The sequence below is a fragment of the Triticum aestivum genome, chromosome 7B (genome assembly GCF_018294505.1).
Source record: "Triticum aestivum cultivar Chinese Spring chromosome 7B, IWGSC CS RefSeq v2.1, whole genome shotgun sequence".
In the NCBI taxonomy this organism is placed as follows: Eukaryota; Viridiplantae; Streptophyta; class Magnoliopsida; order Poales; family Poaceae; genus Triticum; species Triticum aestivum.
Window position 1 is genome coordinate 398,515,908 of NC_057813.1, and position 72,089 is coordinate 398,587,996.

General features: G+C 44.7%; 2 protein-coding genes across 2 annotated transcripts; one reads left to right on the plus strand and one right to left on the minus strand.

The window, feature by feature from the left end:
- Window positions 1-28,440: 28,440 nt before the first annotated feature.
- LOC123161383 (MA3 DOMAIN-CONTAINING TRANSLATION REGULATORY FACTOR 1) lies at window positions 28,441-34,115 on the plus strand. Its single transcript, XM_044579223.1, has 4 exons — window positions 28,441-28,602; window positions 28,763-29,047; window positions 31,715-31,809; window positions 32,008-34,115. Exons 2-4 carry the CDS (start codon window positions 28,777-28,779, stop codon window positions 33,796-33,798), a joined length of 2,157 nt encoding a protein of 718 aa, XP_044435158.1. The 5' UTR covers window positions 28,441-28,602; window positions 28,763-28,776; the 3' UTR covers window positions 33,799-34,115.
- A 4,379-nt stretch (window positions 34,116-38,494) lies between these two features.
- LOC123159131 (protein STICHEL-like 2) lies at window positions 38,495-42,982 on the minus strand. Its single transcript, XM_044576956.1, has 6 exons — window positions 42,707-42,982; window positions 40,928-42,100; window positions 40,604-40,820; window positions 40,225-40,419; window positions 39,872-40,081; window positions 38,495-39,469 (listed from the first exon to the last, which is right to left on the minus strand). Exons 2-6 carry the CDS (start codon window positions 42,053-42,055, stop codon window positions 38,811-38,813), a joined length of 2,409 nt encoding a protein of 802 aa, XP_044432891.1. The 5' UTR covers window positions 42,056-42,100; window positions 42,707-42,982; the 3' UTR covers window positions 38,495-38,810.
- Window positions 42,983-72,089: the final 29,107 nt, after the last annotated feature.

The window sequence follows — 72,089 nt, forward strand, 5'->3', positions numbered from 1 at the left end:
ACAAGTAGATCGAAACGATTCTGCATCTACTACTATTACTCCACTCATCGACCGCTATCCAGCATGCATCTAGGGTATTAAGTAAAACAGAGTAACGCTTGAAGTAAGATGACATGATGTAGAGGGATAAATTCATGCAATATGATAAAAAAAACCATCTTGTTATCCTTGATGGCAACAATACAATACGTGCCTTGCAAATCTTTCTGTCACTGAGTAAGGACACCGCAAGATTGAACCCAAAGCTAAGCACTTCTCCCATTGCAAGAACTACCAATCTAGTTGGCCAAACCATAAAGATAATTCGAAGAGACTTGCAAAGATAACTCAATCATACATAAAAGAATTCAGAGAAGAATCAAATATTGTTCATAGATAAGCTGGATCATAAACCCACAATTCATCGGTCTCAACAAACACACCACAAAAAAGAAGATTACATTGAATAGATCTCCACAAGAGAGAGGGAGAACATTGTATTGAGATCCAAAAAGAGAGAAGAAGCCATCTAGCTAATAACTATGGACCCGAAGGTCTCAAGTAAACTACTCACACTTCATCGGAGAGGCTATGGTGTTGATGTAGAAGCTCTCCGTGGTAGATGCCCTCTTCGGCGGAGCTCCGAAACAGGCACCAAGATGGGATCTCGCGGATACAGAAGGTTGCGGTGGTGGAATTAGGTTTTTGGCTCCGTATCTGATCTGACGGGGGTACGTAGGTATATATAGGAGGAAGGAGTACGTCGGTGAAGCTCCGAGGGGCCCATGAGGTAGGGGGCGCGCCCAGGGAGGGCGCCCTCCACCCTCGTGGCCTCCTCGGAAACTTCTTGGAGTAGGGTCCAAGTCTCCTGGATCACGTTCGGTTGGAAAATCACGTTCCCGAAGGTTTTATTCCGTTTGGACTCCGTTTGATATTCTGTTTCTTCGAAACACTAAAATAGGCAAAAAACAACAATTATGGGTTGGGCCTCCGGTTAATAGGTTAGTCCCAAAAATAATATAAAAGTGGAAAATAAAGCCCAATATAGTCCAAAACAGTAGACAAAGTAGCATGGAGTAATCAAAAATTATAGATACGTTGGAGATGTATCACTCCACCCTTTTCTCGCGCGTGCACGGTCGTGGTGATTTTAGCGCACTTGCATCACACACGATTGAGCCAATACATCCACCCTCTGCTCGCGCTTGCACGGTCGTGGTGATTTCAGCGCACTTGCATCGCACACGGTTGAGCCAGTACCTCCACCTTAATTTGCTCGCGCTTGCGCGGTAGTGGTGATTCACATCGCACTTGTATCGCACACGGTTTAGATATTATACCCCGTGTCTGTTGAGGATCATCAGAGTCTTTGCAACAAAAAATAAAGTTAGGGAGGGTCAAAAGACAGCCACACTAGCATGTGGCCCAAATATATATGAGTGAAAAGGGTGGTATGTGATGTTCAAAATTCCAATGCACAACCTTGACCCCGCGGGCCCACGGTTGGGCGCGTCATTGAAGATCGATGAGAGGGGCCAGAAGTCAAGAACCACCTGGAAGTGGCCAAATATATGTACGAATATTGGGGATGTTTAAAACTTTAAATACACAATGCATAACTTTGGTGGCACCTGCCTCGCAAACCCGAAAGCACCCTAACAACCACCTAGCTAGCATATATATAATGACATAATGTCGTACCTAGCTTGGATGCTTGGCCCACCACCTCCCACTTCGTGTCAGCGGGGCGGATGCACGTAATGATCGATACTTTGGTCATACATGCATGTCGCCATGACCTACCATAAGACGAACCAATGAATCTTTCGTTTGGTCAAATGACAGTTGTTGTTGTCGATAAATCGCTTGGGCCAATAGATTTAACCATCATAAACATTGCACGAGAGGGACCACAAAACCAGCACCTCTTGCATGCGGCCCAAAATGATGTATGTTGGGAAGGGGTGATGTGTGTTTTGAATATAGAATAGTGTACGATTTAGATGTGGTGCCTACCTCTCGATACAGACAACAACCATGAAGGCAAGGTAGTTAAGGACGAGATACGTACGAGGGTTTGATGTAGGTCGAACCCAGCAATCCGAGCATCTGGGAGGGAATCCTGACAGCGCATGACCTCGAGCTTTGGTTGACCGACATTTGACGGTGACCGTCCCTAACATGAACTAGGAGGAATCCATTCATGGCCAACACATACCCCTCATTATCGGTCAAAGGGATGATATATATATACTCGGGGAGCCCACAGATATCTGTGTCAACACAAAAAACCGCGCAAGGGAGACGTGGTTGATCAAAAGACCCCGTATACACTGCATGCGGCCCAAAAATATGTATGGGTACGATGGTGTATGATGTGTTTAAATCCCAAATGCACAACTTTGATGGGCCATGCCAAGTACATTACAAACCGAACACCGTACCCGACTCCAAGCCTGCTTCAATACCTATGATGTCAGTTTCCCAACTTCGAGGCGGTAGCACAGGGGGGGGTCGTCCCACGCATGCGCTCAAACTTTATTTTGTCTAGCATGGGACACATCTACATATATATATATATATATATATATATATATATATATATATATATATATATATATATATATATATATATACATCTATACACCTATACAGTGTGCGAATAACTATGAAAGTTGCTCGTTGGATGAAGCCAATCCGACGGTATAGATATGGCAAATCCGAGCACTACTGGCCATTGGATATCATCTACATTCCACCAGATTCTGCCACATGTACAATATAGAAGACTCCATGGTTGAACTTAAGCATAATGCACAAACCTCAAAACACAAGCACTTCTCCTTTGTTCTCTAGAATCTTCCATATCTTAATTGCCCAAACCTTTTTTTTCTAAATGAATTGTCATTTTTTGTTTTTACCTTTACAATGCACAATTCCATGAATCTTAAAATAGTTTTTTTACAGAACTAATTGATTTTGGATGAGATGAACTATAAGAATTAAATGAACATCTACATCATGCATATCTGGGAGAAGAGGCGGGAAACCGATGAGAGGAGTGGCGAGAAACGGTAGCCTGTTTTGAATGGAAACTGCTACGTCTTGAGCTAGCGTTGGTTTTCCCCGAAGAGGAGAGGGTGATGCAGCAAGTGTAGCATAAGTATTTCCCTCAGTTTTGAGAACCAAGGTATCAATCCAGTAGGAGGCTCCTCAAAAGTCCCACGCACCTACACAAACAAACTAAGAACTCGCAACCAACGCAATAAAGGGGTTGTCAATCCATTCACGACCACTTGCGAAAGTGAGATCTGATAGAGATAGTATGATAAGATAAATATATTTTTGGTATTTTATAATATAGATGCAAAAAGTAAAGATGCAAATAAAAGTAGATTGAAAGCAAATATGATAAGAGATAGACCCGGGGGCCATAGGTTTCACTAGAGGCTTCTCTCAAGATAGCATAAGTATTACGGTGGGTGAACAAATTACTGTCGAGCAATTGATAGAAAAGCGCATAGTTATGAGATTATCTAGGCATGATCATGTATATAGGCATCACGTCCATAACAAGTAGACCGACTCCTGCCTGCATCTACTACTATTACTCCACACATCGACCGACTCCTGCCTGCATCTAGAGTATTAAGTTCATAAGAACAGAGTAACGTATTAAGCAAGATGACATGATGTAGAGGGATAAACTCATGCAATATGATATAAACCCCATCTTGTTATCCTCGATGGCAACAATACAATACGTGTCTTGCAACCCTTTCTGTCACTGGGTAAGAACACCGCAAGATTGAACCCAAAGCTAAGCACTTCTCCCATGGCAAGAAAGATCAATCTAGTAGGCCAAACCAAACCGATAATTCAAAGAGACTTGCAAAGATAACTCAATCATACATAAAATAATTCAGAGAAGATTCAACTATTATCCATAGATAAATCTGATCATAAACCCACAATTCATCAGATCTCGACAAACACACCGCAAAAAGAGATTACATCGAATAGATCTCCACAAGAGAGGGGGAGAACATTGTATTGAGATCCAAAAAGAGAGAAGAAGCCATCTAGCTAATAACTATGGACCCGTAGGTCTGTGGTAAACTACTTACAACTCATCGGAGGGGCAAGGATGTTGATGTAGAAGCCCTTCGTGGTTGATTCCCCCTCCGGCAGAGTGCCGACGAAGGCTCCAAGATGGGATCTCGCGGATACAGAAGGTTACGGCGGTGGAAATTGTGTTTCGTGGTCCTCCTGGATGTTTTCGGGGTCCATAGGTATATATAGGAGGAAGAAGTACGTCGGTGGACGCCCTAGGGGCCCACGAGATAGGGGGCGCGCCCTATAGGGGGTGGCGCGGCCTCCTATCTCGTGGCTTCCTCGGCAGCTTCTTGACTTGCACTCCAAGCTCTCAAGATCACGCTCGTTCCAAAAATCACGCTCCTGAAGGTTTCATTCCGTTTGGACTCCGTTTGATATTCCTTTTCTTCGAAATACTGAAATAAGCAAAAAAAGAGCAATATGGGTTGGGCCTCCTGTTAGTAGGTTAGTCCCAAATATGATATAAATGTGTAAAATAAAGCCCATAAACATCCAAAAGGGGTAATATAATAGCATGGAACAATCAAAAATTATAGATACATTGGAGACGTATCAAGCATCCCAAGCTTAATTCCTACTCGTCCTCGAGTAGGTAAATGATAAAAAAGAAAATTTTGATGTGGAATGCTACCTAGCATAATTCTCAATGTAATTTTCTTTATTGTGGCATGAATGTTCAGATCCAAATGGTTCAAAATAAAAGCTTATAAAACATAAAAATAATAATGCTTCAAAGCATACTAACAAATAATCATGTCCTATCAAAATAACATAGCCAAAGAAAGCTTATCCCTACAAAGTCATATAGTTAGGCCATGCTTCATTTTCATTACACAAAATACTCCCATCATGTACAACCCCGATGACGAGTTGAGCAATTGTTTCATACTTTTTAATGCGCTTCAGCTTTTTCATCTCTTATGCAATACATGAGCGCAAGCCATGGACATAGCACTATGGTGGTATATGATGGTTGTGAGGACAAAAAGGGAGAAGATAGTCTCACATCAACTAGGCGTATCAACGGGCTATGGAGAGGCCCTTCAATAGATATCAATGTGAGTGAGTAGGGATTGCCATGCAATGGATGCACTAGAGCTATAAATATAGGAAAGCTCAACAAAAGAAACTAAGTGGGTGTGCATTCAACTTGCTTGCTCCCGAAGACCTATGGCACTTTGAGGAAGCCCATCATTGGAATATTAAAGCCAAGTTCTATAATGAAAAATTCCAACTAGTATATGAAAGTGACAACATATGAGACTCTCTATCATGAAGATCATGGTGCTATTTTGAAGCACAAGTGTGGAAAAAGAGATAGTAGCAATTGCCCCTTCTCTCTTTTTCTCTCTTTCTATTTTTCTCTTTTTTTCTTCTTTTTTTTCTTTCTCTTTTTTTCTTTTTTTTCTTTCTTTTTTTTCTCTTTGGTGGGCTTCTTTGGCCTCTTTTATTTTTATAAAGTCTGAAGCCTCATCCCGACTTGTGGGGGAATCATAGTCTTCATCATCCTTTCCTCACTTGGACAATGCTCTAATAATGAAGATCATCACACTTATATGGATTTACAACTCAAGAATTACAACTCAAAACTAGAACGAGATATGACTCTATATGAATGCCTCCGGCGGTGTACCGGGATATGCAATGAATCAAGAGCGACATGTATGAAGATTATGAAGGTGGCTTTGCCACAAATACGATGTCAACTACATGATCATGCAAAAGAGCAATATGACAATGATGAAACGTGTCATACTAAATGGAACGGTGGAAAGTTGCAAGGTAATATATCTCGGAATGGCTATGGAAATGCCATAAAAGGTTGGTATGGTGGCTGTTTTGAGGAAGGTAAATAAAGGGTTCATGCTACCGGTGAAAGTTGTGCGGTAATAAGAAAAGCTAGCAAAGTGGAAGGATAAGTGTGCATATGTCCATGGACTCGCATTAGTCAAAAAAGAACTCATATACTTATTGCAAAAGTCTACTTAGCCCTCGAAGCAAAGTACTACTACGCATGCCCCAAGAGAGATAGATTGGAAGGAAAAATTCCATCGCACGTACCCGACTGCCACTCATAAGGAAGACACTCAAAAGAGCACCTCATGCAACAAATTTGTCACACAACTTTTACCAAACATGCATGCTACGGGACTTGCCAACTTCAACAAAAGTATTTCTAAATTTCATAATTACCCACTAGCATGACCCTAACATTACTACCTTTATATCTCAAAACAATTATCAAGCATCAAGTTGATCATAGCATCCAATTCTTTTTCTATGATAGTTTTTATTATACCCAACTTGGATGCTCATCATTCTAGGACCAACTTTGTAACCAAAACAAATACCATGCTGTTCTAAGATACTCTCAAAATAATATAAGTGAAGCATGAGAGACTAGCAATTTGTATAAAATTAAGACACCACCGTGCTCTAAAAGATATAAGTGAAGCACTAGAGCAAAAACTATCAAGCTCAAAAAAAAAATAAGTGAAGCACATAGAGTATTCTAGCAAATTCTAATCAAATAGGCTTCTCCCAAAATGTGTGTACGGCAAGGATGATTGTGGTAAACTAAAAAGCAAAGACTAATATAATACACGACGCTCCAAGCAAAACACATATCATGTAGCGAATAAAAATATAGCTCCAAGTAAAGTTACCAATGAACGAAGACGAAAGAGGGGATGCCTTCCCGGGGCATCCCCAAGCTTAGGTTTTTGGCTATTCTTGAATATCTTGGGGTGCCTTGGGCATCCCCAAGCTTAGGCTCTTGCCACCCTTTATTCCATAGTCCATAAAAGCTTTACCCAAAACTTGAAAACTTCACAACACAAAACTCAACAGGAAATCTTATAAGCTCTGTTAGTGAAACAAAACAAAATCACCACATAAGGTACTGCAATGAACTCAGTCTTTATTTATTTTGGTGTTAAACCTACTCTATTCCAACTTCCTTATGGTTTATAAACTAATTTACTAGCCATAGATGCATTGAAATAAGCAAACAACACACAAAAACAGAATCTGTCAAAAACAGAATAGTCTGTAGCAATCTGTAACTAACGCAAACTTCTGGAACTCTAAAAATCCTACCAAAATAGGACGTACTGGAAAATTTGTTTATTGATAAGCAGCAAAACGAATCAATGCAAAATCACGTTTCTGTGATTTATTGAATTTTTTCTCGTGAGCGCAAAGTTTCTGTTTTTCAGTAGAATCAAATCAACTATCATCGTAGTTTATCCTATAGGTTCTACTTGGCACAAACACTAAATAAAAGATAAAAACACATCTAAACAGAAAGTAGATGCAAGATTTATTAAATAACAGCAAGGAAAAATATTGGGTTATCTCCCAACAAGCGCTTTTCTTTAAAGCCTTTTTAGCTAGGCATTGAGATTTCAATGATGCTCACATGAAAGACAAGAATTGAAGCACAAAGAGAGCATCATAAAACATATGAAAAACACACTTAAGTCTAACATACGTCCTATGCATAGGCATCTTGTAAGCAAACAAATTATCAAGGCAATCAAAAACTAGCATATGCAAGGAAGAACAAAGATATGATAGCAATCTCAACATGAAGAGAGGTAATTTAGTAACATGAAAACTTCTACAACCATAATTTACTTTCTCATAATAATTACATGTAGGATCATAAGAAAATTCAACAAAATAGCTATCACATAAAATATTCTCAACACGATCCACATGCATGTAAAGTTGGCACTCTTCCAAAATAGTGGGACTATCATTAACTAAAGTCATGACCTCTCCAAACCCACTTTTATCAAAAATATCATAAGATTGAACATTCTCCAAATATGTGGGGTCTAAAGTTGACACTCTTCCAAACCCACTTTCAATATTATTACAAACACTATTATCAATCTCATATTCATCATGGGGCTTAAATAAATTTTCAAAATCATAAGAAGAATCACTCCAATCATGATCATTGCAACAAGTAGTAGACATAGCAAAACTAGCATCCCCAAGCTTAGGGTTTTGCATATTATTAGCATAATTGACATCAAGAGAATTTATAGTAAAATCATTGCAATCATGCTTTTTATTCAAAGATCTATCATGAATCACTTCATAAAGTATTTCATCACAATTTTCAGATTCACTGATTTCAAGCAAAACTTCATAAAGATAATCTAGTGCACAAAACTCATTAGCAATTGGTTCATCATAATTGGATCTCTTAAAAAGATTAGCAAGCGGATGAGGATCCATATATCTTAGGTTCTCTATTTAGCAATAAATAAGTATCTAATCCAACCAAACGAGCAAATGAAAGGGCAAGCAAAAGAGGGAAGAGAAGATTGGGAAAGAGAGGGCGAATAAAACGACAAGGGTGAAGTGGGGGAGAGGAAAACGAGAGGCAAATGGCAAATAATGTAAATGCGAGGGAGATGAGTTTGTGATGGGTACTTGGTATGTTTTGACTTGAGTGAAGACCTCCCCGGCAACGGCGCCAAAAATCCTTCTTGCTACGTCTTGAGCTAGCGTTGGTTTTCCCCGAAGAGGAGAGGGTGATGTAGCAAGTGTAGCATAAGTATTTACCTCAGTTTTAAGAACCAAGGTATCAATCCAGTAGGAGGCTCCTCAAAAGTCCCACGCACCTACACAAACAAACTGAGAACTCGCAACCAATGCAATAAAGGGGTTGTCAATCCCTTCACGGCCACTTGCGAAAGTGAGATCTGATAGAGATAGTATGATAAGATAAATATATTTTTCGTATTTTATAATATAGATGCAAAAAGTAAAGATGTAAATAAAAGTAGATTGAAAGCAAATATGATAAGAGATAGACCCGGGGGCCATAGGTTTCACTAGAGGCTTCTCTCAAGATAGCATAAGTATTACGGTGGATGAACAAATTACTGTCGAGCAATTGATAGAAAAGCGCATAGTTATGAGATTATCTAGGCATGATCATGTATATAGGCATCACGTCCATAACAAGTAGACCGACTCCTGCCTGCATCTACTACTATTACTCCACACATCGACCGACTCCTGCCTGCATCTAGAGTATTAAGTTTATAAGAATAGAGTAACGCATTAAGCAAGATGACATGATGTAGAGGGATAAACTCATGCAATATGATATAAACCCCATCTTGTTATCCTCGATGGCAACAATACAATACGTGTCTTGCAACCCTTTCTGTCACTGAGTAAGAACACCGCAAGATTGAACCCAAAGCTAAACACTTCTCCCATGGCAAGAAAGATCAATCTAGTAGGCCAAACCAAACTGATAATTCGAAGAGACTTGCAAAGATAACTCAATCATACATAAACAAATTCAGAGAAGATTCAATTATTATCCATAGATAAATCTAATCATAAACCCACAATTCAACGGATCTCGTCAAGCACACCACAAAAAGAGATTACATCGAATAGATCTCCACAAGAGAGGGGGAGAACATTGTATTGAGATCCAAAAAGAGAGAAGAAGCCATCTAGCTAATAACTATGGACCCGTAGGTTTGTGGTAAACTACTTACAACTCATCGGAGGGGCAAGGATGTTGATGTAGAAGCCCTCCGTCGTTGATTCCCCCTCCGGCAGAGTGCCGGCGAAGGCTCCAAGATGGGATCTCGCGGATACATAAGGTTACGGTAGTGGAAATTGTGTTTTGTGGTGCTCCTGGATGTTTTCGGGGTCCGTAGGTATATATAGGAGGAAGAAGTACGTCGGTGGACGCCCGAGGGGCCCACGAGACAGGGGGCGCGCCCTACAGGGGGGGCGCGGCCTCCTATCTCGTGGCTTCCTCGGCAGCTTCTTGACTTGCACTCCAAGCTCTCTGGATCACGTTCGTTCCAAAAATCACGCTCCCGAAAGTTTCATTCCGTTTGGACTCCGTTTGATATTCCTTTTCTTCGAAATACTGAAATAGGCAAAAAAACAGCAATATGGGCTGGGCCTCCGGTTAGTAGGTTAGTCCCAAAAATGATATAAATGTGTAAAATAAAGCCCATAAGCATCCAAAAGGGGTAATATAATAGCATGGAACAATCAAAAATTATAGATATGTTGGAGATGTATCGGAAACCTAGTAGAGAAGGAAGCGTGAGCTACACGATGCATGCGCACAGTGCTTACCCATGTACTGCATGTGCTGTCGAAAGGGCTCAGGGTTGCCGTTTGATCTGGGAGCATCCAATGGTGCACACGTACGATCCGTGGGGTTTTGGTTCTGGCCAATCAGAATGCAGGACTCAGATCACGTGCAGCGAGGGGGGGGTATCATGTGGAAACCGGTGAAAACCACGAGAAAAAAGATGTTTTGAAGTTTCAAAAAAATCAAAAAAATTCGGGATGTTAAGAGGATGATGTTTTATTGGCACACAAAATTTCAAGTTGAAACACATTAAGATATGTGAGCTATGAAAAACACAAAATCAGTGTTGAATAGTGCTGAATAGTAATGTCACTATTCAGGGCGGAATTTGTTTTTTTTTCACATCTCACATATCGTGATGTTTTTCAACTTGAAATTTTGTGTCGCAGTAAAACATCACCTTCTTAACATCCCACATTTTTTCCAGATTTTTATGAAACTTTAAAATATGGTTTCCACGAAGTTTTCATTGAATATCGGCTTTCGTGAGTGAACCGTGTGCTATTTGAAAACATTTCGTGAGAAGAATCTCGGTTTTTAGATCCCTGTAAATCCAAAACTAAGCTGAAATTCGTGAAACCTGCCATGGTGTCACGACATCGCACTTATATGTCAAGGAATTTTCTTCGTCCATTGTGGCGCAAGTTTTATTACAAGCCTCTTACAAATCGGAGCTTCTCTCAAAGAAGCCTCGTGGTTCTGATAGGGAAACATGTCCCCCTTGTGGGCGAAACGTAATCACTGCCTCTTTTCACCTTGTATTTTCTTCTACGGGCAACATGGAACGACAGGATATCCGTGCTGAAATTTAAACTTACTCAGGGTTCGTTTGGCCTTTTTATACACTAATTGAGTTTCCTAGGCATTTAATGTCCATAATTCAAATCTGAACTACAAATACATGCTCCAGTTCACCAAAATGGCTAGAAAAATTATACATGTGTCCTTGGGTGCATGTTTAGGTCCCATGCCAGGAATGGGAACGAATTACAACTATACTGTTGTCATGGCTCGTACTCAAACATTTCGATTCTCGATTTTTAAGGCCCCATAAATCCTAAACTCACTAGAAAGTCATCAAAGGTGGCATGGTGTCACGTCATGGCACATATATGTCGTGGTAAAAACATTGTCCAATTTGGGCCAAGCTTTATTACAAACCTCTTACAAAAACTGGAGCTTCTCTCAAAGAAGCCTCATGGTTCTGATAGGTAAACGTGTTCCCGTTGTGGGTGAAACGTAATCACTGCCTCTTTTTGCCTTGTATTTTCTTCCACGAGCAACATGGAACCACAGGATATCCGTGCTGAAATTTAAACTTATTCAGGGTTCGTTTGGCCTTTTTATACACTAATTGAGTTTCCTAGGCATTTAATGTCCATAATTCAAATCTAAACTACAAATACATGCTCCAGTTCACCAAAATGGCTAGAAAAATTATACATATGTCCTTGGGTGCTTGTTTAGGTCTCGTGCCAGGAATGGGAACGAATTACAACCGTACCGGTGTCCTGGCTCTTCCTCAAACATTTCGAATCTCGGTTTTTAAGTCCCCATAAATCCTAAACTCACCAGAAAGTCATCAGAGGTGGCATGGTGTCATGTCATGGCATATATATGTCATGGTAAAAACATTGCCAATTTGGGCCAAGCTTTATTACAAACCTCTTACAAACAGGAGCCTGTCGCAAGAACCCTCGTGGTTTCGATAGGGAAACGTGTCCCCTTGTGGGCCAAACAATAATCACTCCCTCTTCTAGCCTCGTATTTTCTTCTACACGCGACACGGAACAACTGGAGATTCGCGCTGAACTTTGAAATTATTCAGGGTTCATTTGACCTTTTTATCCATTAGTTGAGTTTTCTAGGCATTTAATGTCAATCATTCAAATCTGAACTACAAATACATGCTCCAGTGCACCAAAATGGCTATAAAAACGTACATGTTTCCTTGGGGTGCATGTTTAGGTCCCATGGAACGAATGGGAACAAATTCAACCATCTCGCCGTCCTGGCCTAGCCACAAACATTGTGAATCTCAGTTTTTAAATGTCTGTAAATCCAAAACTCACCAGGAAATCATGAAACTTGGCATGGTGTCACTACATGGTATATATAATTGTCCAATTTGGGTGAAGCTATTTTACAAGCCTTTTACAAACCGGGGCCTGTCACAACCCTCATGGTTCCGGTAGGGAAACATGCCCCTCTTGTGGGCGAAACGATAATCGATGCCTCTTCTCGCCTTGAACTTTGTTTTCTGCATCCAACATAGAATAACAGGAGTATCGGGCTGAAATTTGAAACTGTCCAGGGATTGTTTGGCCATTGTACATATATTACTAATTACTAAGTTTTCTATGCATTTAATGTAGTCCATAATTCAAATTTGAACTATGCCCCAGTGAAGCAAAATGGGTGGGAAATCATACATGTGTCATTGGGTGCATGTTTAGGTCTCGTTTAAGGAATGATAATGAATTACAAACTTGTCGTCTTCCTGAAACAATGAGAATCTCGGTTTTTAAATCCCAGTAAATAAAAATCGTCCAGTTTGAGAAGAGGCGCATATATTAGTAGCCAACGAAGTCCTTTTTGAAACAAAAAGCTGAGAAGTTAATATCGCAAACGGTTGTATTATATTTACCGTGTCAAAATTTAACCATACTCGGTGGTGTGCGTGCAGCTGTTTGATTAGACGGGATGAGCGCGAGAAGTCCGCCGCGCAGGTTCGACGGGACGTGTGCGAGCAGTCCGCCGCGCAGGCTCGATGAGACGCGTGCATCCTGTCCATCGAGCCTGCGAGCAGCAAGGCCGCCCATGCTCACCGGGAAGTGAGCTCTTTGACCTCCATGCACCAGCCGCCGCCTGCCTCGCTCACAACTTCTCCATTAATGAGTTAATTAAAGCACCTGGACGGAGGGTGTTTGCTTGTGATCCCATGGCAACATTTGCTTTGTTCGTGTTTTTGACTCGTATTCCGCCCTAATTTAAATTGCCACATAGGGCAACGGATAATATGACCACAAATAAAATGGCAATGGACAATACAACGACAAATTTACAATGGCACAGATAATAATTGTCTTACATATTGCGGATAATTTAAAATGCCACATGCGGCAAAGCCCGGAAGACACGGGGGGCAAGAGAAGAAGGAAATTGCAGACAACGATATGGGTCACTACTGTCTCTACTCGTCGATGGATTGCCGGGCGGCGAAATCCTCCAGCTCCTTCTTCAATTCCTCATGACTTTGCTTGAAAGCAGCCACGGATTCCTCCACCTCCTGCTCGCGCTCGATCCGGAGCTTCCTCAAGCCACCCATCAGTTCCTCAACAACCGCTTTTAGCGTCATCTCTGAGGCACTGCTCTGCTCATGCAGCATCTTCCAGCCGGCGGCCTCCTCCTCCTTCTCGGTGACCAACTTGAGGGGCTTCGCATTGTCATCCATGAGTTGCTCAACGAGGCCGGTCGCCTTGTCAACCAAGGCATCGCTATTCTTGAGCAGCTTCATCAAGCCGTCGACCAGCTCCTGCTGCGTAGTGACGCTAGCGAGAATGTCGTCGTCAGGACTTCAGGAACGCTGGCTAGTCGTGATGGACGATGCCGCAAATGCGCTTGTGAGAGCCCTCGCGTGCCCGTGAGAGCTCGTTTGAGGGCTCCGCGGCGCGCCGGGACATCTCTGTTGCGGCTGCGGCTTCGCGGCGGGACCTCTCTAGTGCTTCCGCGGCCTTGGTCTTTGCTGCCTGGTTATATGTCAACCCTAAACTCCTCCTACCGGTCTTGCCGGAACGACTTGACAGAAAAACAAGTTTTGTGGGTGATGAGGAGAGGAACTGTGAAGTAATTTTCGAGTGGGTAGTTTTTATAGCCCGGTGCTAAGTGTGAACACATATTAGTTTAATAGGTGTAAACAGATTTGCAATTACTTATTGCATTGTAATCAGCAATGTGACGAGAAACAAGGTCAAAATTAATTGATGGCAGAAGGTTGACCACGTGGTTGCTCACCGTTGAGGCGGACGCGGCGCACTCCGCTCTGGCGTCCCTACGCGTGCTCTGCTCGCCGTTGAGGCAAAGTTACAATGGCAGCTGTTAATAATTCTTAATAATTGTCTTACATATTCAGGATAATTTAAAATGCCAAATGCGGCAAGGCCCGGAACACTCACGACCTACATATGCATACAATTATATAAAATATAAGCTAAAAGGCTGAGTTGGCGGCCTTCCGACGATGGTCTTCTCGGACCCCATGATCAGCATAGCACCCTTGCGGTCGTTCACTCCGAGTGTCCCGACCTGCCTCCGCCTACGGAGCTGCTGGCGCTGCGAGGCTCTTGGGGCTGCTGGGCCTCTTCTAGAAGAGCTTGACAGCGTGCAATCGCGCGCATGACAACTCCGCGGAACCGCTCCATTTCCATGTCTCTGGCCTGGTAGAAAATTCTGTCGATTACCTGCATCCTCAAGATATCACGTTGGCGATGTTCTACTTCATCGGGGATGTCAACTCCGCCAAGGATGCGCTCGAGCCTGGCCACCACATCATCGGGATCGAGGTTGACACGGCCGCCGCGGGCAATGATGAAGCCGTAGGCTGCCTTTATCTTGAATGAATTGCAGAGGTCCTCTGCCCATTCCTTGCAGGGCATTAGGCTCTCGATGAGCACCGGTGACGGTGGCTCTTCGGGTGGGTCGTCGATCATGCCGATGAGCAGCTCTAGATCTTTTGCACGGTGGATGGCAAACTGCTCATCACACCTCCTCTGCAATATGTCGATTATGCTCCCAAGGACTATGACGCCGATATCGCTGCCGATGGGCCATGGTGCCTGCACCGGCCGATGAAGCTCTTGCTCCCCGACCTGCTCCGGCTCGTTCTCCTCGCCGAAGATGTAATGCAGGTAGGCGTCGACGTCGAAGCTTTGGTCGTTGCCTGGCATGCTTGGAATAACTAACGGTAGATGGTTGAGGACTAGATCTTCGCAGAATGTCGCGGCGGTGTGTTGCCGCCTGGGTTATATGTAGCAAGCCATTAGCTGGTGGCGGGAAATCGATGAGGGAATAGATGTGGATTTTACAATTCATCCATGTGGAGCGCGGGAAGCATTCGCTGGAGCGCGGGAAGACTAAGTGGAGCACACACACAACCCGAATACCGTATCTGGTGCCACATGTTATTTATCACACAAGTGTTAACATAAGGAAAGGTATGTGTAACTTACTAATCATCGCACACGAGTACTCGCAGACGCATCATGTGCGATACTCCTAGCCACTGCAAGCAACTAGGTTGCATTTTTCAAAGTTGTTTGTACACACAGAATCGCACACGAACTAACTGTATTAACCGTCTGTGTTGTAATTTCTCATCGCAAACAGTTCATCTAAGTCGACTGTTTGCCACGTATCACACACATCTTGTTAAGTTAAACCATTTCTGTTGCGTTCGCTAATCGAAAACAGTTCGTCTGAGTGAACCATATGCCCTATATCACACACACCTTTATCTGGATAACTGTATATGTTGCACTCCCTAATAGCAAACGGTTCATCGGAGCGAACTGTATGCCGTATATCACACACACATTGATATGACTTCCCATTTCTGTTGTTCTGCCTCATCGCAAATGGTACGAATGGGTTAACCGTGTGGCCTTAATCGCACACGCAACTAAAATCTGAACCGTGTTTGATGCATCCTCCATCGCAAATGTTTTGCACCTTTTTTGATGGTTTTTTTACACCACCGTTTGTGATTATGGCATCGCACATAGTTTCGTCGAAGGGTCTCTGATCGTAGTGTCGCGTTAGCAGCATCATGCAGTAGTGTGTAGTACTCCAATGTTGTGGGTGTTCCTAGATCTGTTCGTGCCGGATCTAATTCCGAGCGGTACTACCGCACCTCCCGTACAGTACTACCACTCTGGCTGCATCCGCTTCGTGCGGTACTACCGCTCCTCTGGAGAGGTACTACCGCTGAGGGCGCCGAAATAATTTTTTACTTCCGCTCTAGGCGCGGTACTACCGTGCCATCCCGGTGTGGTACTACCGCGGCTAGAGCAGCAGTAAAATTTTACTTCCGCTCAGTGGTGCGGTACTACCATTGACTTCAAAACTTCCTCGTGGCCACTACCCAATCTTATTTCTACGTGTTTCGTTTGTTTTTGTTGTGGCCATTGCATTGATCCTTCTCGTTTCTCTTGTGTGTTCTTGTGTTTTGTGTCATAGGTGGTGGCTCCGGTTCCAATGTCTGTCGTTCGAATCCCAGCTGTGACACAGGCTCGAAGCACCTGCGCAACCAAGAGGAGGCTCCAGAGGGCTCCAATGCCCCCCAACGCAGAACAAAGACCACCACCACCAAGACTAGGGAACCATCAATGGGCATGGATGAGATACCACTGGCTGAGTTTGTCACTCGCAGGAAGCTCAACCCCTATGTGAAACCCGTTGAGAATTTCAGAGGGAATGATTTTTTCTGGACCAAGCAGTAGAATCTTATCTTTTTGGATGTGGTCAAGGCCAAGCAGAACATATACGTGGACGTGCACTGAATTGACATGGATCATATGAGGAAGGATAAACACCGAGCATATTTTGGTGAGGCTTTGGACCTGGTGGAGCAATTTGGCATTGAGGACTTGATCACTTTCCACCTAGACTCTGACCCTGAGATTGTGGCCCAGTTCTTTGCTTCGGTCCACTTCCATACTGATGAGGAACGGACCATGACATGGATGACCAATGGACAGAGGATGACTGCTAAGTGGAAGGAGTTCATGGATCTGCTACAGGTTCGTGATGAGGGGCTCAACAAGCCCGTTGGTGTTTGCCCTCATGCCAACCCCGAGTCCGCCAGCAAAAACAAGCTTCAGCCCTACTTTGTTGAGAAGAAGCTTCCCAGTGGCAAGAAGGCGTGGGTGCTGAACTCATTCCTTAATATCATGCACCAGATCTTCCACAACTCCCTCTTTTCGCGCATTGGTGACAAGGATAAGGTGCATGCTTATCTCGTGGATATGATGCTCATATGTGAGGAGGCGCATCTCGCTCAGACGCAACCACTTGATGTCTCACATATCATGTGGTGTGAGCTGTAGTTTGCGGTGTTCAACCGTAAGGTACCTATTTATGGACCTTACCTGTTTCACTTGATCTCGAGGACTTGGGAGTGGCTCTATCCCAATGATGAGTTTGTTGCCCCCGGCTGGATTCGTCATGAGCCCATCAAGCTCCGCATCAAGGGACAGTGGGCTAACACCACTACCCGTGCTGAGGCAGAAGCTGCTAAGATGGACGTGGATGAGGAGGAGATTGAGGAGGAGGAAGCGGATGAGGACAGCTCTGATGGATACTCGCCTTCATCTTCTGAGCCCTCTTGGGCTAAGAGGATGAAGAACAAGATGAAGGATCTATTCTGCATGCAGGCGAAGGGACAGTACAGGTCTCAGGTTGCTCAGAATGAGATTCGCCGGTGCGACAAGAGGATCCTGAGGACGTTCGGCGAGCAGGTATCAAGCGGGTTCGAGAAGCACATCACCCCAAAGGCTAAATGGATGGTGAAGCAGGGCTACCAGTGGACTGAATCTGAGGAGGATACCATCCCCGCTGCCGAGACCGACAAGGAGCGTGACGAGTGATCGCTTCAGCTTGAGCTACCACATGTGTTGTAGGTGTCCTCTATGCCTTTTTGGTGTCTCAATGCCAAAGGGGGAGAGAGAGTAGGATTTGCGAGTCTTGTGTCGTGTTCTTTCACTTTGCCGCGTTGCTTTCGTTCTGTTGAACCTCGTTTGCTTTGGTTTGGTTTGTGCTCGTGAGACTAGATTCTCTATCATATGGTGTAAGACATATGCACTCTAGTGTATTTTATTGTCTTTCTTTCTTAGTAGCCCATGAGCCTATGCTATCTTGTGCCCGTTACTTTATGCTCATATTTATTATCTTGCCTCCTTGCTTAGTGTTAGTTATTTTGTTGCAAGATATGCCTCGTCTATAAAATATAGGGGGAGTGTTGATCCTAGTATGTGTGTGGTGCAGTCCAAAGCATTTCTCTAGAGAGCACACATCTAGGGGGGGCCCGTCTATATTTTATAGTTGTTGGGTTTGCCTACGCTTCATTTTATTTCCCTATGTGCAAATCCCGTATTGTCATAAATCCACCAAAAAGGGGGAGATTGTAAGGGCATATTTATTCCTTAGTTGTTTTGGTGATTGATGACAATGCATTTGTGGACTAATCGTGTGCATTGAGCATTCCACATATCTCATGTTTAGGCACAAGATGATTCATTGCCCCTCGGAGTCCAGTGAAGATGGAGTTTTCCCTACGTTTCTTTTCGGTTGATTTGAGTCGTAGGAAAGTCGTACTATTAAGAGGGGGTCCGCTTTGGAAAGGTTTGCATGGAATCATCACGTACACGTCTGTTCCTTTTGCACACCTTTCCTTTGGCTCTTTGGAGCATCCTCCGTTTGCCTGTGTCTCTGCAAAATGAACGACTCCTAGTGTTGGTTGTGCTGGGGCATGCGGTAGTACTGCTCATGCAAGCGGTAGTACCGCAGAGGCTCACGGTAGTACCAGTCACGGTCGTGGTAGTACTGCAGTCCCTTGCGGTAGTACCGCTCCCAGGGCGCGGTAGTACCGTGGCCTCGGGCCAGGCACAACAGCATGAGCGGAAGTAGGGGCGGATTACATCCGCGCCCTACGTGGTAGTGCTGCTCTAGGTTTGCGGTAGTACCGTGTCAGATTTTTGCACAGATCGAAACTCAGTGGAAGTAGCCACGGATGTATTTTTATATGTCTATGCCTTCCCAGCCTAGACAAACCCTGCCTTGCGGTAGTACCGCAAGGGTGAGCAGTAGTACCACTCCAGCGGTTCTACCGCTCTCTGCTTCAACGCAACAGGGCTGGTCTAGCTCCTGCCGCGCCAGCGATAGTACCATAGTGCCCCATGGTAGTACTGCATGCCCTTGCGGTAGTACCACTTGTCTGGTGCGATAGTACCGCTCGTCACAGGCTGGGTAAGTGGATAACAGTTGGATTTGTCATATCACTATATAAGGGGAGTCTTCTTCTCCGAGTTGACTACCTCTTCTATCCCTAAGCTCCATTGTTACTCTAAGCTCCATTTTGCCCGATCTCTCTCCCTAGCCAATCAAACTTGTTGATTCTCTAGGGATTGGTTGAGAAGGCCCCGATCTACACTTCCACCAAGAGAAATTTGTTTCCCCCCACTAATCCCTTGCGGATCTTGTTACTCTTGGGTGTTTGAGCACCCTAGACAGTTGAGGTCACTGCAGAGCCATATTCCATTGTGGTGAAGCTTCGTGGTGTCGCTGGGAGCCTCCAATTAAGTTGTGGAGATTGCCCCAACCTTGTTTGTAAAGGTTCGGTCGCCGCCTCCAAGGGCACCAATAGTGGAATCACGGCATCTCGCATTGTGTGAGGGTGTGATGAGAATCCGGTGGCCCTAGTGGCTTCTTGGGGAGAATTGTGCCTCCACACCGCTCCAACGGAAACGTACTTCCTCTCAAAGGGAAGGAACTTCGGTAACACATCCTCGTCTTCACCGGCTCCATTCTTGGTTATCTCGTACCTTTACTCGTACAAGCTTACTTTGTGTTGCATTCCTTGCTTGCTTGTGTACTTGTTGTTGTTGCATCATATAGGTTGCTCACCTAGTTGCATATCTAGACAACCTACTTTGATGCAAAGTTTAAATTGGTAAAGAAAAGCTAAAAATTGTTAGTTGCCTATTCACCCCCCCCCCCCTCTAGTCAACTATATCGATCCTTTCACCCGTATTGATGAGAATCCCGCAATAAGGGGGCACGATCTCTACTTTGACAAGACGTGTCAATAGTGGTTGCATCTCGAAACATGAAGCGGGGGCCAAAAAACGGCTCGAAATAATAAAGAGGCCAGATGCAACATTTCACCGAAAGGGCCGTCGTTGGGTATACCTCATTAAGTATTGTATCCTTGTGGTTGAGGGTTGTGACTATTGTACAGAGACAGATATAGTTCTCTTGTCAGAAGACTGCTTTTTATGCGGAGAAGGAATCCACCTTGCAATTCCGACGACAATCTGCGTGCCGAACACATCATCATTGAAGACTGGTTCATGGGCTACTGAGGGAGTCCTGGACTAAGGGGTCCTCGGGTGTCCGGGCAATTTGATATGGGCCGGACTAATGGGTCGTGAAGATACAAGATAGAAGGCATGCCCCTGTGTCCGTATGGGACTCTCCTTGGCGTGGATGGCAAGCTTGGCGTCCGGATGTGTAGTTTCCTTTCTCTGTAAACCGACTTTGTACAACCCTAGGCCCCTTCGATGTCTATATAAACCGGGGGTTTAGTCCATAGAGGCCAAGATAACCATACATGCTAGACATCTAGGGTTTAGCCATTACGATCTCGAGGTAGATCAACTCTTGTAACCCCTATACTCATCAAAGTCAATCAAGCAGGAAGTAGGGTATTACCTCCATCAAGAGGGAATGAACATGGGTAAACATCATGTCCCCTTTGTCTCCTGTTACCTTCGATCCCCAGACGCACAGTTCGGGACCCCCTACCCGAGATCGGCCGGTTTTGACACCGACACCCACAACAAGCACATGGACGGGCGTTCGATTGGTATTGATGTTAGAATAAATCTGAGGCACTCCGTCGATCATCCGAGAACCAAGAAATCACACGAGTATGACACCAAGATTTCTTAACGAGGTTCACCGATATGGCTACATCCCCGGGGCCTCACTACGGGCGCTCCTCCCCGTGACACCGTCACAATACCGCACACCGGCCACTCGGGCGCTGGGCGTCGACTCCCCTGCGTACATGTGCTATTATGTTGGCATAGGTTACATCGTGTGTCTACCATCGCTATATATGAGAGGCCTAGGATACAGGTGTCCTACTAGGACACGACTCCATATCCTATCTAAACACAATACTACTCAGAGTCCAACTATAACCTACCTTGTACACAGTATTCGACACAACTCTAACAAACTCCACCTTGGTGAATATTCTCCACCACCTTGAGTTCGTCAATGCATCAAACTTCCATGTACATTGGACTTGAGCTTATTCCATGAGCACCGTTGCTACTCCAAAGACTCCATGTGACTCCACATGTAACTTGTAGTCCCTTATTTTCTTGACCACAGACAACACTCGAGCAAAATTAAGTTCCTTATTACTCTAGTTTGTGCTCCCAACTTTCAGAGTATCCGTCCAATGCCATCACACACTGATCACTAACTTGCGTGAAAGTGAACAACTCACATATTGGGTGTCACACATAAGAGTTACCTGAACTCAACATCACCGCCCCTTTCTTGACCGCCTGTCTGAAACTTGAAGGAATTTCACCATTGCTTGTAGTCATCCCGAGTCAAATTCGCAGTTGTCTCACCACATGTATGACCACCAGAGCCATGGCATGTCTCCATGGCACGTGCTACCGCACGCCTCGCCGCTATTACCGCATTGAGCATCCGTTGTCCCGGTTGAGTCTCAAGGGTCGTGAACCCACACCACTCAACCCCCACTGCAGAGTTCCACCAATCATCACCGACCAATGACGAGTTTCACACTTCCATCAAACCACTGGGCTCTCCCAGCCAAATGGATTGATCCCCACCTCATATTATCTTGAGAAAATTCCTTGTGTTTGCGTACGCATCTAGCCGGAACAACCAATCTGGCTGGTAGTTGTGTAGCTGTGTACTTGCGTCTCACCGGTAAATCGATCTACATATCTCCTATCAGTTCATTGGAAAGCACTGTATTCCGTAGGGATGTGTATGACAAATGCAGCAAGACAGCTCATGACACGCGGTGAAACCAGACTCTAATCAATTCATCACATTGACGGATGACCTCAACATGGCGAGGGCCGGCCATGCGGACTCCATGGAGGCCAAAGAAGCGTGCTCAGTGTGGGTGGACGTACAATGCGAGCCCGACGTGGTGTTCCTTCGCGGCGCGTGCGACGCCGACGTGCACGACGCCTACTTCCACGCCTCTTGTGCGCGGGGCGAGGCGGTGCTCGAGGTTTGCTGGGCGTGCTGCTGCGCGCTGCCGTCCTCCACGTCAGGCCATTGCCTTGGGCGCGTTGACGGATCTTTGCATTGCTAGTCGTGCTGTTTTCGCCGTCCTCCACATTGCCATCAGCTCCGGCTCGCCAAGGCGTGTGCACACAAGATGCTCGACCAAATGCCAGATCGAGCCATGGAGGTGGGCACCAAGGGGAGCATCCTGGAGGACGATGAGGTCGACGGGCCTTGAGCTCACCAGGTGGCAGAAGCACATACGAGAGTAGAGAAGCTCAAGAAGGGGGCGTATTGGGTAGGCCATTGCTGGGCGCCGGCGCGCCGACCCAACTTTCGACCGGATTGCCCCCAACTGTTCGATGCGAAGTGTAACTGTCGTCAGATCTGAGTGGATCTCCTTCGTCATCCTCGCATACACCTCTGGTACGAGGAAATCCCCATGGGAAAACAAGGCCGCCACACTCGCCCCAGCCACCGTGCCCTCGTCCTCGGCCGCCTGCACTTGCCGGCCACCCTACGCAACCCCGTGCTCGCGCTCTGCTGCCCGCGCTTGCCGCCTTCTGTAGCCCCTGGTCTCAAAGTCTGACCATCACCGCCGCAGCAATTTCTGTCACCGGTCGTAGCAAATGCCAACTACGGTTGCAACAAAAATCATTGTCACCTCCGTAGCAAAATTCAAAGACGAGGCAGTGTGTCTGCTCCGGCGCCGGTGGTTGCTGGTTGCATCACCCCATCCTCCCAATGTCATCTCCAACATCTACAGGTGGTGGTTCCAGCAAAAAAAACTCTTGCCAATTGTAGCAAAAAATCCTGCCGCCGGTCGTAGCAAAGCACCGTCCAACACAGATCCAGTGAAAACAAGACGCCATCGCCGATAGCAGCAGCCATGTTTGCTGGTTCCAGCATCCATAGATGCGGTTGCAGCAGAAACGACGACGTCGTTACCGTCGCAACATGGTTGCCGCCGGTGGTAGCTGCTGCTAATGCCGGTTGAAGCTCTTGTTTACCCCTTGAAGCTTTTTCGTGCCGGATGTAGCATTTTCAGCTATCGGTTGCAGCATTTTGCAGTTGCGCTATGGCTGCCCCAGCTTCCCTGTGTGGTGTTGAAGCTTTTTAACATACTGGATGTAGCTTTTTAGGATGCAGTTGTAGCAAAAATCGAGGACGATTGCAGCAAAAATCATCGTCCCCGCCATGACGGGTTGCAGCTCTGCCGTGAATGGACATAGCAAAAAAATTCACCGGACGTAGCAAAAAAACCATGATGGTTGCAACAACAAAAAATCGTCGTCACCATCGCGAGGTCGCAACTCGGCCATGGATGAACGTACCAAAAATCCTCGCTGGTTGTAGCAAAATTTGACGGCGGTGGCAGCAAATTTCGTCGTCACCGTTTGGTTGCAACTCGCCGTTAGAGATAGCCATGAAGGAAATATGCCCTAGAGGCAATAATAAAGTTATTATTTATTTCCTTATATCATGATAAATGTTTATTATTCATGCTAGAATTGTATTAACCGGAAACATAATACATGTGTGAATACATAGACAAACATAGTGTCACTAGTATGCCTCTACTTGACTAGCTCGTTTATCAAAGATGGTTATGTTTCCTAGCCATGGACAAAAGAGTTGTCATTTGATTAATGGGATCACATCATTAGGAGAATGATGTGATTGACTTGACCCATTTCGTTAGCCTTAGCACTTGATCGTTTAGTATGTTGCTACTGCTTTCTTCATGACTTATACATGTTCCTGTGACTATGAGATTATGCAACTCCCGTTTACCGGAGGAACACTTTGTGTGCTACCAAACGTCACAACGTAACTGGGTGATTATAAAGGAGATCTACAGGTGTCTCCGAAGGTACATGTTGGGTTGGCGTATTTCGAGATTAGGATTTGTCACTCCGATTGTCGGAGAGGTATCTCTGGGCCCACTCGGTAATGCACATCACTATAAGCCTTGCAAGCATTGCAACTAATGAGTTAGTTGCGGGATGATGTATTACGTAACGAGTAAAGAGACTTGCCGGTAACGAGATTGAACTAGGTATTAAGATACCGACGATCAAATCTCGGGCAAGTAACATACCGATGACAAAGGGAACAACGTATGTTGTTATGCGGGTTGACCGATAAAGATCTTCGTAGAATATGTGGGAGCCAATATGAGCATTCAGGTTCCGCTATTGGTTATTGACCGGAGACATGTCTCGGTCATGTCTACATTGTTCTCGAACCCGTAGGGTCCGCACGCTTAAGGTTTCGATGACAGTTATATTATGAGTTTATGAGTTTTGATGTACCGAAGGAGTTCGGAGTCCCGGATGAGATCGGGGACATGATGAGGAGTCTCGAAATGGTCGAGACGTAAAGTTCGATATATTGGACGACTATATTCGGACTTCGGAAAGGTTCCGAGTGATTCGGGTATTTTTCGGAGTACCGGAGAGTTACGGGAATTCGCCGGGGAGTATATGGGCCTTATTGGGCCATACGGGAATAGAGGAGAGAGGCCAAAAGGAAGGAGGCCTGCGCCCCCCCTCTGGTCCGAATTGGACAAGGGGCGCAGCCCCCTTTTCCTTCTTCCTCTCCCCCTCTTTCCACTTCTCCTACTCTAACAAGGAAGGAGGGAGTCCTACTCCCGGTGGGAGTAGGACTCCCCTTGGCGCGCCCCCTCCTAGGCCGGCCGCCCCCTCCCCCCTTGCTCCTTTATATACGGGGGCAGGGGGGCACCTCTAGGCACAACAACAATTGATCATTGATCTCTTAGCCGTGTGCGGTGCCCCCCTCCACCATAGTCCTCCTCGATAATATTGTAGAGGTGCTTAGGCGAAGCCCTGTGACGGTAGAACATCAAGATCGTCACCACGCCGTCGTGCTGACGGAACTCTCCCTCGACACTCGGCTGGATCGGAGTTCGAGGGACGTAATCGAGCTGAACGTGTGCTAGAACTCGGAGGTGCCGTAGTTTCGGTGCTTGATCGGTCGGACCGTGAAGACATACGACTACATCAACCGCGTTGTCATAACGCTTCCGCTTTCGGTCTACGAGGGTACGTGGACTACACTCTCCCCTCTTGTTGCTATGCATCACCATGATTTTGCGTGTGCGTAGGAATTTTTTTGAAATTACTACGTTCCCCAACAAGCGGCACCCGCGCCGTCGACCTGTTGCAGCTTTTTCTGTCGCCAGTTCGAGCACGACCGTTGTTGGGTTGCAGCTTGCTCAAGGGAACCATTCATGGCCACCCCGCACCTTTTCATGTGGAGAAGGATGGAAAAAAGGTAGGTGATGGGAGGAGGTAGGAGAAAGGGAGCGCGCGGAGAAGGTAGGGGAAAGGGAGCGACTGGCGCGGCCATGAATCACGGGCGGCTTCGCGAGGTGGGAGAAAAAGAGAAGAAAAGGAACGAGCGAGTGAGGAGAACGAAGAAAAAGAGATAAGGCACGAGATTTGTTAATGCGTGGGTCCACTCTTTACGTGTCGCGATCTGAATAGCTAGCGGATGCGCGCGTGTGGATGCGACCGGCCGAAGCTTCGACCGACGCCCGACCACAAATGTTTACCTATTGGGTATGCCTGAACACTTGTCGAGCAACCAGGTAGACACACCATGCACGCACTGAGGAGGGACACCCCGGCAGTGGCGCTCTGGAGGGCCCTCGAGGACACTTAGTGGTCATCCTCTCATGGTGGGGTGCACACCAGAAACAGAAGACGGCAGCAGGGCGTTTTGAGGCCAAGTGGCACACTGCTGGATGTGTGGAGGCGGGGAAGATGAATATGACGTGTAGGCCCGCAGAGTCAATGACAAAAAATGATTGTTTTCGGCCGGGATTGTCTTTTTCCCGACGCAACAAATAGTGTAGGGTCGGTTTAGGGTTGGAATTGACCGAGATTGATGAATACAGAGTGCCGATTTCAGGGATTCAACGTTAAGGGTTCAATTCCGACTACCTCTACGAGTTTAAGGTTTAAAATATACTTAGGCCGAAGCCCCACTGCGCACCAGACCCCCCTCCCCCCCACACACACTTCAGCCTTCACCCGTGACCACTGCTCGGCCTTCTGCACTAGACACGCACCACACCAATCCGGAGTCAAACAAATTTATTCGCCGCACGAGCTTCCGAGCGATCTCGCCGAATCATGATGATTTCCGATCTCGCCGTAACTGGTTTGTGGATTCCGTTGTTTCCTCCCGGCGACACGCCAAGGAATAGCCTCCACAACGATTTGATAACGACGATCATCCTCTAGATCAACTTCCGCAACATCTTCGAACCTTGCTCATGATTCCACTTGTTAGAATAAATTCGAGGCACTCCGTCGATCATCCAAGAACCTAGCAATCACACGAGTATGACACCGAGATTTGTTAACGAGGTTCACCAATATGGCTACATCCCTGGGGCCTGACTACGGGCTCTCCTCCCCGTGACACCGTCACAATACCGCACACCGGCCACCCGGTTGCCGGCACACGCCGCCGGCTCCCCTGCGTACATGTGCTATTATGTTGGCGTAAGTTACATCGTGTGTCTACCCTTGCTATATATGAGAGGCCTATGATACAAGCGTCATACTAGGACACGACTCCATATCCTATCTAAACACAATACTCCCTCCTTCCCGGTTTATAGGGCTTATCTCAAAAATTTCGGTTTCCCGTTTTATAAGTCTCAATTTGATTATTCCCCATCACGTCCTCAGATTTCAAGGTGCATTAATTCATTGCATGCAAGGATTATGAGAAACTTGACCAATGCATGTACTTCATGCATGCATGCATTACAATTAATGCATTGGTAACATAATTCTTTCAGTAAAACGAGCGCATTAATTGAGTGCTTTTACAAACCACGAAAATTATTCCATCACTCATCATCTACCTTGGTTGGTGAGATTTTTGAATTGAGCCATAAACCGGAAAAGAAGTAATACTACTCAGAGTTCAACTATAACCTGCCTTATATATAATATTCGATACAACTCTAATAATTGATTGTATGCACGCGCGCGATTGGCGCTTTGCTCCTGCCGGTCAGCCGGACACAATCATTAGGCAAAAATTGCGGAAAAAGAAATACGTGCATGTTCTTGTGTTTCTACGAGAAAAATGAGTAACAACTGCGATTGTTTTTGCTTAATAAATTCGGACGCTCTAAACATGTGCCGACTCCAATCCTGACAAAATCAATCACAAACATGACGTCTCTCTTGAATTGAGGAACGATCGGACAAATCAAAGAAGATAAATTCTTCTGGAAGTTTTTTTTAGTGATAATTAATCTGCAAGTGGATTTCCCCAACCTGATAGTAGTACTATCTTCGTTCTGATTTATTGGTTCTTTAATATTTTATTATATCCCAAATTTTGATCATGAATTTAATTAACAAAATGGTAATGCATGTCACAAAAATAATGTCACTGAAAACTATGTTCGAATATGAATTTAATGATATAATTTCTTATGACGTGCATTAACATTTTTTTAGTTATAAATTTCTAATAAAATTTTGGGTCAAAATACAAAAAGATCAATAGACCATAAGGAGGTTGTCACTGAAGAGATGACACCGAATCTTGACCTTAGTCCGACGCGTCATGCTCATCCGGCCCGTCACTCGCCTTATCCATATCGTCCGGGGCCAATCACGACCTCCCTCTTGTCACTGACGCCACCTTGGCCAGCCACAGAAGATCCCAAACCACCTCCCCGAGCAAAGCAAAACCCTAACTCCCACGGCCTGATCCGACTCCCACCGACCACTCATCTATTGCCCCTAAAACATTCAACATCCCACCGACAAGTGGGCCCAAAGTACTCCACGCCCCACATGTCAGCAGCAGCTATGTGATTAACCCATGTGCGCGAAGTGAGCCACGAGCGGCCGAACCCCGGACTGCCACGTGGGGATGGGTAGGGATCCGCGGCCCAAACCAGTGGGCCTCGAAACCGGTGAGCCCACACAACAGGCCCCCCGCCGTCTCAATGACACGCGGGCTCGCCCACCGTGGGTCCCACGAGGTCGCAGAGCGTGTCTGGTGCAAGCGACGTGTCCCGAAACCCACGCCGCCTTCCATATATAAAACCCCCTATCCATCCCTCTCTCCCTCGGCTCAGTCTCGTCTCCTCCAGGAGGAAAACCAAAAGCGAAAGGGGAGGGGAGGAAAAAAAATAAGTCAGTACCACTCGCTCGCTCCGCAGCCGCGGCGCACGCACGCAAATCTCGCGCACGGGTTTGGGGGGCGCTCGATCCGCGCGGAGGAAACCCTAGGTACGTACTACTATGTCTGGATAGGGCGTCGGCTCCCGCCGTGCTTGCTGCCCGCGCGCGGCCGCCCCCCGTCTCCCCCGCTCCAGTTCGTTCCCCATTTCGGTGCGAGGCGACGCTGATTTGGTTTGGTTTTGGTTGGTGCTGTAATTGTCGCCGCAAGGCGGTGGATTCGGGATGTCGTCGCCGAGGAACGATGGTGGGTTCCTGACGCAGGAGCAGCGGGAGAAGCTGCGGATCGCGGTGCAGAACGCCGAGACGCTCTCGCTCACGTCGCCGCGCTCGCCCACGGGGAGCACCACCTCCGCGCTGCTGCAGCAGTACGAGCTGCACCAGCAGCAGGTGCGCGCCGCTGCCGCCGCCGCGAGGGGAGGCGGGGGCGGGGGCGGAGCTGGGGCGAGGCACGCGCGACGGTCGCATTCCGGGAAGGCCGTCAAGCTTAAGAAAGGTGAGGCGGCGCTCGATCTGCTTGTGCCCTGTGTAATTAATAGCTTCCCTGTTGTTATGGGGCTGGTTTTAGAGCTTGGCGTGCTTGATTAGGACGCAATGTTGCTGTGCTGCTATTATTACCGCTTCAGTGGACTGCATAGCCTGTTGTTCATGCCTTATGTGGAGTCGATCTAGTTTAGGGTTCTGGGAATGCAGGTTTAGCAGCTGAGTTGATCTTGCTGTTGATGTTTATTTCGAAGTTATGCTTGTAGTTCTCGTATGCTTATGCTGCTAGTTTTTGCGTCTCATTGAGGTGGGGCTCTCGTTATATGGAGGTAGCACATTGTGGCCTATACATCATACATCGCCGACAAAATTTTATTGGGGGGTCATCGATTGTTTGACTGTTCACTAGTTTGCCGATTTCGATTTGTTGCAGTAGGTTGGTAAGTTGATAACCATTGCATTTTGATGGCATACACCTGCTGTTGGTGGCGAGGGTTTAGCAGCTGAGTTGATCTTGCTGTTGATGTTTATTTCGAAGTTATGCTTGTAGTTCTCGTATGCTGATGCTGCTAGTTTTTGCGTCTCATTGAGGTGGGGCTCTCGTTATATGGAGGTAGCACATTGTGGCCTATACATCATACATCGCCGACAAAATTTTATTGGGGGGTCATCGATTGTTTGACTGTTCACTAGTTTGCCGATTTTGATTTGTTGCAGTAGGTTGGTAAGTTGATAACCATTGCATTTTGATGGCATACACCTGCTGTTGGTGGCGAGGGTTAGCTTTGCATGCATGAAGCAGTTTAGCGGTTCCGTGTGCGTGTTAATTTGTGATCCCGACTCCTGAACTGCCTAAAGGGGATTGGTTTTGTCGGTTCCGTGTGCGTGTTAGTTTGTGCTCCTGACTCCTGAGCTGCCTAAAGGGGATTGGTTTTGTCGGGTAATGGCAATTACAATCTGGCCATATAGCATTCTTCTATGTTGGTGGAATTGATGACCAGTATTCTGGTTGCATCTGTTACTCTTTTAGGAAATTTTTGTTGCTCTCTGCTTTTTTGATTCATAGGGGTGCTCAGATCCCATGATCTGATATATCGTACTGTAAAGTCGTCCGAGTATATTATCTACCTGTTCCTGATAATAAGCTTTCAGTTAGTTAATACCACTGACTTTTCCTGTGTGGGCAACACAACCATCTTTTACATGACATTTGCTAAGACAGAGCACTTCAGGTTCCTTCTACTTGTGACATGTACCCTGAGCTGACTGTGATGGTTGCCGTCTATATTGTCGTGTGAATTGTTCCCCACTTGTGATCATCATATTGTATGATGAGCAGTTGGCCATCTCTTGTTCTGTTGGGATATGGTCTGTTTGTATTCCTCTAATTGTTTCAGCTCACAATTCTAGCCGATGGAATTTGGTCCACATCTATGTGTATGTATGCATATCCAATACTGAAAATTTGTGCTTGCCCATTATATGATTATACTAGATCCTGCAGATTATTATTCCAACTTTTATGTTAGCTGTCTGTACTGTTTTTCGTTATTTTCGTAATAACTGGAAAACTCATTTGGTATCCTTGTTGTTATTACTTCTAGCTGTTATTGGAACCTAATTTTTTATAGAACGAGTAAATGCGTATGTGCAATGCACGTTGATATTTGGCAAAATGTTAATTCTACCTTGATTTAGGTAGAATATTAATTGCATGTCAATTATGTGATTAGTGTTGATATTACTATTTGGTATTATTTGCACGCTAAACATGTTGAGTGCTCGCCATTGGAGCAATCTAGATCGTTGGATTGACATGGTTTGGTGGCTGGGATAGTTGGATCTGCCGCTTTGGGTCTTTTTATATTGGTATAGATATAGTGTATTGCAGCATGTTGCAATGGAGGCTTCTCTCTTTCTGGTAGCAATTGATTATGTGTTTTGTTAACAAGCTGTGCATCGTTGTTTGTTTCCCTTTCCTATTTGAAGTTTTGACTCTGTGTTTCATTTAGAAAAGGAGGTTGTCATTCTGGGCTTATAGTTACTGGTCCTTTGTTTCTTGCTTGTTTAGCTTCCATTTACTTTCTGTACACATTGGGCGTGGAGTATTTGGGATCTTCAGTGAAGTGTATATTGTACTACCTGGACTCACCCTGAACGCATATGGTTAGATTTTACAATTAAAACTGGTGAGGCATTGACTTCAGTTGCTATTACCAGAGACTAGCTGTCAGGGATACTTTCTTGAACCTTTGTTTTCTTGTCCTGCTATTGTAGCATAAAAATCTAAAATGGGTCCATCTATTCATTACACCATGTAGTTGCTGTGTGGCCTAGTATAGAATGCAAATGTGCAGCTTCGTGTTTAAATCTGTACTATATGTGTGTTATTTTATTAAAAAAAACTGCCATGCGATTATGTTACATGATAGTATGATGTTCAGTTTATGATTCTTCCACGATAGAAACAGTGATTACCCATTCACAATCCAAGTCTAATACATTGTGGGGTCTTTTTGAGTTTGGGGAATTCTTGAATACCACTATAGGTTCTATCAACTAATTGCACTTCGAAAATGGCTGTGTTTTCCAGTGTGTCATGGTCTAGTAGTTCTCATTTCTACTTTTGTAATGTAGAAAATTGCTAAAATGTCTGATTTGTTCATCTTCTGTACTACAGATGGTGCTGGTGGCAAAGGCACCTGGGGAAGACTTATCGACGCTGATACAGCCACATTCCTTGACCGAAATGATCCAAACTATGATAGCGATGAGGTAATACTTCATGGTCTTGACTTGTGTACTCCAGTCATTTTTTCATGCAATGCTGAACCGTTTGACTTATTTTAGTCACAAGAAACTGGTAAATATAATATTCAGCTTTGTCTAAATATTTTGTTAACGTGTTATGTGGTTAATACTCAGTACTCAGCCTAACTTTGGACACTCATCGTGTTGTGTTTTGTTAATCAGGAGCCATATGAATTAATTGAAGCCCCTGCTACAACCCCACTAGAGGACTACAAGAAATCTTTTGTCACGATCATTGAGGAATATTTCAGCACTGGTGATGTGAAGCAGACAGGTTCTGATCTTAAAGAGCTGGGTTATGATGACTTCCACCGCTACTTTGTCAAGAAGCTTGTTTCCATGGCAATGGACAGACATGACAAGGAGAAAGAGATGGTGTCAGTGCTGTTATCATCTCTGTATGGTGATGGGCTCAGTTCAACTCAAATCAAACTAGGGTTTGTGATGCTGCTACAAGCTGTTGATGATTTGGCTGTTGACATACCTGATGCAGTTGATGTTCTTGCTCTTTTCATTGCACGAGCAGTTGTAGATGACATTCTTCCACCTGCTTTTCTCAACAAGGCAAAAGGAAGCCTGACAGAGTCTTCAAAGGGCTTGCAAGTTTTACAAATTGCAGCAAAGAGCTATCTTTCAGCACCCCACCATGCAGAGTTACTTGAGCGACGCTGGGGTGGTTCAACTCACATCACAGTGGAGGAGGTAAAGAGGAGGATTACTGATCTTCTAAAGGAATATATTAAGAATGGTGATACAGCGGAGGCGTGTAGGTGCATAAGAGAGTTGGCTGTGCCATTTTTCCACCATGAGGTCGTGAAACGTGCTGTCACCCTTGGAATGGAAAGTCCAGCTGCAGAAACCCTTATTGTCAAGCTTCTGAAGGAGGCATCTGAAGAAGGTTTGATAAGCTCTAGTCAGATGGTGAAGGGTTTCTCCCGTATTGTTGAGAGTCTTGATGATCTCTCCCTTGATATACCATCCGCAAAATCTCAATTCCAGACATTGGTATCGAAAGCAGTTTCCGAGGGTTGGCTTGACTCTTCGTATGAATCTTCAGGTGCTAACGGCAGTGTCCAAGATGATGACCATGAGAAGCTGAGGAGGTACAAGAGGGAGGCTGTGTCTATGATACATGAGTACTTCCTTTCTGATGATATACCAGAGCTTATTCGCACACTCAAAGAACTTGGTTTACCAGAGTACAACCCGGTCTTTATCAAGAAACTGATAACAATTGCCATGGATCGCAAGAACAGGGAGAAAGAGATGGCATCCGTTCTCCTATCCTCATTAAGCATGGAGCTATTCTCCAGTGAAGACATCGTCAAGGGATTCATAATGCTTCTTGAATCTGCAGAAGATACTGCACTGGACATATTGGATGCCTCAGATGAGCTGGGACTGTTCCTAGCGAGGGCAGTGATCGATGATGTGCTTGCGCCTCTGAACTTAGATGAGATTGGCAGCATCCTTCCACCAAGCTGCAGTGGGGCTGAAACGTTGAACATGGCGCGCTCGCTTGCCTCCGCCCGCCACTCAGGAGAGAGGCTACTGAGATGCTGGGGCGGCGGGACAGGATGGGCCGTGGAGGACGCCAAGGACAAGATAACAAAGCTCCTGGAGGAGTACGAGAGTGGAGGCGATGTAGGAGAAGCATGCAAGTGCATCCGTGAGATGGGCATGCCTTTCTTCAATCACGAGGTGGTCAAGAAGGCGCTGGTCATGGCAATGGAGAAGAAGAAAGAGTGCATGCTTGCTCTGCTGCACGAGTGCTTTGGCGAAGGGATCATAACCATCAACCAGATGACCAAGGGGTTCTCGAGGGTCAGGGACGGGCTTGACGATCTGGCTCTCGACATACCTGATGCCAGGGAGAAGTTCCTCTCCTACGTGGAGTATGGGAAGAAGAACGGATGGCTCGTACCCTCTTTCGGCGTTGCTGCTTCGACTTGAACCGATGACCGAGCGAGCAGAAAGCATCAAGCTGGATCGCGAAGACGCAGGCTGCCATAGTGTGGTGCAGCCCACCTAGTTTGCGTTTGCGTTTGCGTTTGCGTTTGCTTCTCTGATGCACGTCCCTGGACTTGCGTCGTAGGTAGGTCAACGAGCCCCTCTTGCTTGTGGTGGTGGCTCACGTCTAGATCTTTGCATCTCTGGACATACCCTTTGCTGTTCTTGCCGTGTTCCGTTCAACATCTTCATAGACATTTTTCTTGTTACATCAAGTAGAACAGAGGAGAAAAAATAACTTCATGTAAAAGTTTTTACTATGCCTCTGCCTCTGCCTCCCCTGCATTGACGACTTGTGATTTGGGAAGCATCATGCCGAAACTAACTGTAGTAGCGACTTGCGGCATATCTGAATCGACAGTTTTTCTAGGGCTATCATCCTATCTCAAAATGCTATGGATATAGCTTTGCTCTTTGTAATAACTTCTAAATAAATTTGAGAACGTTTGGTCTTGCCTCCTGGGTTTCGATGGATTGGTCCAGACGCCTTGAATTGAGCCAACGGGGCATGCTAAACTGTCAGACCTCTTCCATGAGCTCAAGCGCACGGGTGGCACCGGGCAAAGTGGAGTACAGGCCTTTTCTCAAAGGCAAAGTTGAAAGTTGCACCTACACGCTGCTCTCCTCGTCGTCCTTCGGCTTGACATTGCTCAAGAATCTCGCATCCTCTCCACTGATGACCACTATCTTTGGGCGCGTCTCAACCGCAAGGTCATTAGCATCGCGGTCCTTAGCGTGCCAGGAAGAAGCAGAGTGCGTGCACTGCAAACGTTAAAGAGGGTGACGCTAACACTATTTTTCTTCACCCACGATAATGCTAGAAGGAGCAAAAACCATATACTACACCAGTTGAAGACAAACAATGGCTGGGTCACACACCACAAAGTTAAAGAGTGAAGTGCAATGTAGGTTCTCGAACTATTTCAAGGGTGTCATGTAGGTCCTCGAACTATAAAAATCATCATCCAGGTCCTCAAACTGCAGTAAGTGTATCATTGAGGTCCAAAATTTCCCTAACCCCCTCTAACTAGCCAGCTGGCGCCGTTAACCGTGAACACTAAACAGTAAATTGTGAACAATAAAATAGTGCACCAGTTCCAACATCATTTCTGTATGTGCTGAACAGTAAAAATCAAAAAAAATCTGGAATTCTTTGGCACCGAAGATACCCTGGTGCGTGAACAGTAAAAAATGTTCATTAATTCAAAAAAATGTTAGCGAATATGAAAAGTTATTCGCAACTTTATAAAAATGTTCACAAACAATAAATTTGAAAATATGTTTGCAAGTATGGAAAAAATGTTCGCGAGATTAAAAAAAATGTTCGCGAACCACAAATATATGCGACTTCAACATTTTTTTAAAGTCACGAATAATTTTTCCAAATTCATCGTTCGCGAACATTTTCCTAAAGTCGCGAATAATTTTTTTAAATTCACGAATATTTTTTCCAAATTCATCGTTCACGAACATTTCTTTAAAGTTGCGAACATTTTAATTAAAGTCTCGAATATTCTTTCCAAATTCATCATTCGCGAACATTTTTTTAAAGTCGCGAATATTTTTTCCAAATTCATCGTTCGCGAACATTTTTTTAGAGTCACGTATATTTTTTCCAAATTCACATTCGCGAACATTTTTCTGAATTAATGAACATTTCTTACCGTTCATACAACTGGGTATCTTCGATGCCAAAGATTTTCAGATTTTTTTTATTTTACTGTTCATCGTACACTGTTCATCACGTGCAGAAATGATGCTCGGAACTTAAGGCTGTTTTACTGTTCACATTTCAATGTTTCATTGTTCATGTTTAACGCTGCCAGCTGGCCGGTTAGAGGGGGTCAGGGAGATTTTGGACCTGAATGACACACTTACTGCACTTCGAGGACTTGAATGACAATTTTCATAGTTCGAGGACCTACGTGACACCCCTGAAATAGTTCAAGGACCTACAATGCACTTCACTCAAAGTTAAAGGAGGACACCATCCACACACACTTTGCGAGTGTCATTGGCAGAGAGGCCAGACCCTGACCTAGGACTTCAATTGGAACAACCTTCACACCGAGCATGTGGACTTGATGCTTGACGGGAATCGATGACCCCTTCATGGAGGAGGAGGTCAAAAGGGCCATTGACGAGATGTCGGACGACAAAGCCTGGGTCTTATGGTTTACCTGCATCTTTTTTGAACTTTGTTAGGCCTCAATCAAGGATGATGTGATGCGGGGTCTTTCGCCATTTTACGACTTGCATTCTAAGAACTCCCAACTCTGCAAACATTGTCCTTTTGCCGAAGAAAGATGGGACGGAGGAGATTTTGGACCATAGGCATATAAGTCTCATTCCTGCCATTGCCAAAGTGCTTGCTTCGACTTGCCCCTTTCATGAACAACCTTGACTCCAACTCCAAAAGTGCATTCATAAAGAAGAGGAGCGTACATGACAACTTCATGTATGTCAGGCCAGACGCCTGCACAGAAATAAAAAGGCAACCTTGCTCTTCAAATTGGACATTCAAGACCTTCGACTCTGCTAGATGGGATTACATCCTCGATCTACTTCAGCGGAAGGGGCTGCCTAGTCGGTTCAGGGACTGGATCACCGCCTTGGTAGCCACATCTTCATCATGGGTCCTCTTCAACGGGAACCCCCCACCCCCCCAAGATCTTGCATGGGAGGGGGTTGCGGCAAGGCGACCCATGTCGATGTTGTTATTCGTTATCGCCATCGACCCCCTACAGCAAACCCTGAATGTTGCTACTAAGCACAACGTTCCGCACAAGACGGGTGGAAGAGGGGCCACCTTCTGCACCTCGCTTTATGTCGAGGACGCCGCTATCTTTGTTGCCCTCATCAAGCAGGACGTCCATAATCTGGCGACCATTTTGGGCTCTTTTGGTGAGGTGACCGGTCTTTCCACCAACTTTCAAGAGATCTCTATGGTTTCTATTTGTTGCAACAACCTCAACCTTGACGACATCCTGCAAAACTTATCAGCCATACGAGCTTCTTTCCCAGTCAAACATCTTGGCCTACCACTCTTCTCAAGAGAATGGACTTCCATCCGCTTGAGGATAAAAATGTGGCAAAGCTCCTTCCATGGCAGGGGAGGAATATCACTATGATTGGTCGAACTACTTTGGTCAAGTATGTCCTCACCTCGCAGACACTATATCATGTCACCCCTCTAGTCGTCATTCCTAGAGTTCTCAACAACATAAGAAGGTGGAGTGGGCTTTCCTTTGGTTGGCGGCGGACAAGACCTTGGGCACGAAATGCAAGGAGAATTGGGAAATTGGGTGCCACCCCACCTACCTTGACGGCCTTGGTGTTCTCCATCTTGAGAAATTTGCTAGGGCCTTGTCGTTGTGATGGCCATGGATTGAGCAGAACAACCCAACCAAGTTGTTGATTGGCATGGGCAGTCCCTTGTGACGTCGTGGGCATGGAGTTTTTCCATGTCTACACCTGCATCACCATAGGCAATGGGGCTAAGACGCCTTTTTGGGATGCGCCATGGCTGGATGGGAAGAGGCCAAATGACATTGCCCCCTTGTCCATATGGCCTGAAAGAGAAAGAAGTGGATTGTTCGCCAGGCCCTTGCTAGGAATGTGTGGATTAAACAAATCAAGTTGACCGAGGATTTTTTTTCTCATGGATCATCTTCTTGAGTACCCAGAGCTTTGGAGCATCCTCTCGCATGTTTAGCTTAACGATGTTCTGGAGGATGACATTTCTTGGAAGTTTGCGGCAAGAAGTATCTACTCGACCAAGTCTGCATACAAGGCTCAATTCCATGGCGTCACCCTCGCTTCAATGAACAAGACCATCCGGAAGACTTGAGCCCCTCCGAAGGTCAATTTTTTATTTTATCTTTGCTTGGTTAGCCATTCAGAATAGGATTTGGACCATCGATCGCCTAGCTAGGAGAGGATGACAAAATTCTGGACTTTGCGCATCTGCAAGAGGGCCAATGAGACGGCCATGCATCTTTTTTTCCGGGTGTCGCTTCACCATGATTGGTGTGAAGAATGACCCAAGGATTGACTTGGTTTGGACTCCCCTGAATTTATCTGTGTGGGCAGGTGAGAGAAACATCAAATCTTGGCGGACAAGCATGATAACCCTCAACATTGCAAACCGAAAGACGATGGCCTCCCTAACCATGCTTGTCTGCTGGACGCTCTGGAATGAGCGAAACGCTCATGTCTTCCAAAAGAAATCAAACTTTACCATGCTGCTCCCTCCGTTCCTAAATATAAGTCTTTGTAGAGATTCCACTATAAACTACATACGGATGTATATAGATGCATTTTAAGGGTGGATTCATTCATTTTGCTCCGTATGTAGTCTATCCAGTGGAATCTCTACAAAGACTTACATTTAGGAACGGAGGGAGTACATCCTAAAGCTTATCGAGGAGGCTAAGATTTGGGTCATCTAGCAAAATAATTGGGTAATTTTATCTGCCACGAGAGTTAGAAGCCTTTCCTTTTGTATGTTTGATGTCGCTGTGCTCTTTTTTGAGCAGTAACTCTATATTAATAAATGAGGCAAATCTTTTGCTTTGATTTAAAAAAAAATCAGCTCCAATATGCCATGTTAATTCTCTACAGCGATCTCTTGAATTGATTTGCATGATGACGACAATTGATTAACAAAGAATAAAGCGATTGGTCATGAACGCAACAAAAGGATGTTTTCCGATGGATTATATCATGTGCTACCAGTAGAGTTTAGAAGACCTATTTGACTGTACTCTGACATCTAAGATGCACATCTAGAGTCAGAACTCAGGAGCAGGCTGCAGTTCACATCTAAATTGAACTTTCAATGGAATTTGGTTACCCACATCCGTACCAAAATGATAGAACATTATCAGCCTCATTTCAACGGTGCTCATCTCCTTACTTAAGCTACAACATGCTTGCTACCCATGGAACACCTCCTAGGTTTCGGACCTGTACACAGCGTCAGCTCTCGTTCTGCAGTCTGGCCTGATCTTGCAGAAACAGCAGCTGAAGAGTCCCTTGCGAGGCCGCGGAGCTCTGTGCTTGTCGTGCGGTTGGGACTTCCGAGAGGGTGCGCACGCACCACACGGTAGAATCTCAGAGAAACAGACACCGCGGCGACGACCTTTGACTTCGTCGACCTTTGGCATGCGCTCTCCAGCTCTTGAGGCGACATTCCCTGTAGTGGATGCTTCAGGAATGACAGAGATCTTCTGGTAGCTCAGGATCCTCGACTCCGCATCTCCTGCATCGCTATCTGCACCGTGAAGGCATCCCAGGATGTGAGATGCTTTCTCCTTGGGCTGTTGTCCTGGGAGCGGTGGCGAAGGGCACTCCCTTCTGGATGAAGCTACGGTTCTGCAGTCCGTGGCGACTGGATTCTGCGTCTGTTGATCTTCTCTGGATTGCATGACCAGGCTGACCGACGAATTCTTGGAAACAGTCCTATTGCTGATGGAGATTGGAGAAAGATTGATCCTGATGTCCACGTTGCACTTGAGCAAATTCTGCAGAGAAACCACAAGTGGCATCCAGAAGCTCTCTGATGTTGGTACCTCCTCAGGATGACAGAATTGTAACTCGGCAACTGCCACACCTGCAATCCGAAAATAAATAGAATGAAAATCTGACTTGAAACATCCTCAGCGGGCATGCAATGATGCTTATATAATATGTCACCATGATTGCTCAGACTGAATGCCAATTGCTACAGAAGATCAGAACTCTGAGCATAGTGCACGCGTTAAAAGAAACAAGGACTCTGCCCATGATGTACCATCTGATGGTGAACAATAACTTATTTTGGCAGGTGCGAACATTTGTTCAGTATGTGTTTTTTGGAATGCAGCATTGAGCAACTGGCTGGATAAAGATGTATGGTAGATCAACAGGAAAGAAGGGCTACATGAAGCAGGGACATGACTTAATAAGATAGAATGACAAATGAATCTTCTTTTGAAACAAAGTAAAAGTTCTAACACAGAGTTATATCAATTACCTTGGGTTGTGTACAGGGATGACAACTTTCCATCTTTCTGCAACAGATTATGAAGTGACTTAGATGTGCAGTTTTCAAGAGCCTTCATCCATATCGTCTCCAGTACATCTGGATCTCCTAAATTCATATCCAGACATCCAAGTTTGTTCTGGTAGCACAGATGAGAACTGGTCTCTAAGCTTTCATCTTTCAGGGCAGCAGCCCCGTCGTCTGCACAATTAATAGCATGATTATCAGAAAAATAGACACCTGTAATCAGAGATTTGTTTCATAATGATATTTGATATAGGGAACAATTTGAGATATTCGGCATTAATGCAGCATGCCTTTTTCAGACAGAGAACACGAGGTACCTGTTTGACTCTCTGTGAACATGCTTGAAACTGCAGTATCATCTAGGGCTTCTAGGCAGTAAGGCTCTCTCATATTGAACTGTAACAGAGCGGCGGTGAGCCAAGTGGACTGGTTCTTCGTGGTTTTCAATTGCTTTTCGGTTTCAGAAAGTATTTCCAGCGCATTCCTAAGTTTGTGCACGTCCACATCAGCAGCTGAGAAGTTGCACAGACAGGGTTAGACAGATATGGAAATAATAGATCCATGTACACTGTAAGCTTATATACACACATAGGGATAGTGCTATAAATCATCAACAAAATCGCAGATTTGTGTGCCGCTATGTCTCATGTAGCTCGCACAACTTTAAAGTTTGCCTAGGAAGGGAAGTGCACGTACATGTATTTTTGCCAGTAACTTTCCTAACTTCTGAAGAATCTGAGGGTTGCTTCGCAGCTAAAATATCCATGATAAGATTTGCAAGCTGAGCCAATAGCTGCATGGGATCGACCTTTGAACTCAAAAGCTCCCTAGCCCTCCGAACAATGGTAGCAGCATCTGATGACATAGACAGATTAAGAAGATCAAGCAACTCTTCATCTGAGACATCACCTATCTGCCAAAATATAATTGGAGGTTATTTATAGGTTCAAAGAAGAAAAAAGGATAACATATTTTCTGATGATATATATGAAGCTAGAAAGCTTGAGTAAATCAACTTACTAGGTCGTATGTTACTGATTTGCTGATCCTTTTTCCGAGCAGAGTTAATTGGTCAAGCATTTGAACTGCATCCCGAATGGAACCACTTGCCTTGCGAGCAAGAAGCTCCAGCGCTTCGGCTTCGAACTCCATACCTTCTTTTGTGCAAATCTTGCTCAACCGGCGGACAATATCTGCATCATCTATCTTGCAAAACCTATAGCTCTGGCACCATCCAGCGGAGTTGCTTGGTAGTTTATCGATGTCGGATGTTATCATGACAAATATTGAGCTTGCAGGGATCCCTTCAAGGCTACTGTAGATGGAGTACCATCCCTCCTTATCCATATGTTGGCAATCATCTACAATAAGTACCTTGAAGTGCGAAGAAGCAGGAATTTCACAGGCATTCCTGAGCAAGACAGCAACTCTAGATTTGCAATCCAGTTTGGAAGCATCAACCTCTACCACACTGTTGCTGTTTCCTGAGAATATGGCCACGCATTCCTCGCAGTGCCCACAAGGTTGGTTCCCACCTGGAGAGAGGCAATTCAGCGCCGCTGCAAATACCCTAGCCGCGGATGTCTTGCCAATGCCGTGCGGGCCGTGGAGGAGATAGATTGGAGCAAGCTTTCCTTGAGAAACAGCGTTTGAAAGAGACTGTGCAACAACATTCTGTCCAGCCAGCTCAGAGAAAGACTTTGGCCGGTACTTCTGGAGCAAGCTTCTTGCGCCTTCCTGGGGCTCACTCCGGCCGAGCTCTTCCCCTTCAATCACCAGAGAGAAAGCCCTGTCCTTGGCAGCTCTCGACATCCCGGGGATCGCAGAGCAGCAGTTCTGGTTATGAAGCGCCGCCTTCACCCGCGCGTTGGCCTTGATTATGTTGATCGGAGAGTTGGCGAGGCGGCCGCCAAACTCCTCCCTCCTCCTCTGGACATGATCATACATGTTGTAGCTGAAGCTGTGCCTGCCGTAATTGCTTGCCTCCACGTCATCTTCCTCGAGGGAACACCCCTCCCAGATGGTCTTCTTGGCCGAGAACTTGGCCAGCGAGTTGGTGTCTGGGTCCCTCAGAGATCTGGACCTCATGACAGCGACCAGAGCCCTCGAAATCGGGATATCAACCGAATGCCTCCTCCCCTCAATCATCTTGCAAAGCTTCCGCAGGCTGATAAGACTGCAGACAGCTGAATCCTGCAATGCTGACGAGTCTTTAGGAACAATGTTGACTTGTGACAAGGAAAGCACATGCATTGCACGCTAACACGAAATTTTGAAACATGAAGCAGATTCCCCATCTAAAATTTCCATCTATTTTTAGATATTTGGTAACAGGAAATGCAGGCCGTGGACCGCGATTTTTCAGGAAACAGACTCCCTCCCGCTGCGATTTACCCTAACAGCATTTACCGCGCAGACAATCAATCTTGGGAGCAGAAAAGGATAGAAATTGGGTGTACGGTTTTGAGCAAATCAATCTTGCACTGGTAAAAAAAAAGAGAGAGAGAACTCGCAAAGAAGAAGAAACAAAATCGTAAATGCAGAACGCATCTGAGAAGAGAAAACAAGAGGAGAGAAAAAACAACCTGGGAATTGAGGTTCTTGGAAGAAAAACCTGGCAGCGGGGGGATTTAAAAAAGGGAGACGGGAGCGCAATTCCCCATAGAGGAATGCACCTCAAAGAAGGAAAAGAAAACGAAGAATCAGAGCATCTCGGCGACACGCGAACCGAACAACCAGAAGGAAACCAAGCAGGAACAGAAGAGGGAAGGTCGGGATTCGAACCGAAAGAAAGCTTACCCTACGTCCCTACCACCGCGAAGCCGGCCACCGCCACCGCCGCCGCCGACGAGGAGAGGAAAACCGGCACAGCCTTTAGGCACCGCCACCGCCACGCTCCAGTTCGCTCCCGGTATTTACCACCACCGCCGCCGCCACCGCATTAATAACGCGAGCGAAGCGGAGGGAGGCGGGGTGGAGGGGCCGCAGGAGCAAGAAGAAGACGAGGGGCAGCGCAGTGGCAGGGCGCGTAAATTCGCCCGAAGTCGACGGATGGTTAGCCCCGCGAGGCCTGGGTGGAGACTGGAGTAGAGGAAATCGGAGGCCGGCCGCGCCTCGGGCTGCGTGCCATCGCTCATCGGTGGCTTTACAGCCGTAGATTGGTGTGAACAGCAGGGGCATGCTCGTCTTTTACCGAGAGGATTGCGCGGCTCCGTCACGGCCGAATCATAACGGACGGGGCAGTGGCCGTGCGCCGAGTCCATGACAGGTTGGACCCGGGCCCACGCGTCGGCGACCGAGGGGCGCGTGAGGATGGCGTCAGATTTACTGTTGCTGATGGCGGGGGCGGGGGCTCGTGACCCCACCGCTTCTCTGTGCTCTGCTCGTCCTTTGCTCATCCTTTACTGCCAGAATAACTCTGTTTCGCCCAAAAGCAAAATTTGGCTTTCCTGGCGTGGCCTCGTTTTTGTTTCCTGCGTAAATTGCACATCAAACGGCAATCACAGTACCGTTTGAAACGCCGGGTTTCCTTATTTGTTTGACAGCACGCAATTGCCCTTGTACCCCTGTTTTTGTCCAACTGCACGCACGCTCGCTCGCACGGATGGTTGCCGAATCCGGAGTACAATTCTGAAGATTTGTGGAGATCAATCAAGAGGAAATTATGTGTTTCAGACGGACATGTATATTATGATGGCACAAGATCGTCTTTTCCCATCCGAGGGCATCTCATCATCGTCTGATTTTTTTGTTTTTGTAGGAGTAGTTGATTTGTTTATCATCTGATTTGGAGCCTACCCATGTTATGGAATTGTGATGGTTGCACTGTTCTCTGTTTTGTATGCAATGCAGCACCCACCTTGAGCATTTGTTTCTTGTGCCAGGAGATGGAGGGTGGAATGGATGTCTGGGACCTTCTTTTTCTCTAGAGCACATGTTCGCGGTATTATTTATCTCTCTCTTCTTTTAACGGGGATACGACACAGGGGGGCCAAGGTTAGTTAGGTGCGGCGATGTGTTTACTCGTTTTCTAATCACCATTTCATTACTACTGCTAGTGATTAGGCAACGAAGGCAGGGCGCTGGTGATGAGCTAGTAGTCTCGACTCTGCTCGCTGCGCTGCTGAAACAAATGTTGGCTTTAATCATGAGATTAGCCCGCCATTTAAGATATGATCGCATCATCGTGCCCGAATCTACAGGGTAAGCACTCCCAAATCAGACAGTTCCTCGTGCTTATCTTTTTCTTTGAAAAATAATACTATGAAGTTTAGCCGGCCTGTGTTCTTAATCATGCTAGATCAGTACAGTAGGCTCCTGTGATTAAAAACAGGAGCCTGGCTAGCCTAACAGCGACGGTGTGCGTAGCTATCCGTGAAAAGGTCCCACTTTTGGTTTGACCCTTGGTTTGGCTTCCATACAACCTATGGTCTAGGAGCAAACAGTGCTGAGCACGACACTAACATCTTGTGATACTGCATGCTCCTTCACCTCGATATAGGCACTTTCTTATGGGTACTAGTAATTCATTTGAGTATTAAGCTAGTAGATAAAATGAATCAGCTTGACAAAGTATAATCGACAAAGTGCGGCGCTTCTACAGTGGGAATTGCTGGACTGGGCTGGGATGGAATCCCATGCATGCAATTCCGCTACGGACACATGCCAGCAAAAGCTGGAAAAGAATCCTCTATCTTTCTCCCATCTCCATGCTCCATGCCACCTCTCTCTCCCATTTTCCCTCTACCATCTTGTTTGTGAAGAAGATGCACATGCACGCGCTGTGAAAGTCTGCAGTACAGAGAGAAGGGGGCCGTGTGTCGCGCTGTGTGTGGACTGTTGGAGCAGACAGGACAACAAGTGTTCCATCCATCCATCTGTCCACGACACGGCAAATGGCAAGGGTAAAATCCACCTTTCTTCAAGACACAAGAGAACCCCTCTTTACTGAACTGGATCGACTGCTTTGTATAGCAATGCTGCGGCTACAGTGGAAGATCTCCATGGAGGCAGCAGACGCAAGATTTTGTCAGGGCGTAAACGCGCCATCAATGGAGTACTTTCCTGTCATTTGTAGGAGGACACCGGTCCTTGTTCTGAATCTCCGGGGAGAAATTTATGGACGGGGGTAGACTTGAGGTTCAGAATCACATGGACCACTCCACCTCCAGTTTTAAACAACTAAATCGGCCAGCCACGTTTCTGTGAAGAGGAAAGTGTATTTTTCACTGTAAACCCGTTTTTGATGAATCTGTTAAATTATGATCTAAATTCTAGTATCGTGTTGGACTAGACGTAGTACAAACGGTGTGGGCCTTTGCGTTGACGTCGACGCGTACGAGTACAACTCGTTTACTTGTCCTCCAAGGACTCTCATGTATTGCCCTCTTATATACCCCATGTAGTCGCACCTCAGACGACCTGTCGTCTCGTGCTTGTAATACTCCTCCATTATAGTGATTGCGCCTTCGTGCGTCCGTGCTTTTCTCCCGCAAGGGTTTTCACGTAAAAATCCGTGTCTCTTTGTCTTGTTATTATTTAACAGTGGTATACAGAGCTAAGGTTCATATACGAGATTTGAGACGAGGACATTAGGGTTCTGTCGTGCGCGCCACCGCACGCGTCTTCAGGCGATCCGCCGATTCGAAGCCGCATCGATTTCTACTGCTGCCGCACGTCGCCGAAACCGACAGGCGACAAGAGTTCCTCGCTGCCACGTCTTCCGTCTACTCAAGTCCCGACGCGACCTGCTGCCGCTGCTGATCCAGTACGCAGGGGCCCGTGTGCTGCTCCTGAGAAATCAACCGTCGTTGCTGCTGCTAGTACTACTTTTCCTCCACGTGAAGACCAAATCCACATCGGTGGTGAGTACTACTTGTGCTACACGCACACAAATCGAGATCTGATTGATCTCTACTCCTCACGTGAAGACAAGGCTGAATTACTAGTCCAAATATTTTACTTCTCAATTGCTACAACCACCGAGAGTTTTCAGGTGCTATTTTTACAACTCCGTTGCTCCACATTAATTAAATCTATCAAGAAATTTTCTACGACTTGTACTACTTTGTGCACAGTTTATCAACTCATGGCATCCATGAAGTACGATTTTCCGCTGCTGGATCGTGACACAAGGTTTACCCTATGGCAAGTCAAGATGCGGGCGTTGTTGGCACAGACCGACTATGATGTAGCACTGGATAGTTTTGGGAAGAACCGAATTGAGGACTGGACTGCTGAGGAGAAAAGAATTGATTGTAAGGCTTTGTCACAAATTCAACTCCATTTGCATAATAATATTTTGCAGGAAGTTTTGAGCGAGAAAACTGCCGCCGCTCTATGGTTAAAGCTGGAAGGGATTTGCATGACTAAAGATCTCACCAGCAAGATGCATCTAAAGCAAAAATTATTCCTGCATAGGTTACCCGAGGGAGGTAATGTTTTGAATCATATTTCAGAATTTAAAGAGATCATATCTGATCTAGCTGCAATGGAGGTTAAGTATGAAGAGGAAGATACTGCTTTAATGTTACTTTGTTCACTGCCAAGTTCTTATACCAATTTTCGAGACACCATATTATACAGTCGTGATACTCTCACGCTTAATGAAGTTTATGAAGCTTTGAACTCTAAGGAGAAGATGAAATTAATGGTGCCTCATGATGGTTCAAGTTCATCCCAAGCCGAGGGATTATCTGTTCGTGGCAGGACAAAGGAGAAGAACTCCAATAATGGAAACAGAGGCAAAAGTAAAAAACGGCTACAGGGGCAGGTCGCAATCCAGAGATAAGAAGTATTGCAGGTATTGCAGGAGAGACGGGCATGACATCTCTGAATGTTTCAAGTTGCAGAACAAGGAAAAGAGGAAAGGTAACAAACAAGGTGACAATTCTGCTAACGTTGCTCGTGATGATAGTTCCGATGATGCTCTTGTCGTTATTGCTGGATGTGCTGAGACCAATGATGAGTGGGTACTTGACACTGCATGCACTTTCCATATGTGTCCACATAGAGATTGGTTTAATACTTTTGATTCCACTACTTTTGCTGGTTCCGTTTTGGGTTTTGATAATTCACCATGCAAGATTGAAGGCATAGGTTCCGTTCGAATCAAGATGTTTGATGGCATGATCAGAACTTTGACAGATGTTCGGTATATTCCGAAGATGAAGAGAAATCTTATCTCTGTTAGTGCCCTTGATGCAAAGGGGTACAAGTATTCAGGTGGAGATAGTGTTTTGAAAGTCACCAAAGGTTCCCTTATTGTGATGAAAGGTGATTTAAGTTCGACCAATGGTCTTTATTACCTTCGAGGTTCTACCGTTTCAGGTAACGCTACTCTAGTTGTTTCAAAGAATTCTGATTGTGATGCTGCTAACCTTTGGCATATGCGTCTTAGACATATGAGTGAACTTGGTTTAGCAGAGTTAAACAAGAGAGGTCTTCTTGATGAATATGAACCTGGTAGATTGAAATTTTGTGAGCACTGTATCTTCGGCAAGCACAAGAGGGTGAAGTTCAATACTTCGACTCATACAACTGAAGGTATTCTTGATTATGTGCATTCTGATTTATGGGGACCATCTCGCAAGAAGTCATTAGGTTGTGCAAGTTACATGCTGACTATTATTGATGATTATTCGAGAAAAGTTTGGCCTTATTTCTTGAAGCATAAATATGAAGCATTCTCAGCATTTAAGGAGTGGAAGATTATGATTGAAAGGCAAACTGAAAGGAAGGTAAAAATACTTCGCACTGATAATGGTATGGAATTCTGTTCTAAGCAATTTAAGAATTATTGCAAGTCTGAAGGCATTGTCAGACATTACACCGTTCCTTATACTCCTCAACAAAATGGTGTTGCTGAGCGTATGAACAGGACCATTATTTCCAGAGCTCGTTGCATGTTGTCGAATGCAGGTTTGCATAAGCGTTTTTGGGCTGAGGCCGCTTCCACTGCTTGTTATCTCATTAATCGTTCACCATCTATTGCTCTTAATAAGAAAACTCCAATTGAGGTATGGTCTGGTTCACCTGCTGATTATTCACAGTTGAGAGTTTTTGGTTGCACTGCTTATGCTCATGTTGATAATGGAAAGTTGGAGCCTAGGGCTGTTAAGTGCATCTTTCTTGGTTATAAGTCTGGTGTTAAAGGTTTTAAATTGTGGAATCCTGAAACCCAGAAGGTGGTTATTAGCAGAAATGTTATCTTTAATGAATCTGCTATGTTACATGATGTTTCATCTACTAGTGTTCCTGTTGAGAGTGAACAGCAGCCTATTGTTCAGGAGCCTACTGTTCAGGTGGAGCATGTTATTGATTCAGGTGATACATCGGGTAATGAAATTGTTGATGCACATGATGAACCCGTCGTTAATGATGATCATGTCACTCCCACTCCAAATCAGCCTATTGTTCCACCCAGTTGGAATCTTGCACGTGACAGAGTTAGACGGGGTATTAATAAACCTGACAGGTTAATTGAAGAGTGCAATATTGTTTCTTTTGCTTTATCTGTTGCAGAAGAAATTGAAGGTAATTATGAGCCTTCTTCATATTCCGAGGCTATTATTTCTGGTGATAGTAATAAGTGGATGACCGCTATGCATGATGAGATGGAATCACTTGAAAAGAATGGCACTTGGGATTTAGTAAAATTGCCTAGAGAGAAGAAACCTATTCGTTGCAAGTGGGTTTTCAAGAGGAAAGAAGGTGTTTATCCTAATGATGAGACAAGATATAAAGCAAGGTTAGTTGCTAAAGGTTATAGCCAGATTCCAGGTATTGACTATAACGAAGTCTTTTCTCCTATTGTGAAGCATAGCTCTATTCGCACTTTACTCAGTATTTGTTGCCATGCATGATCTTGAGCTTGAACAATTGGATGTTAAAACTGCATTTTTACATGGAGAATTAGAAGAGGATATTTATATGGAACAACCTGAAGGTTTTGTTATTCCTAGAAAAGAAAAGCTTGTCTGCAAGTTAAAGAAATCTCTTTATGGATTGAAGCAATCCCCTAGACAGTGGTACAAGAGATTTGACACCTTTATGCTCTCTCAAGGTTTCAAAAGGTCTAATTATGATAGTTGTGTTTATTTGAAAACTGTCAATGGTTCAACTATTTATTTGCTCCTTTATGTTGATGATATGCTTATTGCTGCAAAGAGTATGTCAGAGATTAATGAACTAAAGAAGCAATTGAGTAATGAATTTGAGATGAAGGATTTGGGTGCAGCAAAGAAAATACTTGGCATGGAAATATCCAGAGATAGACCGTCTGGAAAAGTATATCTAAGTCAGAGAGGATATATTGATAAAGTTCTTCATCGTTTTAATATGCATAATGCCAAGCGGGTGAGTACACCGTTAGCTGCACACTTCAAATTGTCATCAGCTTTATGTCCTAAGTCAGATGTAGATATTGAGTACATGTCTAGAGTTCCCTATTCAAGTGTAGTTGGTTCACTTATGTATGCCATGGTTTGTTCTCGTCCGGATTTATCATATGCGTTGAGTGTTGTCAGTAGATACATGGCTAATCCTGGAAAAGAGCATTGGAGAGCAGTTCAGTGGATTTTCAGATACCTGCGTGGTACTTCTAATGCTTATTTACAGTTTGGGAAAACTGGAGATGGACTTGTTGTTTTTGTTGATTCTGGTTTTGCTGGTGATTTGGATAAGAGAAGATCACTCACAGGTTATGTTTTCACCATTGGTGGTTGTGCTGTGAGTTGGAGAGCAACTTTGCAGTCTATTGTGGCTTGTTCCACTACTGATGCCGAGTATATGGCTATTTCTGAGGCATGCAAAGAAGCTATCTGGTTGAGAGGTTTGTACACTGAGCTTTGTGGAGATTCATCTTGCCCTACCATATTTTCTGACAGTCAAAGTGCCATATATCTTACAAAGAATCCAATGTATCATGAGAGGACAAAGCACATTGATGTCAGATATCACTATATTCGAGATGTTGTTGCTGAAGGTGATTTGAAGGTATGCAAGATAAGTACTCATGATAATCCTGCTGATATGATGACAAAGCCAGTTCCGACCAATAAGTTTGAGCTTTGCTCAGGCTTAGTTGGTATTTCTCATTAGTCCTATGGACTTTGACGCACAAGGTGTTTATGCTGATTTGGATGGAGTTATCTACTTTCTTCGACTACTGGAGGGAATTTGGATCAAGGTGGAGATTGTTAAATTATGATCTAAATTCTAGTACCGTGTTGGACTAGACGTAGTACAAATGGTGTGGGCCTTTGCGTTGACGTCGACGTGTACGAGTACAACTCGTTTACTTGTCCTCCAAGGACTCTCATGTATTGCCCTCTTATATACCCCATGTAGTCGCACCTCAGACGGCCTGTCGTCTCGTGCTTGTAATACTCCTCCATTATAGTGATTGCGCCTTTGTGCGTCCGTGGTTTTCTCCCGCAAGGGTTTCCACGTAAAAATCCGTGTCTCTTTGTCTCGTTTGTTTCTCGTTATTATCTAACAGAATCCATATCCCCCTCAACTCAAATACCACATAATTTTAGCTCTGAAAACTGTCAAGACTAAATTAATGTCACCTGATTGGCTCGGGGCATAACTGTACTGTTTTGGTCTGATTATGCTGAGTTGACAAAAAGGGGTTCGGTGATGGGGCAATGACTTGGCAAAAAGGGGCTAGGTAGCCGACCGATTCTTCACAACTCCCATTGCCTGGGGAAGGATGGTCGTCGCCGTTGACGTCTTCTGTTGCATCCCATCTCCCCCATCGGTGCCATGAGTGTAGGTAAGTCGATGAAGTCGACCTTACATGTTTCCCCCTCTTCTCCTTTGTCAGTGCCCTGGTCTGATGGGAGGAGGGGAAGGTGGCGTTTTGAGGGTTTCCTCGCAAGATCAGATATGAGGAAGAAGGGCGGGGTTCATCATATCAGGTGTTTTATTTTTGATCGTGCAGGGGTTGAGGATGATCAAGTGAGGTTTGTTTGGCATGATCATGATCCTAAACAGGGGCCATTCATGAAAAAACACAGGATTATTTCTATATCAGAGGAGGGACACAAGGAGAAAAGTGGGGTCTATTTTCACAACAATTGTTGATGTGATTTAAAAAGTAATTGCATTGAATTATGTGTTGGCCAAGGCTTTATAATTTGTGCAACACGTGTTGAAGATCCACCAGATACTCTGGATTATCTTTTGGTTCGATTTCACTATTTTGGAAATTTTGATAGAGTAGATGGATTGGTTGAGTACATTATCGACTGGAGGCCGAGGTTCTTGTGGACAGAACCAGATTGGTTTATGCAAAAGTTTTGGCACATGCTACTAATATGTATCATGTGGAAAGAGGGCACTAGGGTTCAAACTGCACTGGCTAGTTCCTAATAAAGCACTCACCGATGGTCTGATGTTTGTGCCTGATGATGCATCAGTTGAGAAGGTGGACTGGACCAACTTATGGGGAATTTGCTGACATGTTTGTGGAGGAAAGGGAGAAAGTGTTAGTGCAAAATGCAGAGCAGGGAAATGAAGGAACCACAGTGGAAGGAAATTTAGAAGATGTAGAGAGAACAATTTTAGAACAAGCGGAGCAGAGGAATTCAGATAATGTAGATCAGACAAATTCAAATAATGTAGTCCTTGTTTCAGTGAAGTTGTTGAAAGTTATTCCTGTTGGGAAACGTAGCATGCAATTTCAAAAAAAAAATCCCACGCTCACACAAGATCTATTTAGGAGATGCATAGCAACGAGAGGGAGAGTGTGTCTATGTACCCTCGTAGACCGTAAGCGGAAGCATTTCACAACGCGGTTGATGTACTCGAACTTTCTTTGCGATCCACCGATCGAGTACCGAACGTACGGCACCTCCAGGTTCTGCACACGTTCAGCTCGGTGACGTCCCTTGCCTTCTTGATCCAGCAAGTTGTCGAGGTAGTAGATGAGTTCCGTCAGCACGACGGTGTGGTGACAGCGATGGTGAAGTAATTTGCGCAGGGCTTCGCCTAAGCACTACGAAGATATGACCCGAGGCGTAAACTGTGGAGGGGGGCGCCGCACACGGCTAACAATTGATGTTCTATGTGCTAGGCGCCCCCCTCCTCATATATATAGGTGGGAGGGAGAGGGGATAGGCCAAGGGGCGCCCCAAGTGGGGTCGAACCCCACTTGGGCTCCTGCGCTGGTTCGACCCCCCCTTCCTTGTATAGGCACTAGGGGAAGGAAGGGGGAGGTGGCGCCCCCTTTCGTTTCTCCCTTGAGGAGGGGAAGGAAGGAGGGGCTTGCCCTCCCCCCTTTCCTTTCCCTAGGGCTGGCCGGCCTGGTGGAGGGGCGCACCAGCCCTTGTGGGCTGATCTGTCCCTTCCCTTGGCCCATTAAGCCCATAGCTTTGCCGGGGGTGCCTGGAACCCCATTCGGTGACCCTATATGTACCCGGTACCCTTCGGAACACTTCCGGTGTCTGAATACCATCGTCCTATATATCAATCTTTACCTCTCGACCATTTCGAGGCTCCTAGTTATGTCTGTGATCTCATCCGGGACTCTGAACAACATTCGGTCACCAAATCACATAAATCATATAATACTATATCGTCATCGAATGTTAAGCGTACGGACCCTACGGGTTCGAGAACTATGTAAACATGATTGAGACACCTCTCCGGTCAATAACCAATAGTGGAACCTGGATGCTCATATTGGCTCCTACATATTCTACGAAGATCTTTATCGGTCGAACCGTTATGACAACATACGTAATTCCCTTTGTCCATCGGTATGTTACTTGCCCGAGATTTGATCGTCGGTATCTTCATACCTAGTTCAATCTCGTTACCGGCAAGCCTATTTACTCGTTCCGTAATATATCATCCTGCAACTAACACACTAGTCACTTTGCTTGCAAGGCTTCTTATGATGTGTATTACCGAGAGGGCCCAGAGATACCTCTCCGGTACTCGAAGTGACAAATCCTAATCTCGATCTGTGCCAACCCTACAAACACCTTTGGAGATATCTGTAGAGCATCTTTCTAATCACCCAGTTACGTTGTGACGTTTGATAGCACACAAGGCATTCCTCCGGTATCTGGGAGTTGCATAATCTCATAGTCGAAGGAATATGTATTTGACATGAAGAAAGCAACAACAATAAAACTGAACGATCAATATGCTATGCTAGTGGATGGGTCTCGTCCATCACATCATTCTCCTGATGATGTGATCCCGTTCATCAAATGACAAGACATGTCTATGGTTAGGAAACTTAACCATCTTTGATTAACGAGCTAGTCTAATAGAGGCTTACTAGGGACACGGTGTTTTGTCTATGTATCCACACATGTATCAAGTTTCCGGTTAATAAAATTCTAGCATGAATAATAAACATTTATCATGATATAAGGAAATATAAAATAACAACTTTATTATTGCCTCTAGGCATATTTCCTTCAGTCTCCCACTTGCACTAGAGTCAATAAATAGTTCACATCACCATGTGATTTAACACCAATAGTTCACATCTTTATGTGATTAACACCAATAGTTCACATCACCATGTGACGAACACCCAAAGGGTTTACTAGAGTCAATAATCTAGTTCACATCTGAAAGCACAAGTGCTCCCTCGGTGATTTTGGTAATTAATGTCCACATATCTCTTGTTGGACTAATATCTTTATCTAGTATATTTCAGATAGTTCAACAAAGGCGTGGCATGGACAAGAGGATGTGGAACCCCTTCAAGATGCTAAGGACAAAGATTGGTAAAATCTCAAGACTCTTCATTTCTATTTTAGTGATCCAAGATCACATTGAGTCCATAGGAAAAGCCAATATTAGTAAAAGGGGATGAGGTGTTGCTTAATGGTCTACTTGCTCAAAATGCTTAGTGATATGCTCGAAAGCCCTCAACCATCTTCTCAATTCCAAATATGTACAAAACCTAAAGCCAAACTCGGCCCCACCGATTTGATCCATCCGGCGCCACCGAGTTCACTTGACATAGCCATAGCGAGAAACCCTAATCAGCCGGTCTCAACGATGGGATCTCGGTCTCAACGAGATGGGCTTGCAAACCCTCTGTTGCATGTTGCAATTATTTCGGTCTCGCCGAGATATGCAGTCGGTCCCATCGAGTTTGCTTGGCCAACTCTCTGTTTGCTTATTACCAAAATCGGTCTCACCGAGTTTGTGTAATCGGTCAAACCAAGATGAGGTTTTACCCTAACCTAGCACGTCGGTCCCACCGAGTTGATCATGTCGGTCCCACCAAAAAGTCTAACGTTCACATTTTGAACTAAATTGGTCTCATCGAGTAACGACTAGATTTTGTGTGGAGGCTATATATACCCCTCCACCCCTTCTCCATTTGAGAGAGAGCCATCAGAACATGCCTACACTTCCACTACTCATATTCTGAGAGAGAACCACCTACTCATGTGTTGAGACCAAGACATTCCAGTCCAACCACAAGAATCTTGATCTCTAGCCTTCCCCAAGTTGCTTTCCACTCAAATCATCTTTCCACCATAGCCAAATCTGAGAGAGAGAGTTGAGTGTTGGGGAGACTATCATTTGAAGCACAAGAGCAAGAGTTCATCATCAACACACCATCTATTACCTTTTGGAGAGTGGTGTCTCCTAGATTGGTTAGGTGTCACTTGGGAGCCTCCGTCAAGATTGTGGAGTTGAACCAAGAAGTTTGTAAGGGCAAGGAGACCGCCTACTTCATGAAGATCTACCCAAGTGAGGCAAGTCCTTCGTGGTAGATGGCCATGGTGGGATAGACAAGGTTGCTTCCTCATGGACCCTTCGTGGGTGGAGCCCTCCATGGACTCGCGCAACCGTTACCCTTCGTGGGTTGAAGTCTCCATTAACGTGGATGTACGATAGCACCACCTATCGGAACCATGCCAAAAATCTCCGTGTCTCCAATTGTGTTTGCACACTCCAATCCCATCCCTTTACTTTCTTGCAATTTGCATGCTTTACTTTCCGCTGCTCATATACTATTTCCATGCTTGCTTGAAATGTATTGTGAATGCTTAAACTTGTGCTAAAACTTCACCTCAACTTGAAGAACTTAAAAACTGCTACTTTTGCTTGATGAGGGTCTAATCACCCCCCTCTAGACACCTCTTCTCGATCCTTTCAACATCGCTATGTGATTAACACCCAAAGAGTACTAAGGTGTGATCATGTTTTGCTTGTAAGAGAAGTTTAGTCAATGGGTCTGACACATTCAGATTTGTATGTATTTTGCAAATTTCTATGTCTACAATGCTCTGCATGGAGCTACTCTAGCTAATTGCTCCCACGTTCAATACGTATCTGGATTGAGACTTAGAGTCATCTAGATCAGTGTCAAAGCTTGCATCGACGTAACTCTTTACGACGAACTCTTTATCACCTCCATAACCGGGAAACATTTCATTAGTCCTCTTTAAGGTAACTAAGGATAATTTTGACCGATGTCCAGTGATCTATTCCTGGATCACTATTGTACCCCCTTGCCAAACTCATGGCAAGGTACACAACATGTTTGGTACACAGCATGGCATACTTTATAGAACCTATGGCTGAGGCATAGGGAATGACTTTCATTCTCTCTTTATCTTCTACTGTGGTCGGGTTTTGAGTCTTTACTCAACTTCACACCTTACAATACTGGCAAGAACTCCTTCCTTGACCGATCCATTTTGAACTCCTTCAGAATCTTGTCAAGGTACATACTCATTGAAAGTCTTATCAAGTGTCTTGATCTATCTCTATAGATCTTGATGCCCAATATGTAAGCAACTTCACCGAGGTCTTTCATTGAAAATTTCTTATTCAAATATCCTTTTATGCTGTCCAGAAATTCTACATCATTTCTAATCAACAACATGTCATCCACATATAATATCAGAAATGCTATAAAGCTCTCACTCACTTTCTTGTAAGTAGAGGCTTCACCATAAGTCTGTATAAAATCATATGCTTTGACCACCTCATCAAAGCGTATATTCCAACTCCAAGATGCTTGCACCAGTCCATACATGGATCGCTGGAGTTTGCACACTTTGTTAGCACCTTTAGGATCGACAAAACCTTTTGGTTGCATCATATACAAGTATTCTTTAAGAAATCCATTAAGGAATGCAGCTTTGACATCCATTTGCCAGATTTCATAAAATGTGGCAATTGTTAACATGATTCAGACAGACTTAAGCATCGCTACGAGTGAGAAAATCTTATCGATAGTCAAAACCTTGAACTTGTCAAAAAACTTTTGCGACAAGTCGAGCTTTGTAGATAGTAATACTACCATCAGCATCCATCTTCCTCTTGAAGATCCATTTATTCTCAATGCCTTGCCGATCATCGGGCAAGTCCACCAAAGTCCACACTTTGTTCTCATACATGGATCCTATCTCAGATTTCATGGTCTCAAGCCATCTGTCAGAATCTGGGCTCATCATAGCCTCTTCATAGTTCATAGGTTCGCCATGATCTAATAACATGACTTCCATGACAGGATTACCATACCACTCTGGTGCGGAACGTGCTCTGTTCGACCTACGAGGTCCAGTAGTAACTTCATCCAAAGTTTCATGATCATCATCATTAGCTTCCTCTCTAGTTGGTGTAGGCATCACGGGAACGGATTTCACTAGTGTGCTACTTTCCAATTCGAGAGAAGGTACAATTACCTCATCAAGTTCTGCTTTCCTCCCATTCACTTCTTTCGAGAGAAACCCCTTCTCTAGAAAGGTTCCATTCTCGGCAACAAAGATCTTGCCTTTGGATCTTTGGTAGAAGGTGTACCCAATTGTTTCCTTTGGGTATCCTATGAGGATGCACTTCTCTGATTTGGGTTCGAGCTTATCAGGCTGAAGCCTTTTGACATAAGTGTCGCAACCCCAAACTTTTAAGAAATAGCAGCTTAGGTTTCTTGCCAAACCGCAGTTCATACGGTGTCATCTCAACGGATTTAGATGGTGCCCTATTTAACATGAATGCAGTTGTCTCTAATGCATAACCCCAAAATGATAGTGGTAAATCAGTAAGAGACATCATAGATCGCACCATATCTGATAAAGTACGGTTACGATGTTCGAACACACCATTACGTTGTGGTGTTCCAGGTGGCGTGAGTTGTGAAACTATTCCACATTGTTTTTAATGAAGGCCAAACTCGTAACTCAAATATTCACCTCCACAATCAGATCATAGAAACTTTATTTTCTTGGTACGATGATTCTCCACTTGACTCTGAAATTCCTTGAACTTTTTAAATGTTTCAGACTTGTGTTTCATTAAGTAGATATACCCATATCTGCTCAAATCATCTGTGAAGGTCAGAAAATAATGATACCCACCGCGTGCCTCAACACTCATCGGACCGCATACATCGGTATGTATTATTTCCAATAAGTCATTGGCTCGCTCCATTGTTCCGGAGAATGGAGTTTTAGTCATCTTGCCCATGAGGCATGGTTCGCAAGTATCAAATGATTCATAATCAAGTGATTCCAAAAATCCATCTGTATGGAGTTTCTTCATGCGCTTTACACCAATACAACCTAAACGGCAGTGCCACAAATATGTTGCACTATCATTATCAACTTTGCATCTTTTCGCATCAATATTATGAATATGTGTATCACTATGATCGATATTCAATAAACCATTTACATTGGGTGTATGACCATAGAAGGTTTTATTCATGTAAACAGAACAACAATTATTCTCTCACTTAAATGAATAACCGTATCGCAATAAACATGATCCAATCATATTCATTCTCAACGCAAACACCAAATAACATTTATTTATGCCCAACACTAATCCCGAAGGTAGAGGGAGTGTGCGATGGTGATCTTATCAACCTTGGAATCACTTCCAACACACATTGTAACCTCGCCCTTAACTAGTCTCTGTTCATTTTGCAACTCCTGTTTCGAGTTACTAATCTTAGCAAGTGAACCGGTATCAAATACCCTAGGGTTACTATGAACACTAGTAAAGTACACATCAGTAACATCTATATCAAATATACCTTTGTTCACTTTGCCATCCTTCTTATCCGCCAAGTATTCGGGGTAGTTCCGCTTCTAGTGACCATTCCCTTTGCAGTAGAAGCACTCAGTTTCAGGCTTAGGTCTAACTTTGGGCTTCTTCACAGGAGTGGCAACTTGCTTGTCATTCTTCTTGAAGTTCCCTTTCTTTTCCTTTGCCCCTTTTCTTGAAACTAGTGATCTTGTTAACCATCAACACTTGATGCTCTTTCTTGATTTCTACCTTCGCCGATTTCAGCATCTGGAAGAGCTCGGGGACCTTTTTCGTTATCCCTTGCACATTATAGTTCATCATGAAGTTCTAGTAGCTTGGTGATAGTGACCAGAGAACTTTGTCAATCACTATCTTATCTGGAAGATTAACTCCCACTTGATTCAAGTGATTGTAGTACCCAGACATTCCGAGCACATGCTCACTACTGAGCTATCCTCCTCCATGTTGTAGGCAAAGTACTTATCAGAGGTCTCGTACCTCTCGACATGGGCATGATTCTGAAATACCAATTTCAGCTCTTGGAACATCTCATATGCTCCGTGGCGTTCAAAATGTTTTTGAAGTCCCGGTTCAAAGCCGTAAAGCATGGCGCACTAAACGATCAAGTGTCATCATACCGAGCTTGTCAAACGTTCATAACGTCTGCATCTGCTCCTGCAATCGGTCCGTCACCTAGTGGTGCATCAAGTACATAATTCTTTTGTGCAGTAATGAGGATAATCCTCAGATCACGGACCCAGTCCGCATCATTGCAACTAACATCTTTCAACTTATTTGTCTCTAGGAACATATAAAAAATAGTGGAGCTACAACGCGAGCTATTGATCTACAACATAATTTGAAAATACTATTAGGACTAAGTACATGATAAATTTAAGTTCAATTAATCAAATTACTTAAGAACTCCCACTTAAATTGGCATCCCTCAAGTCATCTAAGTGATACTTGATCTAAATCAACTAACCCATGTCCGATCATCACATGAGATGGGGTAGTCATCAATGGTGAACATCTCTATGTTGACCATATCTACTATATGATTCATGTTTGATCTTTCGATCTCCAGTATTCCAAGGCCATGTCTGTACATGCTAGGCTCGTCAAGTTTAACCCAAGTATTCTGCATGTGTAAAACTGTCTTACACTCGTTGTATGTGAAGTAGAGTCTATCACACCCGATCATCACATGGTGTCTCGAAACGACGAACTTTCGCAACGGTGCATACTCGGGGGGAACATTTATATCTTGAAATTTAGTGAAGGGATCATCTTATAATGCTACCGTCGTTCTAAGCAAAATAAGATGCATAAAAGATAAACATCACATGCAATCAAAATATGTGACATGATATGGCCATCATCATCTCGTGCTTTTGATCTCCATCTCCAAAGCATCCTTATGATCTCCATCATCACCGGCTCAACACCTTGTTCTCCATCGTTGCGTCGTGGTTGTCTCGCCAACTATTTCTTCTACAACTATCGTTAATGCATATGATAAAGTAAAGCAATTACATGACGTTTACATTTCATACAATAAAGAGACAACCAAAAGGCTCCTGCTGGTTGCCGATAAATTTTACAAAATATGATCATCTCATACAATAATGTATATCACATCATGTCTTGACCATATCACATCACAACATGCCCTGCAAAAACAAGTTAGACGTCTTCTACTTTGTTGTTGCAAGTTTTACGTGGCTGCTATGGGCTTCTAGTAAGAACCGTTCTTACCTATGCATAAAACCACAACGGTGTTCCATCAAGTTTGTTGTTTTAACCTTCTTCAAGGACCGGCCGTAGTCAAATTCGATTCAACTAAAGTAGGAGAAACGGACACCTGCCAGCCACCTTTATGCAAAGCTAGTTGCATGTCTGTCGGTGGAACCGGTCTCATGTACGTGGACATGTAAGGTTGGTCCGGACCGCTTCATCCCACAATACTACCGAATCAAAATAAGACGTTGGTGGTAAGCAGTATGACTATCACCGCCCACAACTCTTTGTGTTCTACTCGTGCATATCATCTATGCATAGACCTGGCTCGGATGCCACTGTTGGGAAACGTAGCATGCAATTTCAAAAAAAAATCCTATGCTCACGCAAGATCTATCTAGGAGATGCATAGCAATGAGGGGGAGAGTGTGTCTACGTACCCTCGTAGACCATAAGCGGAAGCGTTTCACAACGCGGTTGATGTAGTCAAACTTTCTTCACGATCCACCAATCGAGTACCGAACGTACGACATTTTCGAGTTCTGCACATGTTCAGCTCGGTGACGTCCCTCGGCTTCTTGATCCAGCAAGTTGTCGAGGTAGTAGATGCGTTCCGTCAGCTCGGTGGCATGGTGACATTGATGGTGAAGTAATCCGTGCAGGGCTTTGCCTAAGCACTACGAAGATGTGACCAGAGGCGTAAACTGTGGAGGGGGGCGCCGCACACGGCTAACAATTGATGTTCTATGTGCTAGGCGCCCCCTCCTCATATATATAGGTGGGAGGGAGAGGGGAGAGGCCAAGGGGTGCCCCAAGTGGGGCTGAATCCCACTTTGGCTCCTGCCCTGGTTTGCACCCCCCTTCCTTGTATAGGCGCTAGGGGAAGGAAGGGTGAGGTGGCGCCCCCCTTTCCTTTCTCCCTTGAGGAGGGGAAGGAAGGAGGGACTTGCCCTCCCCCTCTCCTTTCCCTAGGGCTGGCCGGCCTGGTGGAGGGGTGCGCCAGCCCCTTGTGGGCTAGTTTGTCTCTTCCCTTGGCCCACTAAGCCCAGATCTTTGCCGAGGGTGCTGGGAACCCCTTCCGGTGACCCTATATGTACCCGGTACCCTTCGGAACACTTCCGGTGTCCGAATACCATCGTCCTATATATATATATATATATCAATATTTACCTCTCGACCATTTCTAGACTCGTCGTCATGTCCGTGATCTCATCTGGGACTCCTAACAACATTCGGTCACCAAATCACATAACTCATATAATACTATATCGCCATCGAAGGTTAAGCGTGCAGACCATACGGGTTCGAGAACTATGTAGACATGACCGAGACACCTCTCCGGTCAATAACCAATAGCGGAACCTGGATGCCCATATTGGCTCCTACATATTCTACGAAGATCTTTATTGGTCGAACCGTTTTGACAACATACGTAATTCCCTTTGTCCATCAGTATGTTACTTGCCCGAGATTCGATCATCGGTATATTCATACCTAGTTCAATCTCATTACCGGCAAGTCTCTTTACTCATTCCGTAATACATCATCCCGCAACTAACTCATTAGTCACTTTGCTTGCAAGGCTTCTTATGATGTCTATTACCGAGAAGGCCCAAACATACCTCTCCGATACTCGGAGTGACAAATCCTAATCTCGATCTATGCCAACCCAACAAACACCTTTGGAGATACCTGTAGAGCATCTTTATAATCACCCAGTTATGTTGTGACATTTGATAGCACACAAGGCATTCCTTCGGTATCTGGGAGTTGCATAATCTCATAGTCGAAGGAATATGTATTTGACATGAAGAAAGCAATAGCAATAAAACTGAACAATCAATATGCTATGCTAAGGGATGGGTCTTGTTCATCACATCATTCTCCTAATGATGTGATCCCGTTCATCAAATGACAACACATGTCTATGGTTAGGAAACTTAACCATCTTTGATTAACGAGCTAGTCTAGTAGAGGCTTACTAGGGACACGGTGTTTTGTCTATGTATCCACACATGTATCAAGTTTCCGGTTAATACAATTCTAGCATTAATAATAAACAGTTATCATGATATAAGGAAATATAAAATAACAACTTTATTATTGCCTCTAGGGCATATTTGCTTCAATTCCACGCACAAATGAAGCAAAATTTCTTTGATCATTTGTTATGGTTGTGGAAACAAATTTGGTGGGTGATCTGCTTTTAGCAAAGTATGCTAGTGATGCAGAATAAGAAAATGATGTTGAATTGCAAATGAGGGGAATCTGCTGCTCAGGACAAAAACATTAGCACTGATCATATGCAAGAGGTCTCAACCTTTGTGGATGAGAATCATTGCATTCCTGGAAGAGAAAACAAACTAGTCACATCAACTGTAATTGCTAGCAAATATGCCAGGCTTATTAGAGCAAATCTCAATTGGAAGCAATGGGGCATAAGGAAAATAATGCTTGAGGAGCTCTTTGCTAATGTGACCATTGCATGGTGCAAGAGGGCAAAGAGAATAGTCATGCGGTAAATGTTGCATTCTATAGAACGAGAGTATTCAAAAGTTCTTAACTGTCAGATGGAGTTGCTCAAAACAAACCTGGGTAGCATAGTTGCAGTAAAATTGGATCAATATGAAAAGGATAGCCCATATCTTTTTCAAGGATTTTACATGTGCTTTGATGCATGTAAAAAAGGTTTCTCATTGGGTCTAGAAAAGTAGTCACTGGTGCAGAGACGTCCTATACAAATGGTTTTTGCCCCATCTCCGCGACGGAGTTTTAAACCGTCGTCTTGCCTGTGTGTGCAAAAGGGGGGTCCTTCCCAAAAGTCCCAGAAACCGTTGGTGATAGGTCCTCCAATCACACACGTGGGGTAAAAAGAGCTAGTGTGCGATCGGGCGAGCCATCGCAGACAATTATATAGGTGCAATCATTTCCGTTTGTATGTACATTCCACACAGTGAATCCCAGACAAACGTTTCCATTCGTATGTACATCACACACAATTTTTGTGTGGAAACTTTTAGGTAAGGTGGCCTAGTGCAAACATTTGTCGAGCTGAAGTCGTGTGTGTTTGTTCATTAATCCAAGAAGCGTACTTTCTAGAAACTGTGTGAGTTGTTTGAGTTTATCACCCACGATGTTGTCTGAGAAGCCGTGTGCAATAGAAAAACCCAATAAGCAGGATTTGGTCTATTATTGATAATCCATTTAGTAATCAAATTGACATTTCATATCAAATACACCATATATTTCATATTTGTATTACGGCAACTAGGATTTTATAATTGAATTATATCAGAGTACAACATCAGATAGCTTCAACACTCAGTTACACCATATAGGCATATAGCTAGCTACGCTATTACACAATAGCACCAAGTTTCACATGCAACATCTAAAACCATTGGAAAGTATCAACATGCACGGTAAATATACAGATGAATCTCATCTAGAAAACTGCTGAAGTGGAAGGCGAATATTTAGCCTTTAGTGATGTTGAATGTCCTTGCAACTTTAGGCAATTGGTTGTGTATAATTGCCCGCCCAACCTTCATCCTCTTGAGGAAGACTTCAATATTGTACAATGGTTGTTGAATGAATACCTTCATCGCCTCTTGACCATGCAGGTGGTCTGAGCGGTAATCATCGGTGAACTGCTTTGAAAAGGACTAAATACAAAGATATGGATAAATATCTGATCTACATTTTGAAATGGCGCAAAGGAAAAAAAACAAGGTAAAAGAGTTAGTACCATCCTATAGTTGATTGATGTCTTCTTCATCGTGCAAACAAAGATCTTGCTGTTATTCTTCGCGAGTTTCCTTATCCTAACAATCTTTCTGAGTTTCTTGACATGACTGATATCATGGACATCTCATTTCCTCATATGCAAAATGGGTCGAACGGTGGGTCTAAATCTCTAACAACAGGCCAACCTACATGTGCAAGACCAAATTGTTAAAAACCTAAATATTAGAATGGTTTCTGCAATTATAGAATAATGTGCTATTAGCCAAAGGGCCATGCATGTGCAAACCTCGATGGTAAACCTTAGTGTCTCCCATTGTTTCCCTACAACACATATAAGGCAGATACTCATCAGGTTAAGTGAGAGTTGGCATACTATCAGTAGAATATGTTAATGAGAAATAAACAAATTGTAGATCCAGCAGATTAATTCGAGTTGTATGGAAAGCTAGTTAACCAAACCAAGCATGCTAATCAACTTGGAAATATAGCAATTGTATATGCTTCTCATGTATTTAGTACAACCAAATTTGATTTATTTCTCACATGCATAACAATACAAAATTGTACGCACAACAAATGAACATCACATTGCAGAATTGGACCAAACAGTTAACTGGACAACCCAACAAATGAACTAAACAGTAAACTAAGCACCGCATTGCAGAATAGAATGTATACTAGAAGATCAGACAATTAACCAAACCAAGCATGCTTAAGAACTACTACGAAATATAGCAATTGTTGAACCAAATTGTTAACTGAACATCACATTTCAGAAGATCAAATTGCATATTAATATTACATAGGACAAATCACTAGTAGGCACCGGCGGTGGCCTAGAGAAAACACCACAAACTATTGTTTAAAACAGCCAACCGCGTGGCGGTGGCCGCACGCGAGGCGTCCACAGTAGCCTCGACGGCGAGGTGCTCCTCCAAGATGAGGCGATCGACAGGCATGGCAGGCATTGCGACCTCATCTGCGTGTGTGGCCACTATTTGTTTGTCCGCTGCCAGATGCTCCTTGAGCTCTAATACGTCTCCGTCATATCTATAATTTTGAATTGTTTCATGGCATCATTTTACAACTTTCACATACTTTTGGCAACAATTTATGTTATTTTCTTGGACTAACATATTGATCCAGTGCCCACTGTCAATTCCTATTGTTGCATGTTTTTAGTTTCGCAGAAAATCTATATCAAATGGAGTCCAAACGCGATAAAAATTTATGAAGATTTATTTTGGAATATATGTGATTTTTGGGGAAAATGAATCAATGCAAGACGATGTCCGAGGGGCGCACAAGCTTAGAGGGTGTGCCTCCCTACCCTGGGCGCGCCCAGCAGGCTTGGCCACCTCGTAGGTTAGTAGGGGTGTCCTTCTGCCACAAGGAAGCTAATATCCAGATAAAATTCCCCTCAAAATTTCAGCCCAATTGGAGTTACGGATCTCCAAGACTTTAAGAAACGGTGAAAGGCCAGAAAACAGGAACTCGAAACACACACACACACACACGCACAGACACACACACACACACACACACATAGAGAGAGAGAGAGAGAGAAAGAGAGAGAGAGAGAGAGAGAGAGAGAGAGATCCAATCTCGAAGGAGCTCCTGCCCTCCGAGAGCCATAGAGGCCATCGACTAGAGGGAAAACTCTCCTCCCATCTAGGGGGGCGCCAAGCAAGAAGAATGAGGGGGCTCTCTCCCCCTCTCTTTCGGTGGCGCCGGAGCACCACCGGGGGAACCATCATGATGACGATCTACACCGAAAACTTTGCCGCCGTCATCACCAACTCTCTTCCCCTCTATGTAGTGGTGTAACACCTCTTGTACCCATTGTAATATCTACTTAAACATGGTGCTCCATGCTATATATTATTACCTAATGATGTACGGCCATCATATGATGTTTTAGTAGATTCGTTTTATCCTATAGGTCGATTGATGATCGTGATTGGTTTGAGTCGTATGTTTTATTTTGGTGCTATCCTATGGTGCCGTCCGTATTGCGCAAGCGTGTGGGATTACCACTGTAGGGTGTTGCAATACATTCATAATTCGCTTATAGTGGGTTGCGTGAGTGACAGAAACACAAACCCGAGTAAGGGGTTGTTGCGTATGGAAGTAAACATGACTTGTTACTTAATGCTATGGTTGGGTTTTACCTTAACGATCTTTAGTAGTTGCGGATGCTTGCTAGAGTTCCAATCATAAGTGCATATGATCCAAGTACGAAAAGTATGTTAGCTCATGCCTCTCACTCATATAAAATTGCAATAATGATTACTGGTGTAGTTAGCAATTGCCTAGGGACAAATCCTTATCTTGTGTCACAAAAAGCTTTCTACTAAACAACTAACTTTTATTATCTTGCAAATTATTCGTAGTTTTATTCTTCCAAACTTATCCTATTACACCTACAAAGTAGCTTTATACTTGTTCAAGGTAAAGCAAACATTAAGTGCGCGTAGAGTTGTATCATTGGTCGATAGAACTTGAAGGGAATACTAATTCTACCTTTAGCTCCTCGTTGGATTCAACACTCTTACTTATCGAGAAAGGCTACAATTGATCCCCTATACTTGTGGGTTATCAAGCTCCTGGCTATACTGCGTGCAAAATGTCTATGGGCGGCGCTTATTTGGAGGATGGGGCAGTGATTTGGGTGGAAGGTGTCACACTAGCGGTCGAGGCATGTGAGATGGAGAAGGAGGAGGAGGATGGGGTGGGGTGTGGATTACCTGACTATATTGATGAGGCCATGCAGCACGAAGGAGCACCATCGATGAGCAGGCGGCCCTGCAAGCAAGCAGTGAAGCTTTGAACTTGGAAAGAAAGGATGGTTGCTTGTTGATATGCTTGAGTATAGATGTCCTCATGTCAAATTATAGACTATTGCTTTGAATCATTCAAGTCCAAATGTCCATGCTCTAAAAGAAAAGACTATATGAGGAATATGATAGGTAGCATTCCACATAAAAAAATTTGTTTTCAACTACTACTTTATCATGATTAGTTTTATGAGAAAGAGTTGCTGTTATAATGCTAGGAAAAGTGATTCAAATTATCATTGATCAAACTTATGCACTATGGTAGCATTCACACTCAATAAATTATTTGTTTTATCATTTACCTACTTGAGGACGAGTAGGAATTAAGCTAGGGGATGTTGATACGTCTCCAACATATCTATAATTTATGAAGTATTCATGCCATGTTTACAACAATTCTATATGGTTTTTGTATGATTTGGATGGAACCAACCTGGACTGACGTTGTTTTCAACAGAACTACCATGGTGTTGTTTTTTGTACAGAAATAAAAGTTCTCCAAATGCAACAAAACTTTTTGATGATTTTTTTTGGAACAAAAGAGGCACTAGAAGCTTCGTGGGAGGACCAGAAGGTGAGCACAAGACACCAGGGCGCGCCTGGTGCCTTGCCTGTGTGATGGTGTCTCGTGGGCTCCCTCAGGCCATCTTCGCGTGAAACCAACGCCATAAAATCCTATAAATACAAAAAACCCCAAAAATAACCCTAGACCAGAAGTTTCGCCGCAACAAGCCTCTATAGCCGTAAAAAAGCAATCTGGACCCTGTTCCGACACTTTGCCGGAGGGGGAAATCATCACCGAAGACCATCTTCATCATCCCTATGGCCACCATGGTGAGGAGGGAGTAGTCCACCTCGGGGCTGAAGGTTTGTACCAGTAGCTATGTGTTTAATCTCTCTCTTTCTCTCTCATGTTCTTGATTTGACATGACCTTGATGTATCGCGAGCTTTGTTAATATGGTGTTTCTCCCGCTCTATCTTGTTGTGATGAATTGAGTTTTCCCTTTGAGATTTCGTTGTTATCGGATTGAACACTTTTATGGATTTGAGAGCACTTGATGTATGTCTTGCTATGAATACCCTTGGTGACAATGGGGTATCATATTGATTCACTTGATATGTGTTTTGGCACTCAACTCGCGGATTCCCGAGGTGACATTGGGGTAATCTATGCATGGGGGTTGATGCATGTTGTTGTCCTTGTTTCTCCGGTAGAAACCTTGGGCACTCTTTGAGGTTCTTTGTGTTGGATTGAGTATTATGAATCTGAAATTGCTTGATGCATATCGTATAATCAACTCACGGATACTCGCGGTGACATTGGAGTATCTAGGTGACATTGGAGTTGGTTGATGTGTATCATATGGTGTTATTTTAGTACGAACTCTTGGATATATTGATCGGAAAGGATAACTTGGTGTTATTTTAGTACGAACTCTTTGAAAGATTGATCGGAAAGAGTAACTTTGAGGTGGTTTCATATCCTACAAACAATTTTGTCTTATGTTCTCCGCTAGATAGGAACTTTGGAGTGATTCTTCATCACGTTGAGGGATTGTTATGTGATCCAATTATATTAGCATTCTTGAGAGATTGCACTAGCGAAAGTAAGGACCCTAGGCCTCATTTTCAAGCATTGCAATACTATTTGTGCTCCCTTTTATCACTTTCTACCTTGCTGTTTTTATTTATTCAGATTATAAAAATATATTTCTACTCTCCATACTACACTTTGATCACCATCTCTTCGTCGAACTAGTGCACCTATAAAATTTACTATTGTATTTGGTGTGTTGGGGACACAAGAGACTTTTTATTATTTGGTTCCAGGGTTGTTTCAGAGAGACCATCTTCATCCTACGCCTCCCACACATTGATAAACCTTAGGTCATCCACTTGAGGGAAATTGCTACTGTCCTACAAAACTCTGCGCTTGGAGGCCCAACACGAGTCTACAAGAATAAAGTTGCATAGTAGACATCACTCATCTACATCAGCAAACGAGGCCAAGTTCTCCAATGCAGTTCTAGAACCGGACGGTTTAATCAATGTCGGTGCAACAAACCCTGGGTCTGTTGCCCAGACTGTGCACATGCATGGGAATAGGATTGATGCACCAACCCAAATCAGAGTGCAAGTGACCAAGAGCTTCGAAGGACTAGCATGCAGATCAAGAGGACCAAGATCAAGCCAGAGAAACAAGATGCCACCAGGAGAAAAGCCTCCCTTGCCGGGCAGACGAGCTCGACAAGGACGGGGTCGCCCCAGAAGAGGACATACAAGGTGTCCCGGTAGGGCCTGCCGGGACTCACGAAGGCAAAACCACCTCACCCAACCACCCCGCCACGACCCACATCGCCAATCCGTGTGGTGTCAAGCCGCATGGTGATTAAGTGGCAGCCAATCGCCACATGGCAGCCTCTTTCTACAGGAAATGCCTACAGATGACACCTTTCCTGCAACGTGTCAAGCAAGCAGACGAGGAGCTGGCGAGGCATCCTGGGAAGGCTTGCCGAGCAACCAATGATGTGATGTTAAGCGGTGCATTTAATGCACCCTGTTAGCCTGCAGAGTTAGGTATGATAGCATTGTTTGCTATCTTATCAGCGCATAATGACTACTTCGCCATTGTGGTAGCCCCTTAATCTATAAAAGGAGGCCCATGGCAACCAGAGAGAGGGTTGCAAAGTTGGACAACACACACCCCCATACGCGCGTAGCCACTACCGCCCCTTCCGGGCAAGTGTACTATGCTCTGCCACCATTCTTCCACCTTCAATCCACCAAAGCAGGAGTAGGGTTTTACGCCTCATGATGGCCCGAACCTGGGTAAAATTGCCTGTGTGATCACTACCATGCTTCCCCACGCTCGTCTACTCTTTGTGCAACGCGATATCCCCCCTGCCGAACCAGCAAGGGGCCCTTGGTCCCATAGGTGGCCATGGTTTCCCACGACAATCAACCACGCCATGCAAAGAAGCAGACCACAAGGATACAGGGTTTAATCAACCGCACTGGGCCTTGTCCTGCATCAGATGAGTCGCTGCTCCCGCCAGGAACAGGCCTGCAAGCCATGTGCGTGTTGCCTCTGCAAGCTTCCCCGACTTCGTGGCCTCGCCGCCGAGTCGCCATCGTGGCCTCCGCAGCCTTGAGTCACCGAAGATCAAAGCGTCATCAGCCTCGAAGTCCTATTGCAGAATTAGTTGAAGGAAATATGCCCTACAGGCAATAATAAAGTTGTTACTTTACATTTACTTATTCAGGATAAAGGTTTCTTATTCATGCTAGAATTGTATTGACCGGAAACTTAAATACATGTGTGAATACATAAACAAATACTGTGTCCCTAGTAAGCCTCTACTAGACTAGCTCGTTGATCAAAGATGGTTAAGGTTTCCTAACCATAGACACGTGTTGTCATTTGATAATGGGATCACATCATTAGGAGAATGATGTGATGGACAAGACCCATCCGTTAGCTTAGCATAATGATCGTTCAGTTTATTGCTATTGCTTTCTTCATGTCAAATACATATTCCTTCGACTATGAGATTATGCAACTCCCGGATACTGGAGGAATACCTTGTGTGCTATCAAACATCACAACATAACTGGGTGATCATAAAGATGCTCTACAGGTATCTCCGAAGGTGTTTGTTGAGTTGGCATAGATCGATATTAGGATTTGTCACTCCGAGTATCAGAGCGGTATCTTTGGGCCCTCTCGGTAATACACATCATAAGCTTGCAAGCAAACGACTAAGGAGTTAGTCACAAGATTATGTATTACGGAACGTAAAGAGACTTGCCAGTAACGAGATTAAACTAGGTATGAAGATACCGACGATCGAATCCCGGGCAAGTAACATACCCATGGACAAAGGGAATTACGTATGTTGTCATAACGGTTCGAACGATAAAGATCTTCGTAGAATACGTAGGAGCCAATATGGGCATCCAGGTTCCGCTATTGGTTATCGACTGGAGAGGTGTCTCGGTCATGTCTACATAGTTCTCAAACCCGTAGGGTCCGCATGCTTAACGTTCCTTGATGATATAGTGTTATATGATTTATATGTTTTGGTGACCGACTGTTGTTCGGAGTCCCGGATGAGATCACAGACATGACGAGGAGTCTCTAAATGGTCGAGAGGTAAAGATTCATATATATGACGATGGTATTTGGACACCGGAAGTGTTTCGGGACGTACGGGGAAGGAATCGGGTGAGCGGAAGGGGTTTCGGGCACCCCCCGGCAAGTTATGGGCCTTATGGGCCAAAGGAGGGGACAAACCAGCCCACAAGGGGGTGGTGCACCTCCTCCCTTGTTTGGCCAGCCCTAGGGAAGGAGAAAGGGGAGGGATAGTGAGGGAGTCTTGGATTAAGGGGTCCTGAGGCGTCCGGCCTATTGACATGGGCCAGACTGATGGGCTGTGAAGATACAAGACCGAAGACTCTCACTTGTGCCCGGATGGGACTCTCCTTGGCGTGGAAGGCAAGCTTGGCGCCCGGATATGAAGATTCCTTTCTCCATAATCGACTTTTTACAACCCTAGTCCCCTTCGCTGTCTATATAAACCAGAGGGCTTAGTCCGTAGAGGCAATCATAATCATACAGGCTAGACTTCTAGGGTTTTAGCCATTATGATCTCGTGGTAGATCAACTCTTGTAATACTCATATTCATCAAGATCAATCAAGAAGGAAGTATGGTATTACCTCCATAGAGAGGGCCCGAACCTGGGTAAACATCATGTCCCCCGCCTCCTGTTACCATCAACCTTAGACGCACAGTTTGGGACCCCCTACCCAAGATCTGCCGGTTTTGACACCAACATTGGTTCTTTCATTGAGAGTTCCGCGGTGATGTCTAAGACAGGATTGATGGCTCACCTTGTTGTCAAGGACAGTATCACCTCCGGAGGAGCCCTGGCCCCAGGTTAAACCCTCCGGTTGGTCGGCTTTACCATGACCGCCCGTTGGGCCGTCGAGCCAACGATGACTTCTTGGGTCATCGAGAATCACCTCCATGTTGACTCCGAACACTCCAAACGGATGGATTCGACGGAGTTGTCGTCTTTAAACGATCTCCTTGATTGCATCGCCGCCCTAGGGGTCACTACAGACTATGATCGGATTGGGCTTAAACCCGATCAGAGAGAAATGAAATCTCCATTGATCACCCATCAGGTAGCGGTAATCAAGGAGCGAAACAACAACTCTCCCTCTATATTGAGGACAAACTATGTTCGGATTTCCGGGCTTGAAGAGCTGGATACCCGTCTATGGAACAACACACCCTGCCCTCTGAACCTAGAATCAGACGACGGGCCTAAAAAATCAGTTGATATCCCGGAGCCCAAATTGGGTCAGGGTTTGGACTTAAATCCACCCACCCACCCAGATACACGTGATCTTATGTACATACGACAACAGTCTCAAGAAATGGTCCATCACTTTTGGGCCAGATTCCTCCTTGTCAAAGACAAGATCAAAGATTGCCGCGATGAAGACGCGATCTCACTATTCTGCAACAATTGCACGGACGAGGGAATCCTCAATGCCATTAACCACCGTCGCGTATTACACTTCCCTGACTTGGCAACCATAGTACAGAAGTACTATGCAATGGAAAGTGCCTGGAAAACTCAGGAAGCTCCTTGGGAGCCACCAGTTTCCGCTCAACCCCTCGTCCGGGCAAAAAGGATGCACCCTCATCGGTCGCCCGATCCAATAGTAAAGAAACTGAAGCCTATTACGGGGCGTGGAACCGTTCTGGAGGGATGGCTCGATAGGCCATGCAAAATACACACAACACCGGATACCATACCAAC

Bases quoted from the DNA above. Each gene is read 5' to 3' on its own strand.
- LOC123159131 (XM_044576956.1), bottom strand. From the start codon at position 42,055: ATGATTGAGGGGAGGAGGCATTCGGTTGATATCCCGATTTCGAGGGCT. The intron at 40,821-40,927 runs GTAAGTTGATTT...ATATTTTGGCAG, and splicing joins AATCAGTAACATACGACCTA to ATAGGTGATGTCTCAGATGA. The intron at 39,470-39,871 runs GTAATTGATATA...TTCGGATTGCAG, and splicing joins ATCCCTGTACACAACCCAAG to GTGTGGCAGTTGCCGAGTTA.
- LOC123161383 (XM_044579223.1), top strand. From the start codon at position 28,777: ATGTCGTCGCCGAGGAACGATGGTGGGTTCCTGACGCAGGAGCAGCGG. The intron at 29,048-31,714 runs GTGAGGCGGCGC...TCTGTACTACAG, and splicing joins GGCCGTCAAGCTTAAGAAAG to ATGGTGCTGGTGGCAAAGGC. The intron at 31,810-32,007 runs GTAATACTTCAT...TTTGTTAATCAG, and splicing joins CAAACTATGATAGCGATGAG to GAGCCATATGAATTAATTGA.